The 72,089-nt window shown below is 40.7% G+C and overlaps 3 protein-coding genes across 4 annotated transcripts; 1 reads left to right on the plus strand and 2 right to left on the minus strand.

Annotated features, from left to right (window-relative positions):
- Window positions 1-19,353: 19,353 nt before the first annotated feature.
- Window positions 19,354-24,262, plus strand: LOC143527764 (uncharacterized). Of its 2 annotated transcripts, XM_077023061.1 has the most exons (10): window positions 19,354-19,444; window positions 20,183-20,280; window positions 20,553-20,688; window positions 20,849-21,027; window positions 21,251-21,387; window positions 21,894-21,987; window positions 22,077-22,385; window positions 22,505-22,673; window positions 23,107-23,246; window positions 23,522-24,262. In XM_077023061.1, the coding sequence occupies exons 5-10, from the start codon at window positions 21,347-21,349 to the stop codon at window positions 23,840-23,842; spliced, it is 1,074 nt and encodes a 357-aa protein (XP_076879176.1). In that variant the 5' UTR covers window positions 19,354-19,444; window positions 20,183-20,280; window positions 20,553-20,688; window positions 20,849-21,027; window positions 21,251-21,346; the 3' UTR covers window positions 23,843-24,262. The 2 variants fall into 2 exon arrangements, with proteins under 2 accessions (XP_076879176.1, XP_076879167.1); XM_077023052.1 differs by lacking the exon at window positions 20,183-20,280 and having other exon boundaries at window positions 19,365-19,444.
- An 864-nt stretch (window positions 24,263-25,126) lies between these two features.
- Window positions 25,127-26,546, minus strand: LOC143527776 (uncharacterized protein KIAA1958-like). Its single transcript, XM_077023074.1, has 2 exons — window positions 25,953-26,546; window positions 25,127-25,862 (listed from the first exon to the last, which is right to left on the minus strand). The coding sequence occupies exons 1-2, from the start codon at window positions 26,538-26,540 to the stop codon at window positions 25,143-25,145; spliced, it is 1,308 nt and encodes a 435-aa protein (XP_076879189.1). The 5' UTR covers window positions 26,541-26,546; the 3' UTR covers window positions 25,127-25,142.
- A 633-nt stretch (window positions 26,547-27,179) lies between these two features.
- On the minus strand, window positions 27,180-34,437 carry LOC143524639 (sterile alpha motif domain-containing protein 3-like). The gene is made up of 6 exons (XM_077018278.1): window positions 34,043-34,437; window positions 33,101-33,151; window positions 29,376-30,377; window positions 28,919-29,074; window positions 28,118-28,210; window positions 27,180-27,723 (listed from the first exon to the last, which is right to left on the minus strand). Exons 3-6 carry the CDS (start codon window positions 30,369-30,371, stop codon window positions 27,415-27,417), a joined length of 1,554 nt encoding a protein of 517 aa, XP_076874393.1. The 5' UTR covers window positions 30,372-30,377; window positions 33,101-33,151; window positions 34,043-34,437; the 3' UTR covers window positions 27,180-27,414.
- Between the last annotated feature and the right edge of the window lie 37,652 nt (window positions 34,438-72,089).

Consider the following 72,089-nt stretch of genomic DNA (forward strand, 5'->3'; position numbering starts at 1 on the left):
CACAAGCACACTATTCCCGTATGAGATCTGCGATCCTGCCAAATTTCAAGGTTCTAGCTAAAAAACTGTGACCTGTGAAAAGTGTCGAAATTTGATGCGGAATAATAATAATAATAAAAATAAGAAGAATAGGGAGAACAGAATGTTGGCTTTGTCAAGCCAACATAATAATAACTAGAAAGGCAAAGTTCGTGAACAAACTTTATGTTGGCTTGACAAAGCAGCTAAAAGGCTGTTTTGAATGTTGATGACCTAATGTTAAAGGTTGTTTAAATGTTGATAACCTGTTAAATAATGTTAAGGGTTGTTTAAATGTTGATAACCTGCTAAATAATGTTAAAGGTTGTTTTAATGTTGACATCTTGCTAAATGATGATGAAGGCTGTTTAAATGTTGATAACCTGCTAAATGATGTTAAAGGTTGTTTTAATGTTGATAACTTGCTAAAGAATGTTAAAGGTTGTTTAAATGTTGATAAACCTGTTAAATAATGTTAAAGGTTGTTTAAATGTTATCACTGCTGCCCATCTGCCCCTCTGCTCCATCTGCCCCTCTGCTCCATCTGCCCCTCTGCTCCATCTGTCCCTTTGCCACATCAGCCCCTCTGCTCTATCTGCCCCATCTGCCCCTCTGCTCCATCTGCCCCTCTGCTCCATCTGCACCTCTGCTCCTTCTGCTCCATTGACCTAATGTTAAAGGCTGTTGTTAAATGATGTTGAAGGCTGTTTAAATGTTGATAATCTGCTAAATGATATTAAAGGTTGTTTAAATGTTGAAAACCTGCTAAATGATGTTAAAGGTTGTTTTAATGTTAAAGGATGTTAAAGGTTGTTTTAATGTTATCACTGTTAAATGATGTTGAAGGCTGTTTAAATGTTGATAACCTGCTAAATGATGTTAAAGGTTGTTTAAATGTTGACATCCTGCTAAATGATGTTGAAGGCTGTTTAAATGTTGATAACCTGCTAAATAATGTTAAAGGTTGTTTTAATGTTATCAATGTTAAATGATGTTAAAGGTTGTTTAAATGTTCACATCCTGCTAAATGATGTTGAAGGCTGTGTGTGTCTGTGTGGAATGGGTATGAGGAACATGTATGTATGTGGACGTGCGTGTGTGGGGGGAGGAGGAGAGACATTCAAAATAACTGTCACTATCTCTGCTTGTTTAATGTGATTTGCACCCTCCGAACAAACGGTTGTAGTTCAGGACCTGTTTAACTTATCGTTTAACCGAAAATATCCTATGAGAGAGGACCCCTGGTGGATCATTTTGATGTAATTTGTGTGTTGTTTGACCCAATATTGTCTGATTTATGACAAGTTAAAAACAGAGGCAAATTGTGAAAAATCCCTTAACTGACACAGTGTCTCTGCCACTCTAGAATGTGATTTGCACCCTCCGAACAAACGGTTGTAGTTCGGGACCTGTTTAACTTATTGCTTAACTGAAGATATTGTATGAGAGAGGACCCCTGGCGGATCATTTTGATGTAATTTGTGTGTTGTTTGACCCAATATTGTCTGATTTATGACAAGTTAAATATAGAGGCAAATTGTGAAAATCCAATTCTGATGTTGAGAAATTAACATGGGAGTTAATGGGGCAGTTTTTTGTGTCTAATGCCAAACAAATGCTCATAACTCTAAAAGTAATTGATCAAATGATTAGATATCTTGGTTTAACAGAAAGGACAAGTTTCTCTCCCATTTAAAATTTAAATGGAGCTTCTAGATGAAAGTGGAAGGAATTTACAGCTGTTTATCCAGGAGATTTTTGATGATTTTTCATGACAGCACACTCTAACTGGGGACATTTCTGAACATTCCGCCATTCATTCCCTATGGGGAAATGTCCACTTTGAGGACTTGTCCTGCGGACACCGTATGTCCAATATGTCCCAAAAGCACAAGCACACTTCTTCCAAATGAGATCTGCGAACATGCCAAATTTCAAGGTTCTAGCTCAAAAACTGTGACCTGTGAAAACGACCGAAAATCGAAATAGAATAATAATAATAAGATGAAGAATAATAATAAAAAGAAGAATAGGGAGAACAGAATGTTGGCTTTGTCAAGCCAACATAATAACTAGAAAGGCAAAGTTCGTGAACAAACTTTATGTTGGCTTGACAAAGCAGCTAAAAAGGCTGTTTTGAATGTTTGATGACCTAATGTTAAAGGTTGTTTTAATGTTATTAATGTTAAAATGATGTTAAAGGTTGTTTAAATGTTGATAACCTGCTAAATAATGTTGAAGGTTGTTTTAATGTTATCAATGTTAAATGATGTTAAAGGTTGTTTAAATGTTGACATCCTGCTAAATGATGTTGAAGGTTGTTTAAATGTTGACATCCTGCTAAATGATGTTGAAGGTTGTTTAAATGTTGATAAACCTGTTAAATAATGTTAAAGGTTGTTTAAATGTTATCACTGCTGCCCATCTGAATGTTTAATGACCTAATGTTAAAGGTTGTTTTAATGTTATTAATGTTAAAATGATGTTAAAGGTTGTTTAAATGTTGATAACCTGCTAAATAATGTTGAAGGTTGTTTTAATGTTATCAATGTTAAATGATGTTAAAGGTTGTTTAAATGTTGACATCCTGCTAAATGATGTTGAAGGTTGTTTAAATGTGGATTATCTGCTAAATGATGTTAAAGGTTGTTTAAATGTTGATAACTTGCTGAAGAATGTTGAAGGTTGTTTAAATGTTGATAAACCTGTTAAATAATGTTAAAGGTTGTTTAAATGTTATCACTGCTGCCCATCTGCCCGTCTGCTCCATCTGCCCCCCTGCCCCATCTGCTCCATCTGCCCCTTTGCCCCATCAGCCCCTCTGCCCCATCAGCCCCTCTGCCCCTTCACCCCTCTGCTCCATCTGCCCCTCTGCTCTATCTGCCCCCTCTGCTCCATCTGCCCCTTCGCCCCTCTGCCCCAGCTGCCCCTCTGCTCCATCTGCACCTCTGCTCCATCTGCCCCATCGCCCCTCTGCCCCATCTGCCCCTCTGCTCCATCTGCCCCTTCGCCCCTCTGCTCCATCTCCCCCTCGGCTCCTTCTGCCCCTCTGCTCCATCTGCCCCTTTGCCCCATCAGCCCCTCTGCTCCATCTGCCCCTCTGCTCCATCTGCCCCTTCGCCCCTCTGCTCCATCTCCCCCTCTGCTCCATCTGCTCTATCTGCCCCATTTGCCCCTCACCCTCATCTGCCCCTCTGCTCCATCTGCCCCCTCTGCTCCATCTGCCCCCTCTACTCCATCTGCCCCCTCTACTCCATCTGCCCCATCTGCATGTATGTATGTGTGTGTGTGTGGTGTATATGTGTTTGACTGTGTGGAGTGGGTATGAGAGAGATGCAGGTGTGTGCGCGTGCGTGTGTGGGGGAGGGGGAGAGACATTCAAAAATAACTGCCACTCTGTGTGGGGAAGCCTTGTTTTATGTGATTTGCACCCTCCGAACAAACGGTCGTAGTTCGGGACCCATTTAACTTATCGCTTCACCGAAGAGATTGTTTGAGAGAGGACCCCTTGCTGATGATTTTGATATATTTTGGTGTGGTTTGACCCTAAAATGACTGATTTATGGCAAGTTAAAAACACACAAAAATCTCAACAAAGCTGATTCTGATTCTCATACATTTATATGGGGGCCAATGGGGCAGTTTTCTGTGTCTGGTGCCAAACAAATGCTCATAACTCTAAAACGAATTCATCAAATGATTAGATATCTCGGCGTGCCAGAGAGGACAAGTTTCTCTCCCATTTAAAATTTAAATGGAGCTTCTAGGTGAACGTTTCAGGATTTTACAGCAGTTTATCCAGGAGATTTTTGATGATTTTTCATGACAGCACACTCTAACTGGGGACATTTCTGAACAGGCCGCCACTCACTCCCTATGGGGGTAATGTCCACTTTGAGGACTTGTCCTGAGGACACCGTATATCCCACATGTCCCAAAAGCACAAGCACACTTCTTCCCAATGAGATCTGCGAACCTGCAAATTTTCAAGGTTCTAGCTCAAAAACTGTGACCTGTGAAAATGACCGAAAATCGGAATGGAAGAAGTACAATATAATACTAGAGAGGCAAAGTTCGTGAACAAACTTTATGTTGGCTTGACAAAGCAGCTAAAAAGGCTGTTTTGAATGTTTGATGACCTAATGTTAAAGGTTGTTTTAATGTTATTAATGTTAAAATGATGTTAAAGGTTGTTTAAATGTTGATAACCTGCTAAATAATGTTAAAGGTTGTTTAAATGTTGATAACCTGCTAAATAATGTTAAAGGTTGTTTAAATGTTGATAACCTGCTAAATAATGTTAAAGGTTGTTTTAATGTTGACATCTTGCTAAATGATGATGAAGGCTGTTTAAATATTGATAACCTGCTAAATAATGTTAAAGGTTGTTTTAATGTTGATAACTTGCTAAAGAATGTTAAAGGTTGTTTAAATGTTGATAAACCTGTTAAATAATGTTAAAGGTTGTTTAAATGTTATCACTGCTGCCCATCTGCCCCTCTGCTCCATCTGCCCCCTGCCCCATCTGCTCCATCTGCCCCTTTGCCCCATCAGCCCCTCTGCCCCATCAGCCCCTCTGCCCCTTCACCCCTCTGCTCCATCTGCCCCTCTGCTCTATCTGCCCCCTCTGCTCCATCTGCCCCTTCGCCCCTCTGCCCCAGCTACCCCTCTGCTCCATCTGCCCCTCTGCTCCATCTGCCCCTTCGCCCCTCGGCTCCTTCTGCCCCTCGGCTCCTTCTGCCCCTCTGCTCCATCTGCCCCTTCGCCCCTCTGCTCCATCTCCCCCTCGGCTCCTTCTGCCCCTCTGCTCCATCTGCCCCTTTGCCCCTCTGCTCCATCTCCTCCTCTGCTCTATCTGCCCCCTCTGCTCCATCTGCCCCCTCTGCTCCATCTGCCCCTTCGCCCCTCTGCCCCAGCTGCCCCTCTGCTCCATCTGCACCTCTGCTCCATCTGCCCCTTCGCCCCTCTGCCCCATCTGCCCCTCTGCTCCATCTGCCCCTTTGCCCCTCGGCTCCTTCTGCCCCTCGGCTCCATCTGCCCCTCTGCTCCATCTGCCCCTTTGCCCCATCAGCCCCTCTGCCCCTCTGCTCCATCTGCCCCTTCGCCCCTCTGCTCCATCTCCCCCTCTGCTCCATCTGCTCTATCTGCCCCATTTGCCCCTCACCCTCATCTGCCCCTCTGCTCCATCTGCCCCCTCTACTCCATCTGCCCCCTCTACTCCATCTGCCCCATCTGCATGTATGTATGTGTGTGTGTCTGTGTGTTGTATATGTGTTTGACTGTGTGGAGTGGGTATGAGAGAGATGCGGGTGTGTGCGCGTGCGTGTGTGGGGGAGGGGGAGAGACATTCAAAAATAACTGCCACTCTGTGTGGGGAAGCCTTGTTTTATGTGATTTGCACCCTCCGAACAAACGGTCGTAGTTCGGGACCCATTTAACTTATCGCTTCACCAAAGAGATTGTGTGAGAGAGGACCCCTTGCTGATGATTTTGATATATTTTGGTGTGGTTTGACCCTAAAATGACTGATTTATGGCAAGTTAAAAACACACAAAAATCTCAACAAAGCTGATTCTGATTCTCATACATTTATATGGGGGCCAATGGGGCAGTTTTCTGTGTCTGGTGCCAAACAAATGCTCATAACTCTAAAACTAATTCATCAAATGATTAGATATCTCGGCGTGCCAGAGAGGACAAGTTTCTCTCCCATTTAAAATTTAAATGGAGCTTCTAGGTGAACGTTTCAGGATTTTACAGCAGTTTATCCAGGAGATTTTTGATGATTTTTCATGACAGCACACTCTAACTGGGGACATTTCTGAACAGGCCGCCATTCACTCCCTATGGGGGTAATGTCCACTTTGAGGACTTGTCCTGAGGACACCGTATGTCCCACATGTCCCAAAAGCACAAGCACACTTCTTCCCAATGAGATCTGCGAACCTGCAAATTTTCAAGGTTCTAGCTCAAAAACTGTGACCTGTGAAAATGACCGAAAATCGGAATGGAAGAAGTACAATATAATACTAGAAAGGCAAAGTTCGTGGAACAAACTTTATGTTGGCTTGACAAAGCAGCTAAAAAGGCTGTTTTGAATGTTGATGACCTAATGTTAAAGGTTGTTTTGTTATTAATGTTAAAATGATGTTAAAGGTTGTTTAAATGTTGATAACCTGCTAAATAATGTTAAAGGTTGTTTAAATGTTGATAACCTGCTAAATAATGTTAAAGGTTGTTTTAATGTTGACATCTTGCTAAATGATGATGAAGGCTGATTAAATGTTGATAACCTGCTAAATGATGTTAAAGGTTGTTTTAATGTTGATAACTTGCTAAAGAATGTTAAAGGTTGTTTAAATGTTGATAAACCTGTTAAATAATGTTAAAGGTTGTTTAAATGTTATCACTGCTGCCCATCTGCCCCTCTGCTCCATCTGCCCCTCTGCTCCATCTGCCCCTCTGCCCCATCTGCCCCTTTGCCCCATCAGCCCCTCTGCTCCATCTGCACCTCTGCTCCATCTGCACCTCTGCTCCATCTGCCCCTCTGCTCTTTCTGCCCCATCTGCCCCTCTGCTCCATCTGCACCTCTGCTCCATCTGCTCCATTGACCTAATGTTAAAGGCTGTTGTTAAATGATGTTGAAGGCTGTTTAAATGTTGATAATCTGCTAAATGATATTAAGGGTTGTTTAAATGTTGATAACCTGCTAAATAATGTTAAAGGTTGTTTAAATGTTGATAACCTGCTAAATATTGTTAAAGGTTGTTTAAATGTTGATAACCTGCTAAATAATGTTAAAGGTTGTTTTAATGTTGACATCTTGCTAAATGATGATGAAGGCTGTTTAAATGTTGATAACCTGCTAAATGATGTTAAAGGTTGTTTTAATGTTGATAACTTGCTAAAGAATGTTAAAGGTTGTTTAAATGTTGATAAACCTGTTAAATAATGTTAAAGGTTGTTTAAATGTTATCACTGCTGCCCATCTGCCCCTCTGCTCCATTTGCCCCTCTGCTCCATCTGCCCCCCTGCCCCATCTGCTCCATCTGCCCCTTTGCCCCATCAGCCCCTCTGCCCCTTCACCCCTCTGCCCCATCTGCCCCTCTGCTCCATCTGCCCCTCTGCTCCATCTGCCCCATCTGCTCCATTGACCTAATGTTAAAGGTTGTTGTTAAATGATGTTGAAGGCTGTTTAAATGTTGATAATCTCCTAAATGATATTAAAGGTTGTTTAAATGTTGATAACTTGTTAAAGGATGTTAAAGGTTGTTTTAATGTTATCACTGTTAAATGATGTTGAAGGCTGTTTAAATGTTGATAACCTGCTAAATGATGTTAAAGGTTGTTTAAATGTTGATAACCTGCTAAATAATGTTAAAGGTTGTTTTAATGTTATCAATGTTAAATAATGTTAAAGGTTGTTTTAATGTTATCAATGTTAAATGATGTTAAAGGTTGTTTAAATGTTGACATCCTGCTAAATGATGTTGAAGGCTGTGTGTGTCTGTGGAATGGGTATGAGGAACATGTATGTATGTGGACGTGCGTGTGTGGGGGAGGGGGAGAGACATTCAAAATAACTGTCACTATCTCTGCTTGTCTGAGTGGACAAGCCTTGTTTAATGTGATTTGCACCCTCCGAACAAACGGTTGTAGTTCGGGACCTGTTTAACTTATCGCTTAACCGAAAATATCGTATGAGAGAGGACCCCTGGCTGATCATTTTGGTGTAATTTGTGTGTTGTTTGACCCAATATTGTCTGATTTATGACAAGTTAAATACAGAGGCAAATTGTGAAAAATCCCTTAACTGGCACACTGTCTCTGCCACTCTAGAACGTGATTTGCACCCTCCGAACAAACGGTTGTAGTTCGGGACCTGTTTAACTTATTGCTTAACTGAAGATATTGTATGAGAGAGGACCCCTGGCGGATCATTTTGATGTAATTTGTGTGTTGTTTGACCCAATATTGTCTGATTTATGACAAGTTAAATATAGAGGCAAATTGTGAAAATCCAATTCTGATGTTGAGAAATTAACATGGGAGTTAATGGGGCCGTTTTTTGTGTCTAATGCCAAACAAATGCTCATAACTCTAAAAGTAATTGATCAAATGATTAGATATCTTGGTTTAACAGAAAGGACAAGTTTCTCTCCCATTTAAAATTTAAATGGAGTTTCTAGATGAAAGTGGAAGGAATTTACAGCTGTTTATCCAGGAGATTTTTGATGATTTTTCATGACAGCACACTCTAACTGGGGACATTTCTGAACATTCCGCCATTCATTCCCTATGGGGAAAAGTCCACTTTGAGGACTTGTCCTGCGGACACCGTATGTCCAATATGTCCCAAAAGCACAAGCACACTTCTTCCAAATGAGATCTGCGAACATGCCAAATTTCAAGGTTCTAGCTCAAAAACTGTGACCTGTGAAAACTACCGAAAATCGGAATAGAAGAATAATAATAATAATAATAATAATAAAAATAAGAAGAAATCGGATAACAGAATGTTGGCTTTGTCAAGCCAACATAACTAGAAAGGCAAAGTTCGTGAACAAACTTTATGTTGGCTTGACAAAGCAGCTAAAAAGGCTGTTTTGAATGTTTGATGACCTAATGTTAAAGGTTGTTTTAATGTTATTAATGTTAAAATGATGTTAAAGGTTGTTTAAATGTTGATAACCTGCTAAATAATGTTGAAGGTTGTTTTAATGTTATCAATGTTAAATGATGTTAAAGGTTGTTTAAATGTTGACATCCTGCTAAATGATGTTGAAGGTTGTTTAAATGTTGATTATCTGCTAAATGATGTTAAAGGTTGTTTTAATGTTGATAACTTGCTAAAGAATGTTAAAGGTTGTTTAAATGTTGATAAACCTGTTAAATAATGTTAAAGGTTGTTTAAATGTTATCACTGCTGCCCATCTGCCCCTCTGCTCCATCTGCCCCTTTGCCCCATCAGCCCCTCTGCTCCATCTGCCCCTCTGCTCTATCTGCCCCATCTGCCCCTCTGCTCCATCTGCACCTCTGCTCCATCTGCTCCATTGACCTAATGTTAAAGGCTGTTGTTAAATGATGTTGAAGGCTGTTTAAATGTTGATAATCTGCTAAATGATATTAAAGGTTGTTTAAATGTTGATAACCTGCTAAATAATGTTAAAGGTTGTTTAAATGTTGATAACCTGCTAAATAATGTTAAAGGTTGTTTTAATGTTATCACTGTTAAATGATGTTAAAGATTGTTTGAATGTTGACATCCTGCTAAATGATGTTGAAGGCTGTTTAAATGTTGATAACCTGCTAAATGATGTTAAAGGTTGTTTAAATGTTGACATCCTGCTAAATGATGTTGAAGGCTGTTTAAATGTTGATAACCTGCTAAATGATGTTAAAGGTTGTTTAAATGTTGATAACCTGCTAAATAATGTTAAAGGTTGTTTTAATGTTATCAATGTTAAATAATGTTAAAGGTTGTTTTAATGTTATCAATGTTAAATGATGTTAAAGGTTGTTTAAATGTTGACATCCTGCTAAATGATGTTGAAGGCTGTGTGTGTCTGTGGAGTGGGTATGAGGAACATGTATGTATGTGGACGTGCGTGTGTGGGGGGAGGGGGAGAGACATTCAAAATAACTGTCACTATCTCTGCTTGTCTGAGTGAAGCCTTGGTTAATGTATTTTGCACCCTCCGAACAAACGGTTGTAGTTCGGGACCTGTTTAACGTATCGCTTAACCGAAAATATTGTATGAGAGAGGACCCCTGGCTGATCATTTTGATGTAATTTGTGTGTTGCTTGACCCAATATTTTCTGATTTATGACAAGTTAAAAACAGGCAAATTGTGAAAAATCCCTTAACTGAAACACGGTCTCTGCCACTGTAGACGCCACTTTGAGGACTTGTCCTGCGGACACCGTATGTCCCACATGTCCCAAAAGCACAAGCACACTATTCCCGAATGAGATCTGCGATCCTGCCAAATTTCAAGGTTCTAGCTAAAAAACTGTGACCTGTGAAAAGTGTCGAAATTTGCTGTAGAAGAATAATAATAATAACTAGAAAGGCAAAGTTCGTGGAACAAACTTTATGTTGGCTTGACAAAGCAGCTAAAAAGGCTGTTTGGAATGTTGATGACCTAATGTTAAAGGTTGTTTTAATGTTATTAATGTTAAAATGATGTTAAAGGTTGTTTAAATGTTGATAACCTGCTAAATAATGTTAAAGGTTGTTTAAATGTTGATAACCTGCTAAATAATGTTAAAGGTTGTTTTAATGTTGACATCTTGCTAAATGATGATGAAGGCTGTTTAAATGTTGATAACCTGCTAAATGATGTTAAAGGTTGTTTTAATGTTGATAACTTGCTAAAGAATGTTAAAGGTTGTTTAAATGTTGATAAACCTGTTAAATAATGTTAAAGGTTGTTTAAATGTTATCACTGCTGCCCATCAGCCCCTCTGCCCCATCAGCCCCTCTGCTCCATCTGCCCCATCTGCCCCTCTGCTCCATCTGCACCTCTGCTCCATCTGCTCCATTGACCTAATGTTAAAGGCTGTTGTTAAATGATGTTGAAGGCTGTTTAAATGTTGATAATCTGCTAAATGATATTAAAGGTTGTTTAAATGTTGATAACCTGCTAAATAATGTTAAAGGTTGTTTAAATGTTGATAACCTGCTAAATAATGTTAAAGGTTGTTTTAATGTTATCACTGTTAAATGATGTTAAAGATTGTTTGAATGTTGACATCCTGCTAAATGATGTTGAAGGCTGTTTAAATGTTGATAACCTGCTAAATGATGTTAAAGGTTGTTTAAATGTTGACATCCTGCTAAATGATGTTGAAGGCAGTTTAAATGTTGAAAACCTGCTAAATGATGTTAAAGGTTGTTTAAATGTTGATAACCTGCTAAATAATGTTAAAGGTTGTTTTAATGTTATCAATGTTAAATGATGTTAAAGGTTGTTTAAATGTTGACATCCTGCTAAATGATGTTGAAGGCTGTGTGTGTCTGTGTGGAGTGGGTATGAGGAACATGTTTGTATGTGGACGTGCGTGTGTGGGGGGAGGAGGAGAGACATTCAAAATAACTGTCACTATCTCTGCTTGTTTAATGTGATTTGCACCCTCCGAACAAACGGTTGTAGTTCGGGACCTGTTTAACTTATTGCTTAACCGAAAATATTGTATGAGAGAGGACCCCTGGCTGATCATTTTGATGTAATTTGTGTGTTGTTTGACCCAATATTGTCTGATTTATGACAAGTTAAAAACAGAGGCAAATTGTGAAAAATCCCTTAACTGACACACTGTCTCTGCCACTCTAGAATGTGATTTGCACCCTCCGAACAAACGGTTGTAGTTCGGGACCTGTTTAACTTATTGCTTAACTGAAGATATTGTATGAGAGAGGACCCCTGGCGGATCATTTTGATGTAACTTCTGTGTTGTTTGACCCAATATTGTCTGATTTATGACAAGTTAAATATAGAGGCAAATTGTGAAAATCCAATTCTGATGTTGAGAAATTAACATGGGAGTTAATGGGGCAGTTTTTTGTGTCTAATGCCAAACAAATGCTCATAACTCTAAAAGTAATTGATCAAATGATTAGATATCTTGGTTTAACAGAAAGGACAAGTTTCTCTCCCATTTAAAATTTAAATGGAGTTTCTAGATGAAAGTGGAAAGAATTTACAGCTGTTTATCCAGAAGATTTTTGATGATTTTTCATGACTGCACACTCTAACTGGGGACGTTTCTGAACATTCCGCCATTCATTCCCTATGGGGAAATGTCCACTTTGAGGACTTGTCCTGCGGACACCGTATGTCCAATATGTCCCAAAAGCACAAGCACACTATTCCCGTATGAGATCTGCGATCCTGCCAAATTTCAAGGTTCTAGCTAAAAAACTGTGACCTGTGAAAAGTGTCGAAAAATGGAATAGAATAATAATAATAATAATAATAAAAATAAAAAGAAGAATAGGGAGAACAGAATGTTGGCTTTGTCAAGCCAACATAATAATAATAATAAAAAGAATAGGGAGAACAGAATGTTGGCTTTGTCAAGCCAACATAAAAAGAAGAAATCGGATAACAGAATGTTGGCTTGCAAAGCAGTCGAAACGCTGTTTTGAATGTTGATGGCCTAATGTTAAAGGTTGTTTTAATGTTATCATTGTTAGATTATGTTGCGGTTAAGGAGTAGTTTAGGTGTTTGGGGTAATTACTGTTGAGCGGTAATTGGCTGTGGGGTAGTTGACATTGAGGGGTTATTGACCTGTTGGGGTTATTGTTGTTGATAGCTTTAAAGATTTCTGTGTAGTTCCTGTTAAAAGCTTGTTTAGATGTTGTATTTGTTGTTGAGGGGCAATTACCTGTGGTGGGGCAATTACTGTTGAGGGGCTATTGCCATTGGGGTAGTTAATGCAGATGTATTTGATATTGTTGAAGGCTATTCGTTTAATGGTGTTGTTGCGGTTAATAGGTAATATAGCTGTTTGGGGCAATTACTGCTGAGGGGTAATTGGCTGTGGGGTAGTTGATATTGAGGGGTTATTGACCTGTTGGGGTTATTGTTGTTGATGGGTATAAAGATTACTGTGTAGTTCCTGTTAAAAGCTTGTTTAGATGTGGAATGTTTTGTTGAGGGGGTATTTACCTGTGGTGGGGCAATTACTGTTGAGGGGTAATTGGTTGTGGGTTAGTTAAAATTGAGTGGTTGTTCAGTTATACAGTTAATACTGCTACAGGGACTGAGGGAGAGAAGAGGTTCCGTGCGTGTGTGCTCCATCTGCTCTATCTGCCCCTCTGATCCATCTGCCCTTCTGCCCCATCTGCTTTATCTGCCCGTCTGCTCCATCTGCCCCGCTGCTCTACCTGCCCTGCTGCTCTACCTGCCCCATCTGCCCCTCTGCTCCATCTTCCCCATCTGTTCCTCTGCTCCATCTGTGTGTGTCTGTGTGGAGTGGGTATGAGAGAGATGCATGTGTGTGTGCGTACGTGTGTGAGGGGGAGGGGGAGACACATTCAACATAACTGACACCACTCTGAGTGGAGGAGCCTCGTTTAATGTGATTTGCACCCTCCGAACAAACGGTCGTAGTTCGGGCTCTATTTAACGTATCGCTTAACCGAAGATATTGTATGAGAGAGGACCCCTGGCTGATCATTTTGGTGTAATTTGTGTGTTGTTTGACCCAATATTTTCTGATTTATGACAAGTTAAAAACAGGCAAATTGTGAAAAATCCCTTAACTGAAACACGGTCTCTGCCACTGTAGACGCCTTGTTTAATGTGATTTGCACCCTCCGAACAAACGGTCGTAGTTCGGGCTCTATTTAACGTATCGCTTAACCGAAGATATTGTATGAGAGAGGACCCCTGGCTGATCATTTTGGTGTAATTTATGTGTTGTTTGACCCAATATTGTCTGATTTATGACAAGTTAAACACAGAGGCAAATTGTGAAAAAGACAGTTCTGATTTTGAGAAATTAACATGGGAGTTAATGGGGCAGCTTTCTGTGTCTAGTGCCAAACAAATGCTCATAACTCTAAAAGTAATTAATAAAATGATTAGATATTTTGGCGTGCCAGAAAGGACAAATTTCTCTCTCATTTAAAATTTAAATGGAGCTTCTAGATGAAAGTGGAAGGAATTTACAGCTGTTTATCCAGGAGATTTTTCATGACAGCACACTAACTGGGGACATTTCTGAACATTCCGCCATTCATTCTCTATGGGAAAAAGTCAACTTTGAGGACTTGTCCTGAGGACACCGTATGTCCGACATGTCCCAAAAGCACAAGCACACTTCTTCCATATGAGATCTGTGAACCTGCCAATTTTCAAGGTTCTAGCTCAAAAACTGCGACCTGTGAAAGTTACCGAAAACTCGAATAGAATAATAATAAGAAGAAGAATAAGAAGAATAGGGAGAACAGTATGTTGGCTGCTTCGCAAGCCAACATAATAATAACTAGATAGGCAAAGTTTGTGAACAAACTTTATGTTGGCTTGCAAAGCAGCCGAAACGCTGTTTTGAATGTTGATGACCTAATGTTAAAGGTTGTTTTAATGTTAGCATTGTTAGATTATGTTGCGGTTAAGGGGTAGTTTAGGTGTTTGGGGTAATTACTGCTGAGGGGTAATTGGCTGTGGGGTAGTTGATATTGAAGGGTTATTGACCTGTTGGGGCTATTGTTGTTGATGGGTATTAAGATTACTGTGTAGTTCCTGTGAAAAGCTTGTTTAGATGTGGAATGTTTTGTTGAGGGGGTATTTACCTGTGGTGGGGCAATTACTGTTGAGGGGCTATTGCCATTGGGGTAGTTAATGCAGATGTATTTGTTATTGTTGAAGGCTATTAGTTTAATGGTGTTGTTGCAGTTAATAGGTAATATAGCTGTTTGGGGCAATTACTGCTGAGGGGTAATTGGCTGTGGGGTAGTTGATATTGAGGGGTTATTGACCTGTTGGGGTTATTGTTGTTGATGGCTATTAAGATTACTGTGTAGTTCCTGTTAAAACCTTGTTTAGATGTGGAATGTTTTGTTGAAGGGGTATTTTCCTGTGGTGGGGCAATTACTGTTGAGGGGCAATTAGTTGTGGGGTAGTAAAATTGCCATTGGGGTAGTTAATGCAGATGTATTTGATATTGTTGAAGGCTATTAGTTTAATGGGGTTGTTGCAGTTAAGAGGTAATATAGCTGTTTAAGGCAATTACTGCTGAGGGGTAATTGGCTGTGGGGTAGTTGACATTGAGGGGTTATTGACCTGTTAGGGTTATTGTTGTTGATGGGTATTAAGAATATTGTGTAGTTGCTGTTAAAAGCTTGTTTAGATGTTGTATTTATTGTTGAGGGGCAATTACCTGTGGTGGGGCAATTACTGTTGAGGGGCTATTGCCATTGGGGTAGTTAATGCAGATGTATTTGTTATTGTTGAAGGCTATTAGTTTAATGGTGTTGTTGCGGTTAATAGGTAATATAGCTGTTTGGGGCAATTACTGTTGAGGGGCAATTGGTTGTGGGGTAGTAAAATTGCCATTGGGGTAGTTAATGCAGATGTATTTGATATTGTTGAAGGCTATTAGTTTAATGGGTTTGTTAATGTTAAGAGGGGATTTAGCTGTTTGGGGCAATTACTGCTGAGGGGTAATTGGCTGTGGGGTAGTTGATATTGAGGGGTTATTGACCTGTTGGGGTTATTGTTGTTGATGGGTATTAAGATTACTGTGTGGTTCCTGTGAAGAGCTTGTTTAGATGTTGTATTTATTGTTGAGGGGCAATTACCTGTGGTGGGGCAATTACTGTTGAGGGGCTATTGCCATTGGGGTAGTTAATGCAGATGTATTTGTTATTGTTGAAGGCTATTAGTTTAATGGTGTTGTTGCGGTTAATAGGTAATATAGCTGTTTGGGGCAATTACTGTTGAGGGGCAATTGGTTGTGGGGTAGTAAAATTGCCATTGGGGTAGTTAATGCAGATGTATTTGATATTGTTGAAGGCTATTAGTTTAATGGGTTTGTTAATGTTAAGAGGGGATTTAGCTGTTTGGGGCAATTACTGCTGAGGGGTAATTGGCTGTGGGGTAGTTGATATTGAGGGGTTATTGACCTGTTGGGGTTATTGTTGTTGATGGGTATTAAGATTACTGTGTGGTTCCTGTGAAGAGCTTGTTTAGATGTGGAATGTTTTGTTGAGGGGGTATTTACCTGTGGTGGGGCAATTATAGTTGAGGGGCAATTGGCTGTGGGATAGTTGACATTGAGGGATTTTTGACCTGTTGGGGTTATTGTTGTTGATAGCTTTAAAGATTTCTGTGTAGTTCCTGTTAAAATCTTGTTTAGATGTTGTATTTGTTGTTGAGGGGCAATTACCTGTAGTGGGGCAATTACTGTTGAGGGGCGATTGTCATTGGGGTAATTAATGCAGATGTATTTGATATTGTTGAAGGCTATTAGTTTAATGGTGTTGTTGCGGTTAATAGGTAATATAGCTGTTTGGGGCAATTACTGCTGAGGGGTAATTGGCTGTGGGGTAGTTGATATTGAGGGGTTATTGACCTGTTGGGGTTATTGTTGTTGATGGGTATTAAGATTACTGTGTAGTTCCTGTGAAAAGCTTTTGTAGATGTGGAATGTTTTGTTGAGGGGGTATTTACCTGTGGTGGGGCAATTACTGTTGAGGGGTAATTGGCTGTGGGGTAGTTAACATTGAGGGGTTATTGACCTGTTGGGGTTAATGTTGTTGATAGCTTTAAAGATTTCTGTGTAGTTCCTGTTAAAAGCTTGTTTAGATGTTGTATTTGTTGTTGAGGGGCAATTACCTGTGGTGGGGCAATTACTGTTGAGGGGCTATTGCCATTGGGGTAGTTAATGCAGATGTATTTGATATTGTTGAAGGCTATTAGTTTAATGGTGTTGTTGCGGTTAATAGGTAATATAGCTGTTTGGGGCAATTACTGCTGAGGGGTAATTGGCTGTGGGGTAGTTGATATTGAGGGGTTATTGACATGTTGGGGTTATTGTTGTTGATGGCTATTAAGATTACCGTGTAGTTCCTGTGAAAAGCTTGTTTAGATGTGGAATGTTTTGTTGAGGGGGTATTTACCTGTGGTGGGGCAATTACTGTTGAGGGGCAATTAGTTGTGGGGTAGTAAAATTGCCATTGGGGTAGTTAATGCAGATGTATTTGATATTGTTGAAGGCTATTAGTTTAATGGGGTTGTTAATGTTAAGAGGTGATTTAGCTGTTTGGGGCAATTACTGCTGAGGGGTAATTGGCTGTGGGGTAGTTGATATTGAGGGGTTATTGACCTGTTGAGGTTATTGTTGTTGATGGGTATTAAGATTATTGTGTAGTTCCTGGTAAAAGCTTGTTTAGATGTTGTGTTTTTTTTTTGAGGGGGTATTTATTTGTGGTGGGGCAATTACTGTTGAGGGGCAATTAGTTGTGGGGTAGTAAAATTGCCATTGGGGTAGTTAATGCAGATGTATTTGATATTGTTGAAGGCTATTAGTTTAATGGGGTTGTTAATGTTAAGAGGTGATTTAGCTGTTTGGGGCAATTACTGCTGAGGGGTAATTGGCTGTGGGGTAGTTGATATTGAGGGGTTATTGACCTGTTGAGGTTATTGTTGTTGATGGGTATTAAGATTACTGTGTAGTTCCTGGTAAAAGCTTGTTTAGATGTTGTGTTTTTTTTTTGAGGGGGTATTTATTTGTGGTGGGGCAATTACTGTTATGGGGCAATTACTGTTGAGGGGTAATTGGTTGTGGGGTAGTAAAAATTGGGTTGTTGTTCAGTTATACAGTTAATACTGCTGCAGGGACTGAGGGAGAGAAGAGGTTCCGTGCGTGTGTTGTGTGAGCCTGTGGGGATCTCCCTTACGGAATGTTCAGTTCTGAACATTCCGCCATTCATTCTCTATGGGAAAAAGTCAACTTTGGAGCATTGTCCTGCGGACACTGTATGTCCGACATGTCCCAAAAGCACAAGCACACTATTCCCGTATGGGATCTGTGATCCTGCCAATTTTCAAGGTTCTAGCTCAAAAACTGCGACCTGTGAAAAGTGTCAAAAAGTGATGCGGAAGAATAATAAAAAATAGGGAGAACAAGATGTTGGCTGCTTCGCAAGCCAACATAATAATAATAAAAAGAAGAAATCGGATAACAGAATGTTGGCTTTGTCAAGCCAACATAAAAAGAAGAATAGGGAGAACAGTATGTTGGCTGCTTCGCAAGCCAACATAATAAGAAGAATAGGGAGAACAGTATGTTGGCTGCTTCGCAAGCCAACATAATAATCTTTATTTGTATAGCACCTTTCATACATACATGAAACTCAAAGTGCTTTACAGTAGCCTATAAATAAAAAGACAAAAGATGTTAAAAGAAATTAAATATAAAAAATATTAAAATAACATAAAATGTAAAAAAGTAAAGTAAATAAGATAATAAAAAAGTAAAGTACATAAGATAATAATAATTGGGAAAACTATTAAGATAATTAAACAGATTTAGCTACTCATCCACGCTCTCTCATACAACAAACACACACACAGAGCGCGACCTTCGCTCTCACTGGTTTTATGCGAACTGTGTGCTCGTCGGCCCACAGTTATGTGCGGCCACCTGGTGCTCGACTCCCAACCAAGGGTGAAACTGCCAATCATGTCGTAGTCAATATGTCCAGTGGTGGATGGTGCTCTGTCACTAGGGTCTGTCCTCTCTCCCCTTCCTGCACCTCATTCAGTCCCCCAGGGGGCTGTGGATCCCGGTAGAGAGTACGCTGTGCGGTGTGTGTGTGATTGGTTGTCTGAGACTCTTACCTGTATTAACAATTGTAAAGCGCCTTGGGTATCCTGAAAAGCGCTCTATAAATTGAACATTCATTCATTCATCCACTACATATGCCCTTACACTTGAAATAGATCATTCTATGTCATGAATCTATATAATATATGCGTTGACGCACGTTTTACTACTTTAAAGTAGGTGCAGCTCTCTGCCTCCCTCTAGTGGAGTGTGGCCTACCACACTGGTTGTTAGTTCTTGGGTCTCCCCCACTACATGTTCAAGAACAAACCCAAAATAACAGTCCATTGATACAGAATCAGGTGAATGGAGTTTCCAGGCTCTTGACTGGTAAAACATTTATTAAAATGGTACATTTAGACATGCTGGATATATTTGTTGTACTGGAAAACTCAAGCATGTTTCTGAATGTATTTAAAACAAAGTATTTAAAAACTGCACAAGTAAAATGCACAAATGGTAGCAAAAATAAACAAGTTAACCTGTTAACCTGTGGGGTGATTTTTCACTTTATAGAACATCTATCCATTTGGGTTCTGCGGTGGATTCAATACAGTGGAAACTGAAGGCTAGTTTGTCTGGTTCCATCCCACATAATTGCTACTATAACACAAATCCCCAAAAGACAACGCTGGCTATAATTGAAAAGTGTGAGAACAGAGAACACATAGTTTACTGTGTATGGGACTGTGTAGCTGAAGACACAGAGTCAGAGAACATGTTCTACCACAGAAAACTCCTACAGAGGGAATGCATGGAGCAATGGGGGAAGACACCATACCTCGTATCATGGAGCCAGTAGTACACAGCAAATATGCCAGTGTTAATTTGTCCGTGTTGGTGTAAATTAACAGGAGTTACTAGTAATTTTACTCAGAATTGATCAATATTAACTCCCTCTGGAGTTAGTCCCCATAGTGTCAGAGTTAATATCTGTTGTTATGAGGATCACTCTGAATTTACACTGTGGCTCGTTAAATTGGCCACACCCACCCTTTGATTCGCCTGCCGGAGCATTACCTGGGACACTGTCAGTCAGCAGCAGCAGCAGTCATACTTTGTCGTGAAAATCTCTCCTTTCTATGGTAAGTTAAGTTTTGGTCGATAAAATTATCCCTTTGGGATTGATATTACCGTTTTGTGGTTGATTTTGGCTGCTAGGTAGCTAAGCGCATTAGGCTAACTAACGAACGTTAGCTTAGCTTGCTAGCGCTAGCCAACACTGCACTGGACCAGGGTTTAGCAAACAATCCCTCAAATCATTTATGGTGTTCATAAGCGAAGGCTCTTTGAGTAATATGGTTGAATTGAATATGTTGTACACGATAGGAGTGTAGTATGTCGACATTACAAACGTGCAAGGCATGTTTTAAGTAGGGCTAGGCATGTATTAGCCTATGTTTGGTAACTGATACATTTTCTGTTTCCTATGAACGTTTATTAGCGACGTTTGGGTCTGCTAGGGTTGCCACCCGTCCCTTGAAATACGGAACCGTCATGGCAGTTAAATCACTATGGGGGGGCTCCATAGTCGGTGTCCATTATTTTCATTTCTGAAAGGTGGCAACCCTAGCTACATGGAGAAAAGTATATGTAAAAAGTCTCTCATGGAGAGCTGTACAGCTGTAAAATATATAACTTACAGCTGTTCTTTTTTTTAACAGTAACTTAATGTTATTTCCTTCATCAGGGTCAGTGTTATGTGGTAGTCACTGTAATTGTAGTGTTCAGTCATCCTCCTCCTCACACCAGGGCGGGAGTCACTGGGTGTAAATGTAGAGAATTTAGGAATACCTCAAGTAATGTCATTTTTGTCTTTAAAGCAACATGCTGGTTCCTGTAGAATATAATGGAGTCAGAAAATGGGTCAGGGTACCACAGGCCGAGGATGAGTACAGTTACTCCCAGTTTTTGCAAGCAGGTACCTGTTAGGCTAATTTGACTGTCATGTTTATTTGTGTTTTTAAAGTGGCACAATGTAGGATTACGAGTGTTTTCTCTGTGGAAATGCACTCTAGTTAAACTTCTAAACCTACATAATGCCCCTTTAAGGTTTTACAGTGTATTTTCTTGGAAACTACAGACGAAAATTATATTTCCTGCTAACTCCAGTGTATTTATAGTCCATCAGCTTTGCTCAATGCATGTTTGTCGCTCCCAAACCTTGCTTATCCACAATATCTTTTGTTTCAGTGCTGGCAAAATTCAATTTGCCAGATTCTGCTTCTTTGAGGCTGAAAGATTCATCTAATGTTGAAGTGGATTCAGACATATTTGATGAACTCTTAAAGTCAATCAGGTGTGTTTTTCAAGTCAGAGGAATGTTATGGTAAGTGACTGCAGGCTTATGTTTTTAATTAATTAATTCTTGAGTTTGTTTGATAAAAAAAGTAAATTAAGCTGTAACTCATTTCCTGTCTCAAGTTCAGGAAGCGGTGGATGTGTATAGCCAATTGTCATTTACAATGTAATGCTATGTGTTTTCTTAGGTACCCATACTGAGGTGACGTTCTTAGAGAGCTCATCTTCATCAAACTGGTCACCATCACCATCATGTGCATCCCAAGGGTCATCATCAGGTTCTGACTCAACACGGATACTGGAATCTACAAAGACTCGGAGAAGACAGCTGATTGAAGGACCCCTGGATGGCAACGTTGCAAGAGATGTAAGTTAGCCAAATGCTATTGACCCTGAGGTCAATTAGACCAATGTCAAACCTTATATTAAAGTTTCACAATAAGTATATTAGTACTGTAACTTCAGTAGGTGTTGAACTGAAGATGCAGAGCTTTGCTATGATGGCTAATTCTCATTTATCATCCCAAATAACTGTTACATCAGCTGAAATACACACTTGCAGTGTGATTGATATGCAATTGTTGTTTCAGAATGTTAGAGCTGCTCTGTGTTCAAAGCCTGGTGGAAAAGAAATACTAGAAGAGTACGAGAAAACAAGCACCATCAGAGATGTTACAAGAAGAAAGATGGTAAACATTCTTGTGGCAGATATGGTGGAGAGCCATGGGTAAGTGAATGCACTTGCAATAACGGATTGTGGTTGTTAAAATATTTCATTAGTTTTTATTTTTATTTAGCTATTTAATTTGCTCTTCAGATTTAGTTTAGTTGGTTATTTTACTAAGCTGATGTTATCTGATATTAATTTATTTTTTTAATATTGTTATATACTAAATTTTTTTTTTTTTTAGTTTTGCTTAATCCATTGATTCCTAAAGCACCTGCAAAAAACGCCTGCTAAATGCCTGAGCCCTTTTTGAGAAAAGTTGCTGTAAGCCTACAAAAACCTAAATATCTCAGCATCCCTAGCACATAAAAACATGAAATTAATTGCATTTAAAAGCCAAGACTCTCTTCTTGCACTCATGAGCCCAAATGCAGCATAATGCACCTCCAGGCACTAGGGTCAATTTTGTGCTATGCAGCATCAGGCATCAATGGGTTAACTATAATAACACAAGTACACATAAATGAAATTTGCCATTTTTGGAGGAATGATCTCTCTCTTCCCAGGAGGGTACCTCCGGTAAATGTGCGGAAACTCAATGCACTTGGGATTACAACACTGTTCCCTAAATTGAGTGACCCAGATTCTAAGAATGGCTATGTGAGTATAAACCATAATGCATCTGGAATTTTCAGTTGATATGAGTCTCTGTTTTTCTTTATCAATACGAACATTTTTATGATCACCAGAGTGGTTCCGGCTACCTATCGTGGAGGCTGAAAACTGTTCAGCGGACCTCTGCTCAAGACCACAAGAAATCCAATACAACTTTCCAAGAGGGCCCCAAGACTCCACGCAATATCCATTCAGATGAGAAGCAGTTGACCGGTGATGAATGCAGGGAAGCCATATCTATGATGAAACACTCAAGTGATACAATCCTTGTCAAAAATAAGATGAAGGCCACATTCCAGCACAGGCAAAGAGTGATTCAAGACCCAGATAGTGCTTCTACTGTCCTGGATCTCTTTCCCAGATTCTTAGATACACCTGGCTTGGTAAGCATAAATGTATTGCTGACAATTTTGTGGTTGCCTTATTTTGCTTGTCTGTTTAATTGATGCTTATAGTGCCATGACAACTGTGTTCTCTTCCACTTCATGTTTTCTGTTTTAAGATCGACCAAGACTTCTCAATGATCTTTGGTGAGGAGGTGTCTGTTAAATTCCTCTCCAAGTGGCCAACATTTTTCAAACCGAGAGTCATCGCAGATTGCTGCAAGAACCTAACCCCAAGTCCACATGTTGAGTTGCTTCTGTCTGCACAACAAGAGTCTGATGATGGTGGTAAGTGTTTAATAGGCTTCATAATCTTAAAAATCTGCACACATCCACTACTTCCTGAACTTGAGTTTGCTCCTGGTTTCCTGTCTTACATTATTGAACAAACTGATTAATCCAGGTGTATTTGACCATAGTTTTGATATCAGACACACCTGGATTAATCAGTTTGTTCAATAATGTAAGACAGGAAACCAGGAGCAAACTCAAGTTCAGGAAGTAGCGGATGTGTGAATATAGCCCACTAATTAGTAGATACAGTAGATTACTCATGCCTTCAGTGCAAAAAGAAAAGGGGACATTGTGTTCTCTCATGTTTTTGCTCCCTTTACTACAAATTACATACTGCGTCTTACTGCTAACCATATTCAGTCCATCATGTAATTAAAGAAAACTTAACTGTAACTGATGCGGCAGTGTGTCACTTCTATTTCTGCAGTCTGGCATTCTGAGGAGTGGGATTCTGAGATGGCTGCCATCCTGCTTCTGCTTCACCTCTTGCCTCCAACAGTTAAAGGCAAGAAGGGTGGCAAGATGAGTGCATCAGAGGCTACTCGATGCATGATCAAGTTCATGAAGGTATTTTCTTAGGACTGTACATCACTGATGCAAGGTTTTCAGGAGCCAATATGGCATTGTAATTCATGGGGTGCAGTTAAATAGTTTTCAAAAAGTAATACATCCATTTATCACACAAAAATAAATGAATATTGTGTACATTCATAGATCCATGCCCTGAATTCATCAGTAATTCAAGTGTATTGCTCACATCCATTCATACATTCATTCGCACATGAATTAAAATGACTTGAGTAAAAACATTTCATCACTCACACTCACTTTTCCACTCACAGGTGGGAACAAGCATGGAGACCTTCCTTAAAGAAACTGGCCCCAATCAGCCCTTCCTGCTCGGTGTTGGAGAAAGAAGCAACTGCGTCCAGGACTTCTACATCATACTGGACCAGAAGGCCATTCCCTGCAGGATGCAGACCCCGGTTGCTGCCTTTGATGAGCTCTTCAAGGCGCATTATGTTTTTGCTGTGTTGTATGATGATGCCCTGTCCAGCTTCATCTTCATCCAAACCACTGTGTATGGCATTGACGTCGGCAAAGTGAAAGAAAGTCCTAGGGTAAAAGAAATCCGAGCAAGGCTTCTTCACCGTGAGGTTTGAAGACCAGAAATGTACACATGTTACTTTTGTAAACTACACCACACCAGTTGTTCAATGTTATTTAGACATTTGAAGTTTGAGCATGGATTGTATCCCGCAAAGTCTCTGCGATTGAACTGTGGAGAACCTGGTTGTTCGAACACTTTTTGTACATATTCTGGTTATCAACGTCACCTTTCTCGAGTGCGTAAAGACTGTTTTGATCCAGATCCTGCCAGCAGTTTTGAATTTGAGGCTGTGGCTGGACCTTCCACACCAGTGAATGTGGATCCTCCTGTGAAGGTCACTACACATGTTCCAGTTGAAAAGAAACGTACTGGGGACATATGCAGCTCCGTTATTGCTCAGGTTCAAGCCTCAGGTCACGTGTACCTTGTTCCATATTGTAATTATATGTGAATCCATGCAAACTGTTAATTGTTAATGTGGTGTGGTGGCCATTTAATAAGAGAATTTTTCTAAAGAAGTGTTTGCCTTGTGTATTTTTGAGATGGGTTTACTGGGTGGTTGTGTTGGCTAAAGGTGGGTGGTTTAGTAGTAGTCAAATTTTACACCCATTGGTCTGAATGCATTGGAAGTCAGTGTAGCATTTTCAACCGCAGTAGTGTAACATTTTATTAAAATGACACTAGTGGAAAGTACTAGTGACACTAGCTGGTGTTAGATTTTAACTCCCTACAGTGTCGAAATTGCTAGATTTAAGTGTAAAAATATACTAGTGTGGTGTAAAATTAACACTTAACAAGTATTAATTTTAACTCCTTAAAGTGTTGAAATAACTATAGCTGAGTGTAAAAATATTAACACGGACACTAGACATACGTTAGTGACGCAATAATACACGAGAGGGAGTGCTATAACGGGTAATATCGGCACTGCTGTGCTGCGGTCGTAGGCACGAGGCCGCAGGCCGAGTGCCGTAGATCAGCACAGCAGTGCCGATATTACCCGTTATAGCACGAACCTCGAGTGTATTATTGCGATTATACCACAGTTCCATTATCGCTGTTTATTGAAAGATTTTGAGTAAAAGAGGACGAGAAAATACGACCTGTTAGGTTAAAAACACTCCGCCAGTTAAAATAGTTCCATTCAATGGCTCGCTGCTAAACTTACACAACACTGGAACAGCCTTACCCAATAAATATTATAGAGGTAAATATACACAAAAACAACTGTTGATAAAGTTGTATTTATTAAAAATAAATTACAACAATTATTGATAATGGATTAAAAAAAACGATTGATATTGGATTTATTAACGAGATAATTTTATACTGATGTATGTTACTTGGCTAGCCTAATGGTTATGTACATTTATTTGCACACTTCCCATTGTGCAGTTCTTAAAAAATGATTCGAGTTGGGGGGTTTGTTTTAACGTCGTGCAATTGCATTCTTGAGCATTTGGAGTTTTTTTGGGAGGTTCTTCCAAATCATCTGTAGGGTTACATGCAACGGACAAAACATTGCTCCATCTTTTCCTGCTTTGGAGGGAAGGTCGCCAGTAACTCTTCAGAGACGTTTCTGATTTGTGACCGCTAACAGTTATGATTTCTCTGGCTTCCATCCCGGCATCAGAAAGGCTCTGAATAGCTGTTGCTCGCAAGCAGTGGTTGGTGTAAACGCGAGATGTGCCTGCTTCTTTGCATATTCGGGGCAACATTTTGGAGAGCTGGTTTACACCCAGCGGCATAGCGCTATACCACACAGCGTCTGACAGGTGCGCAGACTTCTTCGGCTGCAGGTAAAAAGCCGGGGTATCCACTGGCAGCTTGCTTACGTACAGTTCAAAACTAGCGACGGGACACATTTCTCCAGCGCACTGAAACATTGCCCCACGTCTCAGCTCTCTGTCTCGCTCCTGGTGGGTTTTGTGATTTTTTGTTTCCTCGTTAAAGGATAGAGTGACAAATTTCCCCCCGTTTTCATCTTCCTGCATCACAAATGATTCTCGGCGAAGTTCCCTATTTCCTTCTTTTCCTCGTCTGCCAAAGTGGAGCTGAATGTCGAACCAAACCTATAGGGTAAAATAATTCAGATTAGTTTTAGGTGCAGCAGTACATATGGTGTACTGTTATACATCAAAATATTATGTGGTGTTATCTACCTTATTTAAAAGACCTCTCGGGGTTCCGGGATCAAGTGCTTTTGACTGGTAGATTTTTGCAAGGTCTTCAGGTGATATTGCTGGATGGTGTAAGGTTCTGTCTCCTCCGCTCTTTCTTATTTTCTTAACAACACCCACAAAGACGTTGTTGGCTGGTGTAAACTCTGCGTCTTTCATCAAACACCATCCACGGCTGATTGGAGGTTCATTTAGGTACCTGTTCAGTCCAGCTCTTAAACCAACGAAGCTGCTGATGCCATATAACTCTCCCTTTACGTTTCTGACGGATCCATAAAACCGTCGTAAAAGCTGATTCATGTCATTTTTGTTGATGATAGTAAAATCTACTGCAATGTCGTTGCTCTTTAACCAGGCTGTAAATACGTTAAGAGCCCAGGACGTTTGTCTAACGGTATTAATTTCGTTTTTTTGCATTTCCAGCTCATCCAAATCATTATCTGTAAGCATGACAAACCTTGGAGGCTCATTGGAGGAATCAGGCTGGTCATTTATAATGTCATCCTCCAGTTTAAGATCGAAACAAATTGTTTCGAAGCCAATAGATTTAATTAAATCCGTGTAATTCATTTTGATACTTTTGATACTTGTTTGTACACTGAAAAAAATCATGAGTTGGATTTACTTAAAAAAATCAAGGCAACGTTCTGCACCAATTTTTTTAAGTAAATTCAACTTGATCAATTTTTAAGTAAGTTCAACTCATTTGTTTTTTTTACACCAACTCAATTGTATTAGATTCATACAACTTAATATCAAGTCAGTCCAACTCAAAGAACTCAAGTTCAATTTACATATTTACCTTAAAATATTCAGTCAGTCTAACTCAAAGAAATCAAGTTCAATTTACATATTCACCTTAAAATATTAAGTCAGTCTAACTCAATGAAATCAAGTTCAATTTACATATTCACCTTAAAATATTAAGTCAGTCTAACTCAATGAAATCAAGTTCAATTTACATATTTACCTTAAAATATTCAGTCAGTCTAACTCAATGAAATCAAGTTCAATTTGCATATTTACCTTAAAATATTCAGTCAGTCTAACTCAATGAAATCAAGTTCAATTTACATATTCACCTTAAAATATTAAGTCAGTCTATCTCAATGAAATCAAGTTCAATTTACATATTCACCTTATTGAATAATAAAGCTAAAAAAAACACACAAAATTTATGACAAATTTTTTTATTCATTCCTCATTCAATCGACTGCTGTTAGCCTATGAAGTGCATAAAACAAACTGAACATTTGTAGTCAATAACATCTTGCAATATTATAAAATGACAACATGTCATTAGCCAAAACTATCAATTAAAAAACAAAAACAAAGTCCCTCAAACAATCCCCGAGACCTGCTGATTTAGCAACTTGCACATACCTCTTTTGAGACACCGATATCAATGTGTGGATGTCAAATCAAATCAAAATCAAATATACATTTAACACAGCAACTTGGACTTCAGTGTGTGCACCTTTGGTGAAAGTTTCCCACTGTCAAGTTCTAACAGCATCTTTTGACAACATTCAAATGTATACCTGAGCTGTTTGGGGTAACTAAGGTTGACAGCATAAATAAGACCCAGTAGCAAGGCACATGCCCTTGCTACACTGGACAACCCAGCCAGAACTTCTCTGCCTTCCAGCACAATTCCTACATCCAACGGGTCATCCTCCGTAGAACCACCTTTGGTGACAATTTTCATGGTGTGCTGTTTAAGATCCTCTTGTACTTCATCAGGTGAAGCACCCTAAAATAAAAAAGCATATTTAATGCTACATTGACACATTTCTGCACATCAACACTAAGACGGGTTTTACACATTACGCCTGAAAGAGGAATTAAACCAGCAACATTTACAATTTTACACAAACTAGTGAAATGCAGTTTCTAATGTTAGCTATTCCACAAGTGGTCAGTAGCCATCTGGAGAGATATTAAGCTATGCAATCTAATATAGCCACCCACACCTCTATAGTAATTTTGGTGCAGCACCTCTGGTGTGAATGAACTTCTACACTACATTTAATTGATAGTTAATTGCGGTCTTGTGACTGACAACCATATTCGCAAATGGCTGCAAAACTATCACCTAAACACCATTTAGAAGCACAAATCTCTTCTGAAGTTGTACATTTACTTACATGGTAATCCTTAATGAGATCATCAACCTTTTCAGAGAAGTACACTATTAAGCAGCGGATCACCACGTCTCTGCGCATTTCAGTAGTCTCATCCTATTAATGAAAAAAGAGAAACATTTACAACATGTCTAAACTACACAGAGCTGAATTTTGGCCTGCGTCTTCTCATTACATACTGTAATGGTATTATGAAACGCACACTGTTGGATAAATTTTAATTGCCATACCAAATGAAATACCATACCACTCAGCGCTGATGGAGTCAAACATTATGGAATAAATACATTTTTGCACAAAATATGTGAGGTTCCTTGATTTGTGTATTAGGCTCATCATGGCAAAAGTCTTTGTACCAAATACAAATAAAAACAGAATGCAACAATGTACAAATAATTTAAAACATATATTTAATATTAAAATATTATACTGTTTTTGTTTGTTTAATGCCCATGTTGAATTTGATTCCAGCAACATCTCTCAAACCAAATATTTGTTTAATTGGCAATGATTGAATATAAATAAAGAATCGAGAGAATGAGTTTTGCAGAATTATAAATAGAGGGGGGTTCACCACTCTGTAAAAGACAGCACGGGCAGTGCAACAATTCAAAAATAACACGTTTCCAATTCAAAATGGTAAAGTTTGGGACTCTTTTTACACCAATCATGTATGTTTTTAGTAGTATTACTCAAATTAATATTATTTGTATGTTTATGAAAGGATCTAGCTCTAAAAGGGTCTCTAATACCTGTACAACCTGCAAATTTGGCAGCATGTCAGTCTGTCAACCACCATAATACCTGCTTCAAAACATCTAGAAGGGGACACATCTTCCGTCCAGCAGCACCTCCTTTAGCACGGAACAAAGTCAGGAGCCTCACTGTGTGCTTGTCCAAATTTGCAGCAAATGTTGCTTCCAGTTCAATGGTTGTAATTCTTTTGAATTCTTCCTTTATCTACAATTATGAAGGAAAAAAAACAATAATTAGATTTTTTTAAATTATGAAAATATAAGTAATATTAGCAGTCCCATTTCACATTAAGGGTAACTGTATAGGGTTTTTTAATGGTTCATAAATGGATTAATAAGCAACTAGCAATTATGTACCATTAAGTCAATTAATTAACATTAATTAACAGTACTTCTGAATATGGGATTACGCTCCTAAGTGATTTGTAACCATTAAATTACATTAAAAATATTAATATAGTGGACCTTATGGAATAGTGTTTAGCACACACTCATACAGCAGATACCTGAATAGCTTCAAACAAAGCTGGCCATCTATGAAGAAGATCTTCTATGGCAGGGTTTTCATTCACCACTTCCTGTCTTCGATATGAAAATGTTTTTGACATCTTCTCACTTATGGTCTTCTGATTATCTTTCTTCTTAACCTCACTGAGAAGATCTACCCTATCCTTTTCAAGACTTTGTTTGGATTCTCCAGTGGGGTAGGGGGGGAGGAAATTAACCTCTGCTTTACGTGGTTTTTTGACCCCTGTCGCTGCTGCTGTCTTGTTGGAGGCGGAGTTGACGACAAGCTCTGGACATCCCAGTCTTCTCAATTTAGACCTGTAATTTCCCATCTTATATTTTAGCCTTGTTTGCCATCCATACAACCCAGAGAATGAACCTGGTTCCTTCAAGCATGGATGCTTTTGTATTAATGCCTCAGCAACATTACATATCTGCTCACTGGTTGGATATGCACAAAACTGGTAGATCCTTTCAGCCAGTTTTTCAAGAACATCGGACTTGATGCTTGGATTGTTCAGACATGTGCCATCCTTTCTAAATGCAGCATTAGCAGACTCAAGTATCAGCTCTGTATCATAAGCAAACTCTGGAATTTCAAATGGAGACGGCCACTGTTGTGATCTCCCACGGTTCTCCGCAGAAGAGAGAATTATGGTTTCAGCAGATGAAGTATGAGATGAGGAACTAGAAGATCTATCTGACAGTGTAGAGACAGGACCTGCTGGGTGAGTTTCTGTTAAAGTTATATACAAAGGCTCAACAAGAACTACTTTGACAGTGTCTTTGTCTTTAAGATCTGCTGTTGTGGTCAAGGAAAAAAAATCACCAAACTCCGCATCCTTATAGAGTAGGCTGAAGTTTCCCTGAAGCTGAAAGGTCTCTCTGATTATCAATTCCAGGTCTTCACGTGTACCAGGGATCCCTGAAGGCAAGACCAGCTTTCGTATATCATGGTCATCCAGAATCACACGCAGCTTTGCTGGTTCAGACATCCTTTCCTTTTAGCAAAATGGAGAAAATGAAGGTTAAAAAAGAAAAGCAAAAACTACAATGAAAACATATAAAAAATAAAAGCACTATAAAAGAATACTGATTTAGAGTGGAAGGCAAATGGCACGCTTGAGTGTAACCATAGTCTGCCCTGCAACTCTGTACGCTGATAATGGCATAACATCATACAACTCTTGTTGCTCAAGTACTAGAAAATGCCCAGTTGTTTCCAGCTCATAAGACCTCAAATGCTGATTGTACCAGGCCTGACAAGTCTTCACAATGAACGCCAAAGTCTCACCAACAATCATTATTTGTTGTATTTGCACAAAATCTGGAAGCCCTGCAGTAGATCCATAAGGCAAAATCATGCCTTTTGAGTACCTTGTTCCACAGTACAGTGCTGTATCTGCCAAATTAAACGTTGCACTGTTTACAATTTTTCTTTGTATTGCTTCTCGTACATCTCCGCTTAGCAAATCCAGAGGTACTTCAGACACACGTGAGACACAAAGAGCTGGTTTCAGACAACTTGTATCATTCGTCTGATAAGCCATCAAGAGCTGATGCTTCACAGCAAGAGAGAGCAAGATGTTTTTGAAAGAACTGGCATGCTGGACCACACGTTTAAAAAACCTGTGCTTTGCCTCAAAGCGCATTGTCCACAATGCCACTAAGGGACCAAATGCCTCTATTAAGTGTGGATAATGTTCAAGGTAATGATGCTTGGGTAACAAATTTTCCTTTGGAAAGACATCCAAGAATCTTTGCCTGTGCTCAGATATTTTTGTGTCAAGATAGCCAAGGGACTCCTGAGTGTGTACTGGGGAAACAATTATTTCCACAACTTCTTTCAGGTCCATCAGGATTAACCATGCTGGTTCATCAACTGGTATTTTGGGTCCAATAAGAAATGGAAGGAATCTTAAGAGAGCCCAGTTTTCATGGGCATTTCCTCCAATGCTCTTCTTAGCAGCAAAACCAGGTGACAACAATTTTGGGCAGTTTGTTTTGTCAGACCACTTGAAAGGGAAACACTTTATTGCGTCATTTATCTCCAGTATTGTCAAATACTTCTTTTGAATGAATACATTCAAGCACAAGGCAACTTCAAGAGGAATGATTCCTTCAAAAAGATCGTGCAACAAATCTGGTGGGTAACCAGACAAGACATGAAAATGGTTCAGTTTTTCAGTCAAGGCACATTGTCTTTTGACACCACAGAAATGAACAAGACTTGAATCTTCTAACACTCTTTGCAAGTGTACAGAATGTTCCTCATGTGTTCGCATTTGAAAAGCACCAGTACGCACTTCTTTTAATTGAAATTCAGACCGTTGTGCAAGGCAAAATCTGCAAGTGTATTTCCCAGAAAAACTTTCCACAAATCCACCGATGGAATGTGCCCCTAAATTGTCAGCAACGACACACTGTACTGTGCCTTGGACATTTTTACCAAGCAGCGATATGAAGACTCCTTCCTCCTCTAAGGTTCTAAGGTCCTTCAAAAGTGGTTCAAGAAGTGATGCATAGCCATATCTTTTAACATCATCTGCTTTGCCCAGGACTGCCAAATAAATTGAAGTCAACTCAGATCGCAGTTGTGAGGGTATGTTGCCCAACGCCCAGTAAACTGCTGTAGTTTTATACTTCTTACGTGCTGTGCCAAGTGGATTGCAGACCTCAAAATCATCGACGTACAATATCAATGAAATTTTAAATTCTCCACCAGATAGCAACTCATTTTGTCTGAAATATGTACCATCAAAATAGGACCTCAATTGGGGGACATCACTTTGGGAGGCTGCAAAGCCTTCAACAGCTCTTTGAAATATATCCTTGTCATTCAACAACTGGGACAAAGACTTAAGAATTGGAACATACTGGAATGTATTTTTTTCCTTAGCATCAATGATGTATTCCACAGGTTCCACAATGCTGAAGTTTTCTTTATAATATTCTCTTCTCTTGTATGAAGTTGAAAAAGGACCACCAGTTCCTAAAGCTCTGCTTAAGAAGTTGCATTCACATAGCTCATTTGCCAAGTCTGTGATTACTGAAGCATCAACAGGACAATTATGTTTTTGCAAAGTTTTTTCAATTATATCTTTAAATGTCTCAGTTGAGGCAACAGCAGAAATAAACTGAATATCTTCAACCAACTGGTCAATGCACTTGACTGAAACATGAAATGTAGTTTCCAATTTTAGGAGCACTGATCCAAATTTTCTCAAAGCAAGATTTGATGGGCAGTCCTTTTCCTCAACTACTGACAAATAATTACAGTCTCCATCTTCCTCATCCTGACTTGTGTTACTCAGACCAACATGAACTGAATGTACACTCCTTTGTAAGACAACTGGTTTAAAATCATCAACGGAATGAGGAGTATGTTTTCTGCTTTTGTGGGCAGAAAAAGTTCCATACACATTTGTCCGGAAATCACAGTGATTAAACACGCAGTCAACAGTTTCCAGACACTTTAGATGACGCCCAAGGTGGGCAAAAAAATCACTTTCTGTTGAAAACCTACTTGCACCACAATTTTGACATGAAAAGAAAAGGGCCTCCTTTACTCCTTTGGAATCAACTGAGGCATGTTGTCTTGACAAATGTGAACGAAGTGCACTCAGTGTCTTAAAAGAGCATGGGCAATCAGAATAAAGGCACGGCTGAGACTTGTGGCGACCAAGAGAGTCATGTTGTAATCGATAATGTTTCAAAAGATCACCTTTTTTAGGAAGAACAGTGCTACAGGATTTGCAGTGCCACTTCATGAACACTAGAAAAAAACAAAAACATAACAGATATTAATGCAAAAATTTGATAGGGACACAGATAAATGTGAACAATCTTTGTTAACAAAGCCAGTTAGTGTTTGTTGAACATCGATTACAGCTGTAAAGGTGGATTTAATAGAAGTGTTAAGAAAAACTACACCTGAGCAATGGTGCACACAATATATGTTTTTAAAGTGAATAAACTGAGAGAAAAGTTAATCAACTGTTGAAATACTGGTGAGAGAAAGAGCACACTTTTAGGTATGCACCAATCTGGGAATTCTGGGCTTATCTGATCCGATTACACATGTATACATCTGACTATATGGACATTTATAACTTTCAGAGAGCCTACGCACACCAGTATAACTGTAGAAATAAATGCAACATTTATATACCTTACATTTTAGCTTTCAAACAACTGTATGCAAACAGTAGAATTAAAGATTTAGCTCGTCGCTATCTTTAGTGCTCTCCCCAGTAGCATTAGTGTGTTAGCTAGCTTAGCTCCACTATGGTTATCTAGCCTGTCACTAACTTTATCTAGCCTGTCACTAACGTTAGCTAGCCTGTCACTAACAAATAGACTTTAAACGAAAGATTTAATTTGAAAATTATAACACCATACTGCCTGCTGACCGGCATCGGAAAGCGAAAAAGTTCAATTTCTAATGAACTTCACCTCAGAGGACTCGCTCGGTTTCGTTCACAGTCTCAGAGTCCATCTCACCCTGAGACCGAGACCGGACTCGAGTACTAATGGTTTATATAAAATACAGACGGTCCTCTTGCATCAGAAAAAGTTTTATTTCCTTTATTTATGACCTCCCTAAAAATACCATACTCAACCAAAATGAGAATTAGCTCCGTTTAAAAACATTTAGCTAGCTTACCTGGGAAAAGTTCTCAAATCGGGATGCAGGTCGTTACTTGCGTCGTCTTCGTCTCGTTAGATTTGGCGCGTTCAAGCGTACAGACATGCGCATTCCCTGCGCAAGATTAACCTCAAAAATACGTTTATAAGCCGTTGAACACAAAAATAAATCGACGGTGTTGATAGTAAAACATATTGTGCATTTTATCCAGGAAGAAAACAGTTTACTTGTGAATATATTTGCACACTAGTTTTGACCTGACTAATATGGTGAAGGCGATGACGTTACACTTAGCAGGCATCGAGTTGAACGAACTTGAATTTGATTGGAAGTTGAAACAACTAAAAAATATTCGTTCACACAATGTATTAATCTGAGTTCAGGGAATAATGACATTTCTGAATAGCATATACTCAATTACATCAAGTAAATCCAAAAAACTTAAATGTTTAAGTAGTTTTAATGGGTTTTTTTAATTTAGGCTTGTTGAGTCAAAGAACCATTTTTTTCAGTGTAGTTGCGCTGTTTGGCTTGTAAACGCCGCTTCGTTGCTAGGTTACCTGTATGTGGCGGAGTAATACATGGAGAGCTTCGGTTACAGTGCTATAACATGTAATATCGGCACTCCTAGATCGCCTCTCAGCCAATCACATTGTAGGGTCGGAACTAACTGTGGTATAATCAGTGTTAATTTTTAACTTCCTACAGTGTTAAAAAATAACAATATCTGAGTGTAAAAATTAGTGTTAGTGTTAAATTAACACTGAAAAGAGTGGACGCATATACACACTTTTTCAGTGTTAAATTTAACACTCTCAGAGTTGATTTAACACTGGCATTTTTGCTGTGTAGTATTATGATATTATTACGGTTAATCTGACTTTGGGGTGTTAATCTGAAGGTTGTTATTTCCAATCTCAGTTCAGCCATGCAGGTACTCTTGAGCACCGTCAGTAATTTTGTTGACTTGTACGTATACTGAGCAATGACAATAAAAGTTACTCAATGTTTTACTATTTACACTTGTTTGCTGATAAGTAATTCCTTGAATCAGATTATTTTGGAGTTCTGTGGACTTGAGACCAATAGCACCACCTGAAGGTTCAGGAAAATACAAACTGGCTCATATTGTCAAACTGATTCAGCACCAAGATGCAGATTCATAGTCAGTCTGGCAAGTGTGTCTAGACAGATTACACACAGTGAAATGCCCCCTTGTTACGTTCCAAGACCTGGTAGGCCCTTCTGGTATGGGTTGTGTTTGCATCCAACTTGTGACTCTTATTTTGCAGGTTCGCCTGAGTGGCTACAATTAAGACTGATGGATAAAAGCGGATGAAGATGAGGAGAGAGAAGGGCACGAGGGGAGTCATGGCGTCTGCACTTCGGTGTGGTTTCATGTACACTCCCTTTGTTTATTAGTCTTTTTCTTTCGTTATTTTGTATTGAGTAGAGGTGATTGTTGTGTTTGTTACTCTTTTGTCTGCTCTGGGCTGGGCGAGGTTAGATGAGTGCACTCCTACATTTAACATCACGTAGGTAAACTCTTGTCTAGACACCTCAGGTAAGCGGCGGTGGTGGTTAATGTATTTGCTTAGTAGGTTAGTGTTGAGGGGGGTTTTTCTGTTGTATGTGATGGGATGTTTTGGAGATAAGGTGTAGGGTTTAGTATAGGTGGTTTTTGTTTGGTTTGTTTTATTTCTTCACCGCTCATAGCCCATTGCCCAGGGCTGAAGGGTTGTGTATTGTACCGACAGCTGTTATATGCAATACACTGAGTCTTGATCCCTCCAACAGTGGCTTCCGTGTCTTTCTATCTTTTTGTGGGTTGTCCGGCTGGCATAACACATGACACTGTAACAGCATATGTGCGACCCCCGAGCTAACCTTTGTGGTGTCACGGGTCATAACATCCCTTCATTAGATGGTCATTTAAATCCGACCACCTGCAGTTAATGCTTTTTAATGCAGATAGATTATAAAAAGCAACACAATGACTATATATACTGTACATGTGGAAATTATATACATAATATAAACATATTGAGCACATATTCATAACACATTCACCACTATATCAATAGTACTTTATTTAAAGTTATAAAAGTTCCTAAAAATGCCTCTCATAACAGTACCAGGTGACAAAGATTGTAGAGAGTTTACACAACAGGATCAATATCCAAAGCCAGGAAACAAATAGTACAAAATCATACAATCCATGAATAAACATGGGGCAGACATGGCCTGGTGGTAGGGAACTGGGCTTGTGACCAGAGGGTCATGGGTTCGATTCCCAGACCTGAGGCCATGACTGAGGTGCCCTTGAGCAAGGCACCTAACCCCAACTGCTCCCCGGGTGCTGGGCTAGGGCTGTCCACCGCTCTGGGCATGTGTGCACCACAGCCCCCTAGTAATCACTGGTGTGTGTGTGTGTGTGTGTGTGTGTGTGTTAACTGCACAGATGGGTAAAAAGCAGAGGACAAATTTCGATTGCGGTGTAAAAAAATCACAATTGACAAATATGGCACATTTATGTTTTTTTTTAAACAATCTCACCAAGATAATATGAAAATCTAAAGACATTTGTTTCCTTATCAGAGCTGTGCAACAGCAACATAAAAGAAAATAACAGGACAAACAACGATTATAAACATTACACAAATTAATATTGTCATTAACAATTTTAACTCTGTAAAATTATTGTACAGTTATGAATGACACAAAAGACAACTCCAAACAATGGACAGTATTAAGAACTGTAAAAACCCAAAGCACTATGTGATTAATAACATTAATGATTTTACCAGAAAGTGCTATGTAACACTTTTCTCACAGATCCACTTGTTTTTATTAGAGCATGTCCAGTCATTCCAGCCCTTTGAATATGTGAATACGGCAACCTCACCACAGTTCTCAGTACCTTTACCATTTGGCTCCCCCTGAGCCCAGTACCTGAAATTCAGAGAATCAGATTCAATGTCTGATCACTGTTCTGAAATCCCTCAGCTCAGACTTCTGTTTGGAGTTCTGCAAACCAGTGAAGATTTACTAAAAATCTCTATAAATTAGTAAAGGTGAGAGAAGCCACTATATCCTTAACAAACCAAGTCACATGAAATTCCAATTCAATATTAACCACACCCCCTAACATCAGGTTAACTATTTCAATGTTAACCACACCCCCTAACATCAGCTTAACTATTTCAATATTAACCACACCCCCTAACATCAGCTTAACTATTTCATTATTAACCACACCCCCTAACATCAGCTTAACTGTCATTTTACTCTTATTGGGTCATACAAATTCTTACAAATTTACAGCTGCCACCACAGAGCTTGTAAACTATGTACTGTCTTCTGATAAATTAGAATAGTAATACATTCAAATGCTTATAGGTTGATTTTATCAGAGTTTAATGAGTGTGTGTCTTATTTTACACTGATTCTCTTACCCAGTGTTTGGAGGTCTGGAGCCATCCACCCATTTCCAGATGCCCTCTGTATCTATATCAGTCAGTCCGATCCAAGCACGAGTGTTGTTCACCATTTCAAACATAAACTCCTGTAAATGTAGTTCCTACATAAGAAAAGGCAGTAGAAGTATAACTGTTCTCCCTCACATGGACTCTCCCTCTCTCAATTGTTCCTCTCTGCTGTTTATGATCACCAGGTCTGCTCCTCTCTCTCTGCAGTCCTGTCTGCTCTCACTCCAGGTCTTCATTTGAGGAGAGATGTAGTAGATACCGGAGTTGAAATAATTCCATCCTTGTGCATTACATTAGAGGTCTGCGCGGGACTGATTTTTTAATCCCGCTCCCGCCCACTCCCGCTTGTTTTAGTCCCGCTCCCGCCAATAAATCCCTTATTTTAATCCCTCTCCTGCCTGCACCTGTTTGTTATAGTCCCGCTCCCGCCCGCACCGGCCAAAAAAATCGCTTGTTTTAATCCCGCACCCGCCCGCCACATACACATTTCTGTCGCTCCTGCCCGCAATCCTAATTTGAATTAATTAAATGTAGTACTTGAAATTTTCTTATGTATTTATTAAAACAGCAATATAAGGACTTGGATTTCCCCGCATGATAATGATTGAGCCGCGGCCATTTTTTCCTGTCGCGCTGTCTAAGCGAAATCAGTCATCACATGCGCACGGTAAAAAAAAAATCGCTGTTTTCATCGGTTTGTAGGAGGTTCTTCACAGAGTTTTGGTAATATGACATAACTGAATGTCCGCTTTCTCTCATCCCGTTAGAATAATTCACATTTCGCGCTTCTGTTTCTTTTTGAGCCTGCTTGAATTTTAACTTCGCGTTCAAAAACATCGTGGGACTGTTCAAAATATATTAATATATTAGTAGACCGTTACATTATAGTCTTGTTTATTGTTTCCTGAAGTTTTTTCCCAGTCTGTACAGTTTAAGGTAGACAACGTGCTGGTCCGATGAACCATGATAACGGCGGACATGGACAACGGCGCTCATTGAGTGATGAAGTTCATGAAGTTCGTTCTTTTGAGTTATTGTCAGTGCTGAATGCATTGATCAAAGTTTAAGCATTGATTTAAGCCTATGATTGATTTAAAATATGTACCAGTATAGTAAATGTAATGGATGGGTTATGTCAAAGCTGCAATATGTAAAATTCAAATGTTTCAAATTCATAATAAAAAAACAATTCTATAGTAAAAAAATATTGATAAGCACAGTCTTTATTTTTTTTTATTAAACTCAAAACAAGAATTGAAATATACCTTTCTGGTATACTGTGCCTGGCTACGAAGGAAAATGTTAACAGCCTCAATATCACTTTGCTGTATAGAAAAATTCTAATTAAAGTGCAGTCTATTCCAGAAATGATACAGCACAATTTAATAAATAATTATTGAAAAAGGCAGTAAGTATGGGAGTATTTAACAAAAAGTAGCGTATAAATGAAATCACCAAATAAATTCTGGATGCTGTGAGACCTTTTTCGTTAAGGAAATTTTGTAACTAAAACAAACATTGAGGCTACACTAGCCTACTTCAGATTCCCATGAAGGAAAAGGATGTTGCTCACTGTAGAGGGCTTTAGCATGCTGCGTCTCTCCTCAAGAATTCGCCCACAAACACTGAAGGCTCGTTCCGACGGTGCGCTGGATGCCGGTATGCAGAGTACATGACGGGCAAGTTTACTAAGTGATGGAAACTCTTGCCTGTGACTTTTCCACCACTGAAGAACATGGTGTGATTCTGATGTCTCAGTTGGGTCCAATTTTACTCTTAAGTAGTCACTTATCTCTGATTCTGAAGTCGTTCTTCCGTCCCTTGCTATGGAACCCTGGTCCTCCCATTCCTCAAACTCACGGAAATGCGCTCTCTTTGTTGGAGGCTCAGGTTCGTCATTTTTTGCATCAAACTTCAGGATCACTATCAGCTCTTTCACTGCATCCATTACATCTGTTCGTGTGTTATCATCTAGCATCTTTAGGTGTCGGAGTTTGGGAGTGAGAAATGTTGCCACTCTGTAGATCTTGTGAACAGCATTTGGTGCTGAATTGTCAGTTGACATAAGTTCTTTCAGACGTCGCAAACACACAGAAGCAACTTCAGAGAGCGCAGGTATAGCCACTGCATCGGTGCAGTGCGTCATTAGTCTGACAGACCATGGAAGCACTAGAGATCCACTTAGTGCTGAGCTTTCTGATTCAAAATCGTTTGTTGCATCTTTGAAAGGCTTCAAAAAGGATACAACCACTGTCAGCATGTTTTTGTTGATGCACCCGATCTTGTCATATTGATTATTCTTCAGCAGTATTGTTGAAATGTCTTCAAACTGTTGCAAGACAGAATCTGTCATATCAAAAACTGAATTCCACCGGGTCTCCACTGCCTGTTTAAGAGATTTCGTCAGCTTGCCTTGTTGTCCGGAATGCTTGAAGTACAGTTGTGATCAAATTTATTCAACCCCCAATGCTGCGAAGGGTTTTATGGAATTCAGTGCACATTTGTAATTGTGTTCATAATGAAATCTTACAAGGACTTGTTAAAGAACTAAATGCAACTAAGATAGCATCAATTTTTTTTGTCATAAAGTATTAAATGGCCTTTTTGTGATTTCTTCATTGACACAATTATTCAACCCCTTTACGACTACCACTCCTAAGAACAGAGGTTCATTCCAGTGTTTTCCATCAGGTATTGAAAACATCTGTGGATGTCAACGAGCAGCAATCAAGCATGATAAGCACCAATTAGGCAGATTTAAAAGGACTGTGATACTCAGCTCCTTCTAGACATCTACTGGTGTGTTTCCAAGCATGGTGAAGGCAAGAGAATGGTCCCAGAAGACAAGAGAAGATGTTATTGCTCTTCACAAGAATGGTAATGGATATAAAAAGATTGCGAAGTTGTTAAATATTCCAAGAGACACTATCGGAAGTATCATTCGCAAGTTCAAGTTAAAGGGCACAGTGGAAACGTTACCTGGTCGTGGCAGAAAGAAGATCCTGACCGCGACTGCTGTGCGCTACCTGAAGCGTAATGTGGAGAAAAATCCCCGCGTGACTGCTAAGGAACTGAAAAAAGACCTGTCAGATGTGGGCACTGAAGTTTCAGCTCAGACAATAAGGCGCGCACTGCATAACGAAGACCTCCATGCCAGAACGCCCAGACGCACCCCCTTGCTGACTCCAAAGAACAAGAAAAGTCGACTGCAGTATGCCAAAAGTCATGTGGACAAGCCACAAAGGTTTTGGGACAGTGTACTGTGGTCAGATGAAACTAAATTAGAACTGTTTGGGACAATGGACCAGCGCTATGTTTGGAGAAGGAAGAACCAGGCTTATGAACAAAAGAACACCTTGCCTACTGTGAAGCATGGCGGGGGGTCAATTATGCTTTGGGGCTGTTTTGCTTCTAATGGTACAGGAAAGCTTCAATGTGTGCAGGGTACCATGAATTCCCTTCAGTACCAGGAGATCTTGGAGGAAAATGTGATGGAGTCAGTCACAAACCTGCGGCTTGGGAGACGTTGGACCTTCCAACAGGACAATGATCCGAAGCACACATCCAAGTCCACTAGAGCATGGTTGAACATGAAAGGCTGGAACATTCTAGAGTGGCCATCGCAATCACCAGACTTAAATCCAATTGAGAACCTCTGGTGGGACCTAAAGAAGGCAGTTGCAGTGCGCAAGTCTAAGAATGTGACTGAACTGGAGGCTTTTGCCCATGAAGAATGGGCTAAGATACCCATAGGTCGCTGCAAGACACTTGTGTCAAGCTATGCTTCACGCTTGAAAGCTGTCATAACTGGAAAAGGATGTTGTACTAAGTACTAAAAAATAATGTCACTAGGGGGTTGAATAAAACTGATAATGATGTGAGCACAGTAAAGACATTTGTGGTTATTCCATCATAAATATTATGTTATGTTTGTCTAATTTATAAGTGCCTCTTTGATATAATTGTAAATAAGATGACTGAAATGATCAAAATCAATGTCAAACTGGCCAAAACACTTTATTTCAGTGGGGGTTGAATAAATTTGATCACAACTGTATGTCACCAACTTTTTAACGTCTGTTATAAGCTGAGAGACCTCGCACGCATTTTCCATCACGGAAGTGGCAAAGGCACTTGACAAAATTACATTGAGTATATGTGCACTGCAGTTGATTCTGGTGAAGCCACGCAAACTAGAAACCATATTGGCCCCTCTATCAGTTACAAAGACGATCTTATTGACCATGTTGGTGCATGTACAGTCAATACCAAAACCACGGAGGTTTTGGACCAACAAAGATCGAATGTTGTCCCCCGTCTTGCTGGTTCCTGGCTCAAATGGAATCGCAAACAACACTCTTGACACAAGACGATAGCTATCGTCTATGTAATGGATAGTGGCTGAAAGGAAAGATGTCTTTCTGTAGTTTTCCGTCCAAATATCTGTTGTGACAGCGCACCCGTATTTGCTGATGGTCTCCGTCATTATGTCTACCAGAGATATTTTTAGTTTTAGCGCTTCTTCTTCAATGTGTCTTGAAATGGTTGTGGGATGGGGCAACATATCGTTGACATCAAATTTGCCAATCTTCGCTGCAGTGTCCACCAAATGCTGTGCAAGTTTGGAAAAGCCCTGACCAGAGACCAGGAGGAGTCCAGAGGCGGGCTCATCCCACGAGCGCTCCCCAGCCAGCGACATGGACTGTTCCCGGGGTGGCAGCTCGGGGCAGCCCATGAGCTGGAGCCGTGGCAGTGAGGAGGAGATGGAAGTAGAGGAAGCCACTCCCACTGTCAGGTCCGGAGGGAGATCCCTGGGCGAGGAGGGATTCCCGTACGGCCCACCGAGGGGCGGGACTAACCACGCTGCACCTGGCGCGTCGGCCAACCGTGCTGCACCTGGCGCATCCGCCAGCCGCGCTGCGCCCGGTGGAGGGTTTGCAGCAAGGGCAGGAGGAGCACCGCCCACCGCAGCGCCTGCAGCACCAGAGGCTCCCGGTCTCTCTCCCCTAATCGCCCTCCTCCTGGCGCGCAGCCTGGCGCCACTGTCATGTGTGTCTGTCCCAGTGTTCGTGAGTTTGCCCATATGAGTACCAAACCCCTTCTTCCCTCTTGTTCCTCTGTGTGTGAATGTACCTGTGTGTGTATTCGTGTCTGTTCCGTTGTGTTTGTCTAACGTCTTTTTCCAGGGAGGGTGTTCTAGGCGGTCCGTGGCGGATGCTTCCCCGAGGGCGGTCACCTCCCAGACGCAGGACTGAGCCCTTCGGATCCGCCCATCGCCGTGGGTTCGGGGCACTCGGTCCTGTTGGACGGGTAGTGCCCTTGGAGGGGGCGTCTGTCACGTTGAGGACCCAGCCCCTCCCCTTTGGGCGTGTGTAAACGTAGTCCATGTGCTTTGTCTGCGTCAGTGAACTCCGTGATGAGGGCTATGTCGTGTGAATAATGTGTCTCACCTGTGAATCGTCTCGTAATCACGTAGGGCTAATGTGGTTTGTCTATTTAATGTGCGCTCGCGCAGTGTCCTGTGCTCGTCGTTGTCTATGTCTGCACGTTGTGCTGAATGTGTTAGTGTTTATCGTGCACTATTGCACAATACACGTCTTTATTAAACGTGACGTTTGCTGCCATTGAGGGATTCTGTGTCTCGTCCTTCGCGCTGCACCCACCGTCACAATAAGTGTCACAGTGTATAAAAACTTTTTCATAACTGCTTAGGCTGAACAAACATTGTGATGTGTAGACTTATTTTGCCTGCTGTAATATGTATTCATTGTGCAGGATCTCTGTAGTTCATATTTATTCACTTACCCAGTACTGAAAGTCCTCTGTGCAGTACAACACTCTCCATCTCCAACACTACAGTCAAGTTGTTAACTGGTCTCTCTCTTTAGTCAGGTTATTGTAACTGGTCTGTAACTGGTCTTTTTCTGAAGTCAGGTTAGTGCATCTAGTCTGTAATGTATCTCCCTCTATATGGTTCATGTGTGGTTGAACCTGGGTGTCTGCCTTTAGTTGTCACGTAGGGCTACACCCCCCTCTCCTAGCTATCACACCAGGTTCCCTCGTGTCTGTGTTTCTTGCCCGTTCGTCCCGCACTGCTCGTTGTCTCTATGATTTCCCATTGTCTGCCATGCCCCTGTTATCATTATCACCTGTCCCTAGTTTAGTTCTGTGTATATCAGTCCTGGTGTCTCCCATGTCTGTATCGGTCTTTTTGTTCATTCGTTCCTTAATGCCCTCGTGGAGTTCGCTGTTTCTGTTCTGTCATCTTTGTGAGTACGTCCAGCCTAGTCTTTGTTCCCCAGCCTTGTTTTGTTCTATGTGTTGCCATGTCTGTTCGTATTTCATGTCTGGACCCCTGCCTGCTACTTCGACTCTGCCTTTGGAATTTCCTTGAATAAATCTCGCTCTCCTCAGCGTGTCCGCCTCCCTGTTCTACCCCGCGCAGATCATTACATTAGTCTTCTGTTTTGGGGCCTTTCTGGCCCGTTAAACTTCCTGGAGGTGAAATTCACCTAGATGGCACTTTTTATACAGGAAATCATTTGTGGAAATAAGATAACAGTAACTGATACCAGGAACTGATGTAATAGGAAACATGTTCTTATCAAATAAACAAGCTTCAAATGACAAACACACACACACACACACACACAACACACACACACACTCACTCATGTATCAGTTGTCGTAGAAATTTTCTGGAAATTGATGAGGACTCAGACATGGGTAAATGATTAATTTATTACAAAAATATTAATATATAGGCTTCCGGTTTGGCATGCGCCGCGTATAGACGCTAGGTGAAACCGCTCCCGGGTACACATACTAAAATACACATAAATAAGCGCCTATTGAACTCTATATTTAAATAAAAATACTTCAAAACATTGTATTACCTACAAAGATTTCGCAGAATGTCCAGATCAACAAGGGAAAAAGTACAACCAAAAGTTTTAGCCAGTACCGCGCGTGCACAACCGACGCTGGAGCAATCGCTAACGGCCGGTGCTAACGCCGCGCGACAGAGTATCGTTTCACCCGATCCCAAAGCTGCCGATTCGGTAAGCTTGGGTCCGGACTCTACGAGGACTCTAAGGGGGCCGGCGAAAATGGCGACAGGCACGGTGGATAAACCGACCGACGCTCCTGCCTGGTTTGAATCGGCGCTCGAAAAATTAAAATCTTCTTTGATTTTGGAACATACGACAGCGATTTCCACAGCTGTACAACCAATTATGGACACTCTTGGATTTATCAAACAAACACTGGACTCGCATTCTGGGAGCATCAGAGCTCTGGAAACTACAGCATCAGACCACAGTGACAGAATTACACAACTGGAGGAGAAATGTAAGTCGCTGACTGTTATAAACTCTAGACTTTCTGATAAGTTAGAGGATCTTGAAAATCGCTCCAGACGATTTAATTTATGAGTCATTGGAATTCCTGAGAACATCGAAGGTCCCAACCCGACTCGCTTCATGACAGAACTTCTCCAAGAGGTGTTCGGTGCTGACCTATTTCAACATCAGCCCATCCTGGAAAGAGCTCACCGATTGGGAAGATCTATAGCTGCGGGGGGAACAATCACCAACAGACCAAGGCCGTTTATTATGCTGTTCCACTCGTTTCAGGACAAGATGTCTGTTCTCGAGAAGAGCAGAGATGAAGTAACTTATCGAGGTAACAAGATAAGACTTTTCCAGGACTTTAGTGCAGAGCTATCTCGGCATCGGGCTGCCTTTCGTACAGTGAAAGCCGCGCTTTATAAAGAGGGGGTTCGATTTAATCTCATTTACCCAGCACGTCTGCGAGTGTCCTATAAAGACGGTGTTAAACTCTTTGATTCCCCAGAGGATGTACAAGTTTTCTTTAACGAACATTTCAAACATTGACTTCTTCTACTGCTACATCTGGAATAATTCTTTTGACAATGGCACTAGTGAGTATAGATCATTTGTTTTGGGCGATGGACAATTTACTTGTTTACTCGTGTTCGGGAGCGGTAGTACACTCGGGTTTAAATCCAATTGAGGTGTACGGGTTGGTTTATGCGTCGGTTAACTGGAAGTACGTTCATGGTGGGTTTTTTCAAGAATGTGGGTGGGGGGTGTATATGTATGGGTTTTGTTTGTGTGTTTATCTATTTGTTTGTGCCTTTACACTTGTTATTTAGTTATTCATTTATTTTATTTTATTTTTTTTTTCCTGTCTCCTTTCTCCCTTCCTCTTTTACTTTTCCTCTTCAATTTTTCATTCTGTCCTACTCTGGAACTCTTGCAGCAACATCAAATTATGCCCGCAATTACTTACTATGCTACCTTTTCAAGCTATGGCACAAAATATGGATAAATCAGTGAAATTTATTTCCTGGAATGTTAAGGGCTTACAATCTAGGAAAAAAGCCACTAGAGTATTTAATCACATTAGATCCTTGGAAGCCGACATACTTTTTCTCCAGGAAACCCACCTTACTAAACTGGAACATACCAAACTTTGTAAATCTTGGATTAACCAAGTGTTCCATTCAAATTATAATAGTAGAGCAAGAGGGGTGGCAATACTAGTTAATAAGAGAATTACTTTTATTCCATCTAATATTATCTCTGACCAAAATGGGAGATATATTATAGTGGTGGGTAGACTTTTTCAAACACAAGTCGTGCTTGTAAATATGTACGCGCCAAATTGGGACGATGGTAGTTTCATGGATAGACTGTTATCAATGATCCCTAATCTTAATACTCATAAAGGCATGGAAATGACGGAGTGACACGTCAGGCAGCAAACCGGCAGAAGGCGGAAGCTTTGGAACATGGCGGCAGGCCGCTGCTAAGCAAAATTAACAATATTTTTTATTACCCGCTAACATAATTTAAGACAACCTAAAAATATAGCATAATAATCTCTGTGTTTGTTTTTTGTTGGTTTTTCTTTATTTCTCTTTTACATAGGTATCAACGGACGCAACAACTCTGGAGCACCGCAAAGATTTGGACAATATATTTACGTATATTGACAACTGCTACGATAGAATTATCATGAGCAAACCAGACAAGACGCCATCGACCAAGAGGAGCCGTGCCGAAGCTTCCCCGGGAGCGGCTTCCCCACACACCTGCAACACGGCGGACATCCTGGAGTCCATCAACACCAAACTGTCCAGGTTTGACGCGCGCCTGGCGCTGGTGGAAATTCTCCACCAAGAGTTTCAGGCGTTGCGTGAGTCGGTGGAATTTAGCCAGCAGCAAGTGGAAGCACTCGCGGCTGAAAATACGGTTCTCAGAGAGTCGGTGAAATCGCTCACCGAGGGAATGACCCGACTCTCTGAAGAAAACAAAAAAATAAAGGAAACTGTCATTGATCTTCAGTCCCGCAGTATGAGAGACAATCTTATATTTGCAGGTATCCCGGAGAAGGCGGACGAAGACCCCGAGACTACGGTGAAAACATTCATACAGACTCACCTAAAAGTCTCAGAGGCAACCGTCAAAACCATCAGCTTTCACCGCGTTCACCGCCTGGGGGGGAAACGGCCAGATGCGCGGAGACCCAGACCGATCGTGGCAAAATTTGAACATTTCAAACAAAAGAAACTGCTGAAAAGCCGCGGCCGGGAGCTGAAGGGAACCAACTTCAGTATTAACGATCAGTTCCCCAAAGAAATCCTGGAGCGACGCAAGGTCTTGTTTCCCATCCGCAAGAGTTTCATCCAGGCAGGATCCCGGGCTGTAATATCAGTGGATAAACTCTACGTAAACGGTCAACTCTACCGCGACGCCAACACAACACCATGGCTGTTGAAATGTATAAACAGGTGAAATGTATCAACACCGACACCAACTCCTTACTACACATTACTTTTCGCCTAGAACAACAAGACATGTTTAATTTAAATAACTAATGCCGGTCTAATTAGCACCGTACTGTATGTTTTCCGTCATTAGTCCTAGTTGTTTATACTTTTTTTGTTGTATATGCACTTTCAGTGTACGTCTCCTTTTCCCCTCCCCTCTCTTTTTCTCTTTCTACACTCACCCAGCGATTTGTTCACCCACTTTCAAGACTGCAATGTATTGTATGCACACACACACGCACATGCAGGCAGGTAGGCAAAACAGACACACACGTAGACATATAGCACATTCTCACACTAACACACAGGAGATACACACACATGACCGATTCATGCAGGCACAGACACATAGGCATGTAGCGCAGACGCAGACACATACACGAAACATTCAACACAGGCATACTACACAGAAGTGCAACACACACACCTTTAGCAACCGTCCAACACTCAAACAAGTAGTTTTAACATTAGTTCACTGAAGTTCGTCACATGGAATGTACGTGGAACTGGTTCGAGGGAAAAGAGATTGAAAATTTTTAATCGGCTAAACGACTTACAAGCAGATATTGTCTTTCTACAGGAAACACATATGTCTAAAACACCTACATACACACTGACCTCTCCTCAGTTCCCACACTTGTACTCAGCCTGTTACAACTCAAAACAAAGGGGGGTGGCCATATTAATTAATAAAAGGATAAGCTTTTCCATTAGCAACAATATAACTGATCCAGATGGTAGATACATAATACTCAACCTATCCATTCTAAATATGCGTTTATGTTTTGCTAACATATATGGGCCGAATGTTGACGACCCCTCCTTTTTCCACAATATTTTCACTGCACTCTCTGATCACTCTGACACCAAACTAATAATAGGAGGAGACTTCAACTTGGTACTTGATCCAGATATCGACAGGCTCAGTACAGCAGTGAGTCAAAGGAACTGGCAGTCTATAGACACCCTAAAACAATATATGAACGATTTTGGGCTCTCTGATGCGTGGCGTTCACAACACCCCACTCTCCGGGACTACTCTTTCTTTTCGGCAGTACACCACTCACATTCTCGTTTAGACAACTTCTTAGTTAGCAATTCCATTATGACAGATGTCACAGACACTTGTATTCACCCTATCACTATCAGTGACCATGCACCGGTCTCTCTCTCTTTGACACAGAAAAGAACCACACCAGCAACGAGGAACTGGAGATTAAATACATCATTACTTAAGGAACAAGATTTCATTAATTACTTCAAAAAAGAATGGGCAACATATTTAGAATATAACGATCTACCAGGTACCTCTCCGTGTGTTCTTTGGGAAGCAGGGAAGGCAGTAATGCGGGGGAAAATAATATCCTACTGCACACATAAGAAAAAGACAGAAAAAACACAGGTATTAGAATTGGAAGAAAAAATAAAATCTTTAGAAGCTGCCCATGCTGCTTCACCACAAGAACACACACTGAACAAGCTGAGGAAACTCAAACTGGAATTGAATGAAATAATAGATAAAAAGACACAATTTTTACTGCAAAGACTGCGCTGGCAGAATTTTGAACATGGCAATAAATCTGGAAAATTCCTTGCTAATCAGTTAAAGCTTAATAAGGAAAAAACAACTATCTCCTCTATTAAGAACTCAACAGGCAGCATTATTCACGACCCACAACAAATAAATAAAGCTTTTAAAGAGTTTTATAAAGCTTTATACGCATCACAGATTAATCCATCAGATTCAGCTATTGAAGAATTTATTAATAATATAAATCTCCCAAAGCTAGAAAACGAACAAATTGTTGCACTGGATTCACCACTTGCTCTGCCCGAATTACATGAAGCCTTACAGCAGCAACCAAATAACAAAGCTCCAGGACCAGATGGATTTCCTGTAGAATTCTACAAAGAATTATGGTCTGTGCTAGAACCAACCTTTTTTAGAATGGTAAATCAAATTCAAAAAGATCATGTCCTGTCTCCAGACATGAATTCTGCTAACATCAGTGTACTTCTAAAGCCAGGCAAAGACCCTACACTTCCTTCCAGCTATCGCCCCATTTCACTCATAAACGTAGATCTTAAAATTATCTGCAAAGCACTTGCCAGAAGATTAGAGGAAATCACCCCACTTATAATACATCCAGACCAGACAGGTTTTATCAAGGGTAGACAATCTGCCAACAATACACGCAGACTAATAAACATATAATAGATTACTGCACAATTAACAAATTAGAGACTACCATTGTATCTTTAGATGCAGAAAAAGCATTTGACCGGGTAAACTGGAAATATTTATTAGCAGTTCTACACAAATTTGGATTTGGCCCATCCTTCATTAACTGGATCAAAGCCTTACATAGTTCTCCTAATGCACGGGTTAGGACAAACGACATCACCTCACAAAGCTTCACTCTGCAAAGGGGCACCAGGCAGGGCTGTCCACTATCACCCTCACTTTTCGTTCTCTTCATTGAGCCATTAGCAGCAGCAATTCGACAAAATGCAAATATTACAGGAATTAACACAGGAACCACAAACCATAGGATAAGTCTCTACGCAGATGATGTATTACTTTTCCTACAGAACACACAAGCTTCCCTTCCGAATACAATCAAACTTATAGACAGCTTCTCTTCTATAACAGAATATTCCATCAACTGGGGCAAATCAACAGTTTTGCCTATAAACTGTAGTTTCCAGAACACGACCACCACTCCACTACAATCAGGTAATATTAGATATTTAGGCATACATGTCTCTGCTAAACTGTTAGACTTGGTGCAGTTAAATCATATCCCTCTATTAAAAACAATAGAAGATGATCTCACACGTTGGAACGCTTTACCTATATCACTCATGGGGAGAGTGGCTACCATTAAAATGATGGTTCTACCCAAAGTTAACTATTTATTCTCATTAATCCCAAATAAACCCTCTGCTGCTTGGTTTAAATCCCTAGATTCAAACATCTCAAAATTTCTATGGAAAAACAAGCCATCAAGAATAAGTATGAAAACCTTGCAAAAGCCAAAACGCAATGGTGGCTTAGAATTACCAAATTTTTATCAATATTTCTTAGCCAATAGATTACAGTACATTTTAAAATGGGTCAAATACGACTTAATAGACAGGCCATGGTTGGACCTAGAACAAGCATTTTGCGGGAAAATAAAACTCTCAGACCTACCTTACATTAGCTCTAATATTAAGCGTCAGGACTGCTTTAAAAGCCTTAATATAAATACTTCACTGACAGCCTGGTGGGAATTCCTTAAATTAACTCAGTCCCCACTCATCCCATGCAAACTAACACCCATTTGGAACAATCCAGACATCTGTCAGAACAAGAAAGTACTACATTTTTCATCATGGCATGACAGGGGAATAAAAAATTTAGAACATGTTATTAAAGATGGAAACTTTGTCACATTCCAGGAACTTGTATCAGAATATGGAATAAACAACAGTAGATTTCTGGAATATCAACAATTAAAATCCATCATTCAACAGAGATTCAACCGCAATCAACTGAACTTAGAAATATCAGCATGGATAACTGAATTTTTTAATCTATATACTCCTAAATTATTATCAAAATTGTATAAATTATTGTTAAAATTTGATGACTCAATATCCCTTCCGATAGCCAAATGGGAACGAGATCTATTTATTAATCCAGATCAACATTTCTGGACCGACATATGTACAAATATCTTCAAAATAAGTAAAAGCCCCAACTTACAACTTATACAATACAAAGTCCTTCATAGAACACACTATACAGGACAAAGGATGTTCCAAATGGGCCTAGCACAATCAAACATATGCACCCACTGTACAGGCAATATAATTGATAACTATATGCATGCTATATGGGATTGTAGGCCTGTTCAGGAATTCTGGCAGATGGTATGTGTAGAATTGTCCACGGGGCTTAAAAGCTGCATCCCAACTTCCCCCAGACTGTGCATCTTAGGAGACGTCAGTGAATTAGATACAGAGGCAGACATATCACACATAGTTCTCACTGCCCTATGCATCGCCAAGAAAACCATTCTTATCAATTGGAAAACGAAAAAGGACCTGCATATTACTCATTACAAAAATGTATTACTTGATCACATCTGTCTGGAGAGAATGTCTGCTTCCTCTAAAGACCAGTTGGAGGAATTTAATTCTCTTTGGTCCCCACTGATCAGTTCCATTAGCTAGTCGGGGTGGTTGGCAGGGGCCTCGGCCCCCGGAGGGCCGGTTGGTGGCTGGGGGTCGACCCCGGGGAGACTGCTCGTGCCGGCCACTTTCTGGGCGGGGGGGCTGGGGCTGCCGACCTGGGATGGCATGTGCTTGCCCTGGCGGGCGGTGGTTGGGGGGGCTTGGGTGGCGCTCCCTCTGGGCTCTGGGGTGTGGGGCCGGGGCGTGGGGGGGGGCAGGTGCTGGCCCTCGGCGGGGTGGCTGGCCTCCCCTGTGGGGCCGGGTGGCGGGACCCGGGGCCTGGTGCCTGGGGCCCCCCGACCCCGAGCTGGGGCCCTGCCCGTGCGGGGGGACCTGCGCCGCTGCGGTTGCGCCGCTGGGGGGGGTGGGTCGGTCGGCCTGGGTCGGGGGGTCGGGTCTGGGCCTTGGGGCTCCGAGGTGCCTGGGTGGTGGGAGTGGGGTGGTGGATGATGGGGATGTCTGGGGTGGGCCGGGAGGTAGGGTTCCGGACTCCGACCAGCATGTCCTCAATACTGTTGATGTCTGTCATCGTTTGTTCACTGTGCGATTGGTATGGTTGTGGGTGCATACACAGGGGTGTGGTGCATATGGGACTAGCGTGTGTGGGTGTATATGTATGTGTAGATATATATGTATATATGTATGTATGTGTATGTATATATTTATATATATGGATGGATGTATGTATGTATATGTGTATATATGTATATATTTATGGGTTAAATGTGTGTGAGTGCATACGTGTATGAAAGAAATGTGTGTCTAGGTGTATGTGGATGTGCGGACCGGCTGCTCTCTGTGGTGGGGGTGGTGTGGATCCGGGCTTGGATGTGGTGGTGGGGGGTGTTGCCGCCCTGGTCTCCCCGGGTCGACCGCTCCCTGCCTTGAGCTGGGGGGGCAGTGAAGTTCGGTGCTCAATGAGCCAGCTAGCAAGCTGGCTCTCCTCTTCCAGAGGACCCTTTCCTCTGGACCTAAGCATTCCCACCCACCCCCCCCCCCCCCCCCCCCCCCCACACACACACACACACACACACACATCCTTGCTCATTTAGGATTCTGGGGACAGGCAGGTACCCAGAGGTTGACGAGGTGGGCCTGCTGCCATGGTTCACCCGTCTCCTCACCACTGTCTGTCCCTCAGTTTTTACTGCACTTTAGACATTGAGGGCCTTTGAGGGGACGGTGTGGACATGCACTCACGTTTGTCCTAGCACCTGTCCCCTCAATTTTAACTGCACCATAGTGTCACACACTACGACACATGCATATACACCAACACCTACACACAACACTGGGGGTGGAGGGGTGGGAAGGCCTTCCTTCACCCACTTCCTGCTCCCTGCCGGGGCGGGGGGGGGGGGGGGGGGGGGGGGGTTGCTGGCACGGGACTGGGCTGGTGGCTTCCTAGGACCGCTACTGGTCCTTGCTGGTCCAGCCATTTGCCCCTGCCGCAGAGGGTGTGCTAGTCTGGATAAGTGTGTGTCTCTGTCCTTGTTTTCTTCTTGTTTCTGAATGGGTGGATGAATGAGTGCGTGTTGGAGGGAGGGGACATATGGCCAGGTTTGGAGGTGTGAGGGTGAATTTGAGTGTATGTGTGTGTGTGTGTGGGGGTGGGTGTGTACATGGTGGGGGTGTATAGGGGCGAATGTAGGGTGGGTTTGGTTAGGTGGGTGAGGACAGCTGGTTCTGGGTCGGGGCTGGTCGTGCCCGGTTCACTCATGGACACTCCCCTGAGACTACTGCACCACTCCAGAGGGGGGGCGCCTTGGAGCTCCGGAGTCCGGCTTGGCCCCCCGGCGTAGGGGCGGTTGGCCCGCTCCCCTGGGCGGTGGTGGTATGGGGCGGCCGGGTGCTCCTCGGCGGGAGGTGGGCCCTGCCGGGTGGTGGGTGGCTTTCCGGGCGCGTGGCGCCGTGGTTTTGCCGCTGGCCCCTGGGGGGGGGGGGGCATCCTGGGGGGGAGGCGCTCTGTTCCCTCTGGTTCCCCTGGACCTGCGCTCCTTGACTGGTGGGGCGCTGTCCGGGGTCTCTCTCTCCCGCCTGCGGGGGCGGGCGGGTGAGGGTTTCTGGGAAGTGCGGCTCTGGTACTCCACCGCTCTGTGGGGGGCCGTGGGCGGGTGGGATTCCCGGGTCTCTCTCCACCCGCCTCTGGCCTCTGGGGGAATGCTGTCGCAGCTACCCACCCTTGCTGGTAAGTACATTCCATACATCTATCCTATGTTGCACTTCTAGGTTGCACATAAACACACACTCACACACACCCATACATCGCACTCATCTGCACTATATGTATTTGGTTTACTTTCTGTACTTCTTTGCAGTGGTCATTTGAGCTGGTTGCGTGTTTTATTTTATTTATATTATTATTATTATTATTATTTTATTATTATTAATTTTTTATTTTATTTTATTTTATTATTATTATTATTTTTTTTTCTTCTTTTCTTTTTCTTCTCCTTTCTTCTCCTACCTCTGTCTTTTCCCTTTTTATTATTTCTCTCCCCCTCTTTTCTTGGTCCACCTAACCCCAATAATTATCACTTTGCATATTGTTATCACTATATATTGTTATCACTACACTATATATTATACAGAATTGTTATAATTGCCATTTAAATCTGTACATAAAAACAAAGTTGTCCTCCAAAGATGGGGGGGTGGAGGTGGGCCAAAAAAAAAAAAAAAAAAAAAAAAAAAAAAAAAAAAAAAAAAACTCATAAATTAATTTTGGGAGGGGATATTAATTGTGTAATTAACCCCTCACTGGACCGCTCAAACCAAACACCTGTTAAACCTACTAATATGGCCCTTTCACTGTCTCTCTTTACCGAAGAAAATGGTTGTATTGACCCTTAGCGGGAGCTCCATCCCCAGTCAAGGTCCTTTTCTTTTTTTTCTCAGGTTCATCATTCTTTTTCTCGAATTGACTATTTTTTCATCAGTCATGAGCTTGCTCAACAACTTAAACAAATTGAATATTTAGCGATTGTCATTTCAGATCATGATGGAATTGATGCTCACAAACTGCCGGGTAGAGCCTCCGCAGTGGCGATTTAACCCAACATTACTTACAGATGAGCATTTCTGCACTAAAATATCAGAGTCCATCAATTTTTTCTTAGATACTAATAAATCAGACTCGATCACTTACTCGGTGCTTTGGGAAACACTGAAGGTAGTGATTAGGGGAGAAATTATTTCTTACTCTTCCCACATAAGGAAGTCTAAAACAAGAAAACTTGACGAACTCTCTAAATCCATACTCTCTCTGGATGATCAGATGTCCACTAACCCTACTCCTGAACTAGTTAAAAAACGACTCAATCTTCAAGCGGAATTTAACTTAATCTCTACTAACCATGCAGAAGCATCAATACTTAAATCTCAGGGGTTTTTATACGAATATGGGGAAAAAAGCGGGCGGCTGTTGGCCCATCAATTGAGGAGACAGGCTGCTTCTAGACTTATTATTCAAATTAAAGACACCCTTGGTAATTTAGTAACTCAACCTAGAGAGATCAATAAGGCTTTTAAGGACTATTATTCTTTACTTTATAGCTCAGAGAGTCCTACCGATAATGTTGCTATGCACTCCTTCTTGGACGGAATTGAAATTCCCTCATTGGAGCCAAATAAAACTAAAGTACTGAATCGTCCCATCACCTTGGGTGAAGTATCCGAGGCAATTAAAACTCTAAATAGTGGAAAATCTCCGGGTCCTGATGGATATGGGATAGAATTTTTCAAAATATTCAATAATTGGTTGTCACCGATACTACTAGAGGTCTTCAACGAATCCTTGGTCAGAGGCAGTCTGCCTCCCTCCTTCTCTCAGGCCACTATTTCACTCATATCTAAAAAAGACAAGGATCCCAATTTATGCAGCTCTTACCGTCCCATAAGTCTGCTCTGTAACGAACATAAAATTCTAGCAAAGATCCTAGCTAAAAGGATCGAACTCGCACTTCCCTCAGTGATCTCAGAGGACCAGACCGGATTCATCAAGGGGAGACAAATGTCCTCCAATATACGTAAACTCTTTAATATAATATATGCTCCAGCTAATACACGAATACCTGAAGCAGTTATTTCACTAGATGCCGAGAAGGCCTTTGATCGCATCGAATGGGAATATCTATTCTTTGTTCTAGGGAAGTTTGGGTTGGGAGAGAATTTTACCTCATGGATCAAACTGCTATACGCAACCCCGACAGCCCGGGTTCATACTAACTCAAATTATTCAGATTACTTTCCACTATACAGAGGAACACGTCAAGGATGCCCATTATCCCCACTACTATTTTCCTTAGCTATAGAACCCCTCTCTATTGCTATTAAATCATCACCCATTATAAAAGGTATAACTCGATATGGAATCAGCAACAAAATATCTCTATGCGGATGACCTATTGATTTATCTTAATGACCCAATAGCAATTATCCCTTACATTACAGATATTTTGAATAAATTTGGTTTTTTCTCCGGTTATAAATTAAATCTCTCTAAAAGTGAATTCTACCCAATCAATACAGCAGCTCTCTCAATAACACAAGAAGAGATTCCATTTAAGTTAGCCCAGAATGGCTTCAAATATTTAGGTGTAAAGGTTACTCGTAAAATGTCCCAGATTCAAGAAACTAATCTATCTCCCTTGGTTGTGAACATGAAAAAAGACTTTCAGAGATGGAATAACCTCCCTTTATCATTGGCTGGTAGAGTCCAATGTATTAAAATGAATGTTCTTCCTAAGTTCTTATTCCTATTTCAATGTCTCCCAATTTTTTTACCTAAATCCTTTTTTACAACTTTGGACAAATTTATTACCGGTTTTATTTGGGGGAGTAAAGTCCCACGCATAAGGAGAGGGGTCCTTCAACGCTCACAATCACTGGGTGGGTTAGCACTCCCTAACCTCATGTATTACTACTTTGCAGCCAATATACAGAAAATCGCACTCTGGATTAAGCATCCACTAATAGGCTGGTGTAGTATGGAATCCCTTTCCTGTCATTCTACCTCAATACGTGCATTGATATACTCCCCCCTTCCTATCTCTCCATTTCGGTTCACCAACAATCCAATGGTTGCATCATTTCTAAAAATCTGGACTCAATTTCGTAGAATGTTTAATTTTAAAGAAGCGTCATCACTAATACCTATTTGTGAGAATCACTTATTTAAGCCGGCAGCTATGGACCCTAGGTTTAGAACTTGGGAAGAAATGGGAATTGGTACATTTAGAGACCTTTACGATAAGGTTTTTTGTAGCTTTGATACCATTGCTTTAAAGTTTAAACTTCCTAAAACAGATTTATTTCGCTTCTTTCAGGTGCGCCACTGTGCGGAGGCTCTATTTCACACATTTCCAAATTGTCCTCCTACACTTCCTTGGGAAGACCTTCTTATCTCTCCTATAAGTAAGGACAATATCTCTACCCTGTATCATGGGATTCTTTCTCTCATTGATGCTGGATGCTTGGATGTTAAGGCTAAATGGGAGAGGGAACTGGACCTGGAAATACAAGACAATTGGTGGATGGAGGCTCTTGCCAGAATTAACTCCTCATCTTCCTGCCCTAGATTGAATTTAATGCAATTAAAAGTTGTACACAGAGCCTACCTGTGCAATTCAAAATTTGCCCAAATATACCCAGGAACGAAGTCAAATTGCCCCCGGTGCCAGTGGCGGACTTAGCAATTTGGGGGCTCAAGGCGAATTTAGCTAGGGGGCCCATTAACATTAATATGCGAGAAATAAAGCCTGGTTTATACCTGACGCGTCGCGAGCGGCGACAAGAGGCTCGTATTTGTTAACGTAATACAAGAAAACAGTTCAGTCAGACAGCTATTTGTTGTGAAACGAAGTAGTTACAATTTCAAGCATTTTCAAGTACTTTAGCCTAAATTCCAGCACATTTAAACCTGAAACACAAAGCAACATTAAAATTGGTCAGGTAAATGTTCATTCCCCTGTTTCTGAGGGGTGTTTCTTTATACTACCACGTATCGTTTCGGAGAATACTGCACGCGGAAAGTATAAACGCTTCCACCGTCCGCAGGGTCGCGCGAGGTGGGCGGAGTCGCGCGCTACGGTCACTCGCGAAAGTAGAAACCAGGCTTAAGTTAGCTAGTCAGGGGGCCCCTACAGTGGGCTGCAGTGGGAGGGGCCCAAGGCAATTGCCTAGGAACGCCTCTATGCAAAGACCGCCTCTGCCCGGTGCAGTGAGGATCAAGCAACGCTCTGTCATATGTTCTGGTCTTGTCATAAGCTCGCAAATTTCTGGGACTTTGTGTTTTCATCCCTTTCTGCAGTATTTAATAAACGGGTAACTAATTGCCCCTTACTAGCCATCTTTGGGGTTCCCTCTGATAGAACGAGTTGGAGCACCCAGGAGCTAGACAACATAGCATTTACTCTTTTGCTGGCAAGAAGATATATTTATATAGGGCCCCTCATGTCAAAGTGACAGGTTGACCTCTAGTTGAACCCGCCCCCCCCCCCCCCCCCCCCCCAAATCACCCCACCGTGTGACGTCATCACATCAATCAATGTCAAGACGATCAAAGTGTAAAGCAATGCTTTGATATTTTGTTTTGATAAGATTTGATAAGCTTAATTAAAACATTATTTTGATCTTCTTTGATGTCGACTCTCCGGAGCTGTGTAACCCTAGCCACCTGCGACACACACACACACACACACACACACACACACACACACACAAACCCCTAGTCCACACAGAACAACGCTAAAGACAGAGGGTCTCAGGCACACACACACACACACACTGATGCGCTCGCACATGACCTTGACTAGCGCTGTAGGGAAACCGTTATCTGCACACACACACACACACACACACACACAAACCCCTAGTCCACACAGAACAACGTTAAAGACAGAGGGTCTCAGGCACACACACACACACACACATACACACACACACACATCCCTAGTAACACAGAACCGCGCATGCGCACACAAATATGCTTACTTTGAGTAACTTCAAACAAAACTATGATGAACCAATGAGGAGGCATTCTCAACACACCAATCCGGGGTGAGTGTTTAGAGCGCGAGCATTTAAAGAGAGAGAGGGGGAACGTTTCCTTGAGGAGCCAACATGCAGTCTAAGGTGGTATTGTCCATACAAACCATTTTTTTCCTGAGTGAGGCCCCATACTGACTTGAAGTAACTCTGAGGGTCCTCAGCACACTGAGTTGACCTCGTCACCTTTCCCTCAATGAATTAACTCAGGTCTTCCCACACACACACACACACACACACACACATACCGATGCACTTGCACATGACCTTGACTCACGCTGTAGGGAAACCTCCGTCCACTGCCCGCGACACACACACACACACACACACACACACGCCCCTAGTCACACACTCCCCTAGTCACACAGAACAGCGCACACACAAATATGCCTACTTCAAAGTAGCGTACTTCAAACAATTAACAAACTCTGATGAATCAATGAAGAATCATTCTCAACCGAGTTAAACCACACTGTATAAACATTAAAATTACCTCTTTTAAAATTTTATGTAGAGAACTTGTTAAACTATCAAGTTTATAATGACAATCTTAAAACAATGTAAATATATGTAAAAGATTAATACATTGTTTTATTCACTGTTTTTTCTAAAAACATGGAACTCAGATTTCAGTCTCCCTATATCAAAGAAACTGCCATAACTTTTTATCAAATGTTGGAATATCTCCTCAGGAATCACCCGACTCTTTTAAAACATATCCTTTCTAAAGTCTGCAGGAGCCTATGATACATGTTGGGTCATAGTGCTTAATATCCGTTATGTGAAGCTCCACTGTGTAGCAGAGTTTCAGGGAACTTCCCAAAGACTTAGGAAAGGCCGTCCTTTAACAGTAAATGTGGGTTTATCAATAAATGTGACAAACCCATAGAAAGTTGCAAAAAAAACACTGGACCGAGGCATGAATTGTGCACCAGTTTAACACCAAGTTTAATCTATGTGCATAGCAGTTCACAAAAATTGCTTCTGGGGCAATTTCTTTAACTTTATCTTAAAGTCCTTTAGCGGAAGCCATGACAGTAGTCACAATGTACATCACATTTTTTACATCACAAATTGTTGCATCTGTTATTTTAAAACACCAAAGACAGATTGGACATTTTGTCGTTCTGAAATATAAAACATCCACAAATCATTACTAAGTTTGGGCCTGCGGTATTTACATAACAAATTATCACAGACTGTTGTGCATGACATGAAAATGTCAGTTGTCTTGTCTACTCGCCAGTCAAAAATGTAAGCAGATGGAACTTCATCTTTGATTTCATTAAGTCCAGAGGCTGTAATAACAGAGCCTACAGTTGTAAATAACTCTGAATGTAGTTGGACATGCCAGAAAACAGAGGATGACTGGAGTGGTTAAGACATCATCATACACGGATATTCTCTGTAATTGCCCTTGTTAGTAGATTCTGCCCTCATTACAGCCTCTGAAAGTGAGCTGTTTACCGTCGAGCAGTGAAGGACATCAATATCTGGATTGTGCTGTTAAATCTTTATCTTTTGATCCCTTAATATGTAGTCCATCATCAATCACACGTGCTACTGTGACTCTACATAGGAAACCTGACCATGAACATGAGCTCACGCTCAATTGTTTTTCTACTGAGTTTTGCATATCTAGTCAAAATTAACCAAACCCTCCAAACACACCTTTCACCAAACAATATGTAACTGAGATGATTGCGGCCAAACATTCTCTTCGTTTAAGGTAAGACACTACAGGTGAATAGGGTAAAAATGTCATCTAGCAATCACTATGAAACTTACCACATTGATTATTGACATTAAGAGAATTACAAGTTTTCTGAAATGTTATGTTTAAATATGCAACTTAGGCGTTATCTAATTAAATATATGTTAATTTGCATTTATTTCAAAAACAGAAAACTAAACAATGCATAAAGTCAGGTTCAAAATTCTTGTTTTGAGATTCTGAATATCTCTTTATTACTTTATAAATCAGAAAAAAACTGTTTACTTACTCTCAATCTAATCATATCATTAGAGCATCCCAACAATAAAAGGACAAACAACAGCAAAACAGAGCAATGTAATGACTAAGTTTAACTTCAATAAAATGCAATCACAGCGCACACACTGCAACCTGTAGAACTTTTACCTTAGATTGTTGTATGTCTGTCCTGCACAATAGTTCCCCAGTCCTGTTTACAACCTAGTCATCCATCCCTGCTCCATATGTATGTCCCTCACACATTTCCTCATGATGTCTTTTCAGCTTTTTAGCTGTGCTCAGGTTTGCACTTGTGTTTCACGCTGGCGAACGTGTCAGATGCGACATCCTCTGCTTTTGATACTCTGATCATATCAGCTTCATTACATTGACAGTAAGACTGTGTTCTGCAGCCACAATCTCTCCATATCAGTCATCATAGCAGAGGCACCTTCACTAAAGGTAGAAATGGTCATACCTGTTGCTGCCTCAACCCTGCATTTACCAACACAATTAAATGTATAGGATATCACTACATGTTCATCTCCTCACGTTTAATTGGTGCATTTATTTTTTACTTTTACATAACATAGGTATGTGTTTAAAACTTTTAGTCACAAAACATTGTATTCATTCACTTTTATTAATATTTTGTCCATTCTACCACTAAAGAAAAAATCTGTAGGGTAAAACTGACATTATTGAAAGACAGGGTACTTTATTAATGTGAGGATCAACTTCTTGTCTCTATCTCAACCCTGTCCCATACCTGTATTATTTTTGTAAACCTGCATGTCCCAAGACGCGTATATGTATATACAGGTTTGCGGTACCCATCTCTTTCACACAGACTGCACTCTTAAAACAAACTGCTGCAAAATCCGTGGTCTGATATTAATTTTAAGCCCTGTGCCTACACAATTAGGACAAATTAATCCACTAATTAGTTCAAACGCGCTTTGCTGTGCGGCGCATTTGGTCCGACCTGCTATCTAAAGTCTAAATGCGTGTAAGCATTTCATTATCTAATTGATTTTTGCAAGTTTCACCTTGCTTCTTCTCGCAAGTGACAATTGTTGTCTTATCTGAGAAGCTGTTAAAAGCAATACTTTTGGCGTTTTTATATTATAAAGATACTGAAATGCTAAACCAGAAAGTGTGACCGCATGTGACCACGTGACGCTCTCAGGTTTCACATTCTCAGAAATCGACACCGGCCAACGAGATGTCAAGCTTGCGTTTAAATCAACCTTTTATTCTTTCACGATCTGTTGCTGTTAGAAAGGAAATTATCATATTTGGAGCAGATGTACTCGTGTAGGAGAGAGAGAGAGAGAGTTTTACAACGATACCCATGATGATGACAGGTAGATAACGGGAGCGGCGGTTCATGCTCCGTAAGAACGCTAACTTTTTGTGAACTTATGAAAAATCTACAGGCGCATCCAGATAAAGTGTAGATAAATAAACACTTTAATGTTTATTTTGCACATTTTCTTTCCATCAGCTTGAAATAAGACATGTTACGGAATCAAAATAGTCTAAAACCTCAAAATTGACCGGCGCATGATAAAACTATGTATTTGCCTGCCGTGTCTCGCCATAAGCACCTCTAATAATCAAGTTCCCGGTCATAACAGGAGAGTTTAAAATAATGCGCTCCGGGCACGTCCAACAGGGAGGAGACCCAGGTCACGTGGGAGAGATTATATCTCTCAGATGTCCTGGGAACACCTCGACATCTGAGAGAAGAGCTAGAAGAGGTGGCTGGGCCTCTTTGCTCAGGCTACTGCCCCCGCGACCAGGGCCCCAGATAAGAGGATGAGAATGGGGGGATGGATGTATCCTGAATTTTGAACTAAATGAATGCTGTGTGATGCTGTTTAATTCTCTACATAAGGAATGCCAAAACATGGCCCACATTTGCATTTTACACCTGAGAATATCCCTCTGCAATCTTCACTAAAATGAAGCGACTTAAGAAGTCAATATTTACATTTTTCTACAGTATATACAAACAGTATAGTAAATAATAATAAATAAAATGAGCTGGAGTTTATGAGTTTATATTCCATATATGCCCCATGAACCGAGCTTGAATTCCTCCAAATGCCGGGGTATGCTTTTAAAACTATGTTCTTTGTCAAAGTGATGAAAAACTTCAGATGATCTTCCAATCATTATATATTACACTGCACAAATTCATTCCTACTGTGCAATAAATGTGTAAATATTCCAGATAACAACTGAACTGAAAAGTCTGAAGTGTAGTACTGAACCCCAAATATGCGCAATGTCCGAGGGGTTAAACGTGTTGTGCTTCTATGGGGGAAAACGTCACGCTAGTTGATGACAACCTGTGAGAACTTGTTCTTTGAACACTTGCACGTCCGGTACATTGTTTTGGAAGAATATAGTTATGTACATATAATATTAAATATCTGCAGAACTTTTTTCAAGATATTTTGGATATTTTACCTGTCCTTACCTCGCAGTTGCCTTTGAACTGCGGTTATCTATTACACTTTAGGTCTAAACTCATATCCATACTGTTTAAAAGGTTTTTGAAGTAACGTAATGTTTTGTACTACATTTTCCATATGACTTGTGCAGTTTAATGAAGTTTATATATAGGCTACTTTGCACTTCACTTGCCCGGCTGAAGACCTCTGTCTAAACCTCCTATTTCTCTATAAAATCTGCACAATTAGGGGAGACCGGATATGTTTGTAACACTTTTTGCTTCCAGTATGGAAAACACAATATGTATTAGTTAAACAATATACAAGACTCGTGTGGCTTAATGAAATGTGGGAGTGATAGAATTTATAATTATTTTATAACTGGGGTATTTTTCTTGTCCAGAATCAACCAGCTTTTTGCTGCCATGGTTCTATGGTGTAACTATTTTGCACTTCACTGCACACACACACACACACACACACACACACATCAACATTTTTCTCAACTAGGTATTCAACAAGTGTATCAACCACTTTGCAAACGTTAATCTGTTTCTTTGTTGAAAGTTTTACTACACAAATGTCTATTATATACACACACAGACAAAGCACATGATCGATTTTTACAGCATTGTTGCTCTTAGGCATGAGAACCAACAGTTTACTAATAGACACATGGGGTGTTTCGTTAGAATCTACACACAACTGGGCCAAATGATGCCAATCATGCGACGTTGTTGTTTTGACAACATTCATTTGATTCTTGAAATTTTGTAAACGTTTAACATCATCAGCGTTCATGTTATTAAAAAGTGTAAAATCATCCACACTATCGCCAATACAATTATACAACAAATGTGTCAATTCGTAGTACACACGATGTTTCATCACACGTTCTGACAAACTCTGTCGTACACAAGCCAGACCCATTTTCGACTTAAACAGCACTACGAGTCTTTGAACCGCCTTCCCAATGGTCAACGGCATCAGAGACGAATTGTTCGGATGTTTGATCAACCAGACTTCCCCTTAGCTCCTGCAGCTTTTCCACAATGTACGGCTCGCTCCGCAATTCACAGACAACGGTTTCAGCACATCCTTGCACTTTTTGAAGAGCCAGCTGTATTCCAAAACACTTTAGAAGACCCGCTATGGCTTCTCTTAACTCGGGTATGAACAGTGACTGTGTTATATCTTTATAGTATTTTTCAAAAAAGAAGATATCCGGCTCAAAGAGACACGTGTGTCGACGCTGGCTGGGGTGATTCACCTCACAACCGAGACACATCTCCTTCAACTTGCGATCTATGATGTGTTGTAGGATTGCAACAACGGCAGACTTTATCAGTTTCAACGCCGTAGTACACACTCGGCCTTCCACATCATCGGGCTGCTCATGTGTGATTGTGTCTTCTGGAACATCGACTTGCTCATCCGATGGGGAGGCCATATTCACATATCCAAGAGCCAACATACTATTGTCCGGTCCTGTGTTGTCCATAGCTGATTCATCATAGCTGTAGTCCACAAACCTACGACCGGTGCCGATCTCCGTATATTCAAAGCACGGACCTCTGTAGTTTCTATACCACACACGCTCACAGGCATCCGGCTGGTCTGCTGGATGAAAATCCTCAAACACGTTGGCCTGCATGTTGGTCTTGTCTTGATGTTGTGTGCCCACGATGTGGAGTTGTGTTTCTTTTAACGCACTTTCGGGTAGGCTGTGATCCTCTTTGACCACCCCACAAACGTCATAAGCCAGAGAATAAAACAGATTAATTTTAACATCCCTAAAGTGGTCGCGAGGTATTTGACCAAATGCTTTGGTATACCGTCTCTTCCTTGGCGCTAAAAACAAATTGGTTTCACCACTAGAACTAAATCTTGGCGTAACTGTTGAATCTCTAAAAAGAGCCTGATCCACACACAGCAGACATTTTAAAATGTTGTAGCCACATAAACTGTAGTGTCGGTTTAAATACTATATACAACATCTACATATTTAAATGTCTCGTGTCTGATTGACTAAACTGTGTGACATAGACGTCAAGGCGTCATGCACCAACAGGTGTGGTGTGGCAGGGGATGTGAACTGTGGGGGGCGTACCCCCAGACCTCCCCTTGTGGGGGATAGCCTGTCAATCAAACATGTCACTCAAAGATGTCATAAATCAAGGGGGGTGGTTGGGTGGAGATGGGTAGGATATGCCCAGACTTGCCCCTGTTGTGGGGGTGACCTGTCAATCAAACATGTCACTCAAAGATGTCATAAATCAAGGGGGGTGGTTGGGTGGAGATGGGTAGGATATGCCCAGACTTGCCCCTGTTGTGGGGGTGACCTGTCAATCAAACATGTCACTCAAGGGTCATAAATCAAGGGGGGTGGTTGGGTGGAGATGGGTAGGATATGCCCAGACTTGCCCCTGTTGTGGGGGTGACGTGTCAGTCAAACATGTCACTCAAGGGTCATAAATCTTGTGTACGACAGAGTTTGTCAGAACGTGTGATGAAACATCGTGTGTACTACGAATTGACACATTTGTTGTATAATTGTATTGGCGATAGTGTGGATGATTTTACACTTTTTAATAACATGAACGCTGATGATGTTAAACGTTTACAAAATTTCAAGAATCAAATGAATGTTGTCAAAACAACAACGTCGCATGATTGGCATCATTTGGCCCAGTTGTGTGTAGATTCTAACGAAACACCCCATGTGTCTATTAGTAAACTGTTGGTTCTCATGCCTAAGAGCAACAATGCTGTAAAAATCGATCATGTGCTTTGTCTGTGTGTGTATATAATAGACATTTGTGTAGTAAAACTTTCAACAAAGAAACAGATTAACGTTTGCAAAGTGGTTGATACACTTGTTGAATACCTAGTTGAGAAAAATGTTGATGTGTGTGTGTGTGTGTGTGTGTGTGTGTGTGCAGTGAAGTGCAAAATAGTTACACCATAGAACCATGGCAGCAAAAAGCTGGTTGATTCTGGACAAGAAAAATACCCCAGTTATAAAATAATTATAAATTCTATCACTCCCACATTTCATTAAGCCACACGAGTCTTGTATATTGTTTAACTAATACATATTGTGTTTTCCATACTGGAAGCAAAAAGTGTTACAAACATATCCGGTCTCCCCTAATTGTGCAGATTTTATAGAGAAATAGGAGGTTTAGACAGAGGTCTTCAGCCGGGCAAGTGAAGTGCAAAGTAGCCTATATATAAACTTCATTAAACTGCACAAGTCATATGGAAAATGTAGTACAAAACATTACGTTACTTCAAAAACCTTTTAAACAGTATGGATATGAGTTTAGACCTAAAGTGTAATAGATAACCGCAGTTCAAAGGCAACTGCGAGGTAAGGACAGGTAAAATATCCAAAATATCTTGAAAAAAGTTCTGCAGATATTTAATATTATATGTACATAACTATATTCTTCCAAAACAATGTACCGGACGTGCAAGTGTTCAAAGAACAAGTTCTCACAGGTTGTCATCAACTAGCGTGACGTTTTCCCCCATAGAAGCACAACACGTTTAACCCCTCGGACATTGCGCATATTTGGGGTTCAGTACTACACTTCAGACTTTTCAGTTCAGTTGTTATCTGGAATATTTACACATTTATTGCACAGTAGGAATGAATTTGTGCAGTGTAATATATAATGATTGGAAGATCATCTGAAGCTTTTCATCACTTTGACAAAGAACAGTTTTAAAAGCATACCCCGGCATTTGGAGGAATTCAAGCTCGGTTCATGGGGCATATATGGAATATAAACTCATAAACTCCAGCTCATTTTATTTATTATTATTTACTATACTGTTTGTATATACTGTAGAAAAATGTAAATATTGACTTCTTAAGTCGCTTCATTTTAGTGAAGATTGCAGAGGGATATTCTCAGGTGTAAAATGCAAATGTGGGCCATGTTTTGGCATTCCTTATGTAGAGAATTAAACAGCATCACACAGCATTCATTTAGTTCAAAATTCAGGATACATCCATCCCCCCATTCTCATCCTCTTATCTGGGGCCCTGGTCGCGGGGGCAGTAGCCTGAGCAAAGAGGCCCAGCCACCTCTTCTAGCTCTTCTCTCAGATGTCGAGGTGTTCCCAGGACATCTGAGAGATATAATCTCTCCCACGTGACCTGGGTCTCCTCCCTGTTGGACGTGCCCGGAGCGCATTATTTTAAACTCTCCTGTTATGACCGGGAACTTGATTATTAGAGGTGCTTATGGCGAGACAGGGCAGGCAAATACATAGTTTTATCATGCGCCGGTCAATTTTGAGGTTTTAGACTATTTTGATTCCGTAACATGTCTTATTTCAAGCTGATGGAAAGAAAATGTGCAAAATAAACATTAAAGTGTTTATTTATCTACACTTTATCTGGATGCGCCTGTAGATTTTTCATAAGTTCACGAAAAGTTAGCGTTCTTACGGAGCATGAACCGCCGCTCCCGTTATCTACCTGTCATCATCATGGGTATCGTTGTAAAACTCTCTCTCTCTCTCCTACACGAGTACATCTGCTCCAAATATGATAATTTCCTTTCTAACAGCAACAGATCGTGAAAGAATAAAAGGTTGATTTAAACGCAAGCTTGACATCTCGTTGGCCGGTGTCGATTTCTGAGAATGTGAAACCTGAGAGCGTCACGTGGTCACATGCGGTCACACTTTCTGGTTTAGCATTTCAGTATCTTTATAATATAAAAACGCCAAAAGTATTGCTTTTAACAGCTTCTCAGAAAAGACAACAATTGTCACTTGCGAGAAAAAGCAAGGTGAAACTTGCAAAAATCAATTAGATAATGAAATGCTTACACGCATTTAGACTTTAGATAGCAGGTCGGACCAAATGCGCCGCACAGCAAAGCGCGTTTGAACTAATTAGTGGATTAATTTGTCCTAATTGTGTAGGCACAGGGCTTAAAATTAATATCAGACCACGGATTTTGCAGCAGTTTGTTTTAAGAGTGCAGTCTGTGTGAAAGAGATGGGTACCGCAAACCTGTATATACATATACGCGTCTTGGGACATGCAGGTTTACAAAAATAATACAGGTATGGGACAGGGTTGAGATAGAGACAAGAAGTTGATCCTCACATTAATAAAGTACCCTGTCTTTCAATAATGTCAGTTTTACCCTACAGATTTTTTCTTTAGTGGTAGAATGGACAAAATATTAATAAAAGTGAATGAATACAATGTTTTGTGACTAAAAGTTTTAAACACATACCTATGTTATGTAAAAGTAAAAAATAAATGCACCAATTAAACGTGAGGAGATGAACATGTAGTGATATCCTATACATTTAATTGTGTTGGTAAATGCAGGGTTGAGGCAGCAACAGGTATGACCATTTCTACCTTTAGTGAAGGTGCCTCTGCTATGATGACTGATATGGAGAGATTGTGGCTGCAGAACACAGTCTTACTGTCAATGTAATGAAGCTGATATGATCAGAGTATCAAAAGCAGAGGATGTCGCATCTGACACGTTCGCCAGCGTGAAACACAAGTGCAAACCTGAGCACAGCTAAAAAGCTGAAAAGACATCATGAGGAAATGTGTGAGGGACATACATATGGAGCAGGGATGGATGACTAGGTTGTAAACAGGACTGGGGAACTATTGTGCAGGACAGACATACAACAATCTAAGGTAAAAGTTCTACAGGTTGCAGTGTGTGCGCTGTGATTGCGTTTTATTGAAGTTAAACTTAGTCATTACATTGCTCTGTTTTGCTGTTGTTTGTCCTTTTATTGTTGGGATGCTCTAATGATATGATTAGATTGAGAGTAAGTAAACAGTTTTTTTCTGATTTATAAAGTAATAAAGAGATATTCAGAATCTCAAAACAAGAATTTTGAACCTGACTTTATGCATTGTTTAGTTTTCTGTTTTTGAAATAAATGCAAATTAACATATATTTAATTAGATAACGCCTAAGTTGCATATTTAAACATAACATTTCAGAAAACTTGTAATTCTCTTAATGTCAATAATCAATGTGGTAAGTTTCATAGTGATTGCTAGATGACATTTTTACCCTATTCACCTGTAGTGTCTTACCTTAAACGAAGAGAATGTTTGGCCGCAATCATCTCAGTTACATATTGTTTGGTGAAAGGTGTGTTTGGAGGGTTTGGTTAATTTTGACTAGATATGCAAAACTCAGTAGAAAAACAATTGAGCGTGAGCTCATGTTCATGGTCAGGTTTCCTATGTAGAGTCACAGTAGCACGTGTGATTGATGATGGACTACATATTAAGGGATCAAAAGATAAAGATTTAACAGCACAATCCAGATATTGATGTCCTTCACTGCTCGACGGTAAACAGCTCACTTTCAGAGGCTGTAATGAGGGCAGAATCTACTAACAAGGGCAATTACAGAGAATATCCGTGTATGATGATGTCTTAACCACTCCAGTCATCCTCTGTTTTCTGGCATGTCCAACTACATTCAGAGTTATTTACAACTGTAGGCTCTGTTATTACAGCCTCTGGACTTAATGAAATCAAAGATGAAGTTCCATCTGCTTACATTTTTGACTGGCGAGTAGACAAGACAACTGACATTTTCATGTCATGCACAACAGTCTGTGATAATTTGTTATGTAAATACCGCAGGCCCAAACTTAGTAATGATTTGTGGATGTTTTATATTTCAGAACGACAAAATGTCCAATCTGTCTTTGGTGTTTTAAAATAACAGATGCAACAATTTGTGATGTAAAAAATGTGATGTACATTGTGACTACTGTCATGGCTTCCGCTAAAGGACTTTAAGATAAAGTTAAAGAAATTGCCCCAGAAGCAATTTTTGTGAACTGCTATGCACATAGATTAAACTTGGTGTTAAACTGGTGCACAATTCATGCCTCGGTCCAGTGTTTTTTTTGCAACTTTCTATGGGTTTGTCACATTTATTGATAAACCCACATTTACTGTTAAAGGACGGCCTTTCCTAAGTCTTCGGGAAGTTCCCTGAAACTCTGCTACACAGTGGAGCTTCACATAACGGATATTAAGCACTATGACCCAACATGTATCATAGGCTCCTGCAGACTTTAGAAAGGATATGTTTTAAAAGAGTCGGGTGATTCCTGAGGAGATATTCCAACATTTGATAAAAAGTTATGGCAGTTTCTTTGATATAGGGAGACTGAAATCTGAGTTCCATGTTTTTAGAAAAAACAGTGAATAAAACAATGTATTAATCTTTTACATATATTTACATTGTTTTAAGATTGTCATTATAAACTTGATAGTTTAACAAGTTCTCTACATAAAATTTTAAAAGAGGTAATTTTAATGTTTATACAGTGTGGTTTAACTCGGTTGAGAATGATTCTTCATTGATTCATCAGAGTTTGTTAATTGTTTGAAGTACGCTACTTTGAAGTAGGCATATTTGTGTGTGCGCTGTTCTGTGTGACTAGGGGAGTGTGTGACTAGGGGCGTGTGTGTGTGTGTGTGTGTGTGTGTGTCGCGGGCAGTGGACGGAGGTTTCCCTACAGCGTGAGTCAAGGTCATGTGCAAGTGCATCGGTATGTGTGTGTGTGTGTGTGTGTGTGTGGGAAGACCTGAGTTAATTCATTGAGGGAAAGGTGACGAGGTCAACTCAGTGTGCTGAGGACCCTCAGAGTTACTTCAAGTCAGTATGGGGCCTCACTCAGGAAAAAAATGGTTTGTATGGACAATACCACCTTAGACTGCATGTTGGCTCCTCAAGGAAACGTTCCCCCTCTCTCTCTTTAAATGCTCGCGCTCTAAACACTCACCCCGGATTGGTGTGTTGAGAATGCCTCCTCATTGGTTCATCATAGTTTTGTTTGAAGTTACTCAAAGTAAGCATATTTGTGTGCGCATGCGCGGTTCTGTGTTACTAGGGATGTGTGTGTGTGTGTATGTGTGTGTGTGTGTGTGTGCCTGAGACCCTCTGTCTTTAACGTTGTTCTGTGTGGACTAGGGGTTTGTGTGTGTGTGTGTGTGTGTGTGTGTGCAGATAACGGTTTCCCTACAGCGCTAGTCAAGGTCATGTGCGAGCGCATCAGTGTGTGTGTGTGTGTGTGCCTGAGACCCTCTGTCTTTAGCGTTGTTCTGTGTGGACTAGGGGTTTGTGTGTGTGTGTGTGTGTGTGTGTGTGTGTGTGTGTGTGTCGCAGGTGGCTAGGGTTACACAGCTCCGGAGAGTCGACATCAAAGAAGATCAAAATAATGTTTTAATTAAGCTTATCAAATCTTATCAAAACAAAATATCAAAGCATTGCTTTACACTTTGATCGTCTTGACATTGATTGATGTGATGACGTCACACGGTGGGGTGATTTGGGGGGGGGTGGGTGTGGTGGGGGGGGGGGGTGCGGGTTCAACTAGAGGTCAACCTGTCACTTTGACATGAGGGGCCCTATAATAAATATATAAGAAGACGAATTCTTATAAGTTGGAAGTCTATCTCCCCCCCTTCTTATTCAATCTGGTTTAAGGATGTCATGTTTTTCTTGCGCCTTGAAAAAATTAAATTTGGATTGAGAGGCTCAACAGACAATTTCTATAGGTACTGGAAACCCTTTATAAATAACTTTGAGTCTTTCCCACAAATGCCTGAGGAGGACTTGAATAATTCCATCCCCTAATATACAGTTGTGATCAAATTTATTCAACCCCCACTGAAATAAAGTGTTTTGGCCAGTTTGACATTGATTTTGATCATTTCAGTCATCTTATTTACAATTATATCAAAGAGGCACTTATAAATTAGACAAACATAACATAATATTTATGATGGAATAACCACAAATGTCTTTACTGTGCTCACATCATTATCAGTTTTATTCAACCCCCTAGTGACATTATTTATTAGTACTTAGTACAACATCCTTTTCCAGTTATGACAGCTTTCAAGCGTGAAGCATAGCTTGACACAAGTGTCTTGCAGCGACCTATGGGTATCTTAGCCCATTCTTCATGGGCAAAAGCCTCCAGT

The sequence above is a fragment of the Brachyhypopomus gauderio genome, chromosome 1 (genome assembly GCF_052324685.1).
Source record: "Brachyhypopomus gauderio isolate BG-103 chromosome 1, BGAUD_0.2, whole genome shotgun sequence".
NCBI classification, from domain to species: domain Eukaryota; kingdom Metazoa; phylum Chordata; class Actinopteri; order Gymnotiformes; family Hypopomidae; genus Brachyhypopomus; species Brachyhypopomus gauderio.

What these genes read in the sequence shown, in the direction of transcription:
- LOC143527764 (XM_077023061.1), top strand. Translation starts at nt 21,347, where the DNA reads ATGGTAAACATTCTTGTGGCAGATATGGTGGAGAGCCATGG. An exon ending in CAGATTCTAAGAATGGCTAT is followed by an intron (nt 21,988 to 22,076) that starts GTGAGTATAAAC and finishes TATGATCACCAG; the next exon opens with AGTGGTTCCGGCTACCTATC. An exon ending in TCTTAGATACACCTGGCTTG is followed by an intron (nt 22,386 to 22,504) that starts GTAAGCATAAAT and finishes TTCTGTTTTAAG; the next exon opens with ATCGACCAAGACTTCTCAAT.
- LOC143524639 (XM_077018278.1), bottom strand. Translation starts at nt 30,371, where the DNA reads ATGTCTGAACCAGCAAAGCTGCGTGTGATTCTGGATGACCATGATATA. An exon ending in TTCTAGATGTTTTGAAGCAG is followed by an intron (nt 28,211 to 28,918) that starts GTATTATGGTGG and finishes TTTCATTAATAG; the next exon opens with GATGAGACTACTGAAATGCG. An exon ending in ATCTCATTAAGGATTACCAT is followed by an intron (nt 27,724 to 28,117) that starts GTAAGTAAATGT and finishes TTTTTATTTTAG; the next exon opens with GGTGCTTCACCTGATGAAGT.
- LOC143527776 (XM_077023074.1), bottom strand. Translation starts at nt 26,540, where the DNA reads ATGAATTACACGGATTTAATTAAATCTATTGGCTTCGAAACAATTTGT. An exon ending in CGAGAGGTCTTTTAAATAAG is followed by an intron (nt 25,863 to 25,952) that starts GTAGATAACACC and finishes TTTACCCTATAG; the next exon opens with GTTTGGTTCGACATTCAGCT.